Source organism: the organism of the source record quoted next, unplaced genomic scaffold, assembly GCF_019419815.1.
Source record: "Pyrus x bretschneideri cultivar Hongxiangsu unplaced genomic scaffold, Pyrus_bretschneideri_v1 Contig76, whole genome shotgun sequence".
Taxonomy (NCBI): domain Eukaryota; kingdom Viridiplantae; phylum Streptophyta; class Magnoliopsida; order Rosales; family Rosaceae; genus Pyrus; species Pyrus x bretschneideri.
Window position 1 is genome coordinate 1,609,404 of NW_025999816.1, and position 72,089 is coordinate 1,681,492.

The 72,089-nt window shown below is 37.2% G+C and overlaps 4 protein-coding genes and 2 pseudogenes across 4 annotated transcripts; 4 read left to right on the top strand and 2 right to left on the bottom strand.

Annotated features, from left to right (window-relative positions):
* The first annotated feature begins 498 nt into the window (after positions 1–498).
* Positions 499–13,248, top strand: LOC108865704 (annotated as a pseudogene).
* Positions 13,249–14,544: 1,296 nt separating this feature from the next.
* On the top strand, positions 14,545–18,078 carry LOC103929303 (alcohol acyl transferase 2-like). The gene is made up of 2 exons (XM_009338476.3): positions 14,545–16,132; positions 17,050–18,078. Exons 1-2 carry the CDS (start codon positions 15,692–15,694, stop codon positions 17,986–17,988), a joined length of 1,380 nt encoding a protein of 459 aa, XP_009336751.3. The 5' UTR covers positions 14,545–15,691; the 3' UTR covers positions 17,989–18,078.
* Positions 18,079–24,239: 6,161 nt separating this feature from the next.
* LOC125472887 lies at positions 24,240–26,965 on the top strand. Its single transcript, XM_048574909.1, has 4 exons — positions 24,240–25,809; positions 25,918–26,135; positions 26,277–26,467; positions 26,554–26,965. The coding sequence occupies exons 1-4, from the start codon at positions 24,240–24,242 to the stop codon at positions 26,963–26,965; spliced, it is 2,391 nt and encodes a 796-aa protein (XP_048430866.1).
* A 302-nt stretch (positions 26,966–27,267) lies between these two features.
* Positions 27,268–28,253, bottom strand: LOC103960275 (actin-related protein 2/3 complex subunit 2B-like). The gene is made up of 3 exons (XM_009372721.2): positions 28,094–28,253; positions 27,513–27,679; positions 27,268–27,408 (listed from the first exon to the last, which is right to left on the bottom strand). The coding sequence occupies exons 1-3, from the start codon at positions 28,236–28,238 to the stop codon at positions 27,268–27,270; spliced, it is 453 nt and encodes a 150-aa protein (XP_009370996.2). The 5' UTR covers positions 28,239–28,253.
* Position 28,254: 1 nt separating this feature from the next.
* On the top strand, positions 28,255–30,622 carry LOC103960274. Its single transcript, XM_048574910.1, has 6 exons — positions 28,255–28,829; positions 29,051–29,289; positions 29,416–29,634; positions 29,749–29,847; positions 29,932–30,012; positions 30,116–30,622. Exons 1-6 carry the CDS (start codon positions 28,556–28,558, stop codon positions 30,620–30,622), a joined length of 1,419 nt encoding a protein of 472 aa, XP_048430867.1. The 5' UTR covers positions 28,255–28,555.
* A 20,312-nt stretch (positions 30,623–50,934) lies between these two features.
* LOC125472888 lies at positions 50,935–63,757 on the bottom strand (annotated as a pseudogene).
* Between the last annotated feature and the right edge of the window lie 8,332 nt (positions 63,758–72,089).

Consider the following 72,089-nt stretch of genomic DNA (forward strand, 5'->3'; position numbering starts at 1 on the left):
CCAAATCGGCCCAAGACTATCTCAACCATTTGGACCAACCATTGAGTTGGGGGCATTTTCACCACGTTTTTCCTCGAATTTGACATTTTCCAATTCAAATCTTGCGCCTGAAGCCTACCATACTTCCACTGCCTAATGAGGCATATTCCTTCCAAGCTCTTCCAATCCAAATGGTGAACAACACTTGTCTCGACAAGTCATAGAGTTGACGAGCGCCCTTGCACAACAGACAACCTTGGTAAATCAACTATTGCAAGACACCGAGATCCAACGAGCCCCGGATGAGGTGTCTCGAAAAAGGACAAGGGTAGAGGAACCTCTTCATCAGCGTCCCGGTAAGCAGCCACTTGACCAGTCACGAACCAAGCGTTCTAACATAGTACACTCCTGACTAGACCCCTGAGATAGCCTATATTCCCGTCTTAGCAACTGGAGGAGGGTGCATTCTCAGTTAGGCCCACGGACATTCACGGTTAGGGCCACACTCTGATAATTAGCATGAGTAACCTTCCAGGTGAAGTGTTCATTCACAACAAGGCTCGCAAGGAACATCTTCCACCTCACATTAGAGGAGGCAGCACAGCAGACAAAGAGAAGCAGTCATTCAATCCAGCTCAAGTTCAACCAGCAGCCTGTAAATTACCTGTTCGCCTGCTAGGAACATACCACACCCATCACAACTGCGGCATAGACGAGCCGAACACATGGAAGAACAGCCTAGACTAGCAGGTCACGACCGAGGGTAGCCGAGAGCTCTGCCACCCTAACAAAGACAAATTCAGGAAGAAGTAGAAGGCTCATAACCGAGCCATTGTGTAATTTCCCACGCAATGAAGCTATTGACAAGGCGTTCCGATGAGACATGACCAACATAAGCAAGTCATCTTTCAATGACAAGATTGAGCAGACGGGACTACCCCACATGAATTGCTGGATCTAAAGACTACTTTTGTTCCAACAAATGTAACAGCTTAGCCTAATGAAACGTCGGGGGCAAACAAGTACCAGAATGACACACTAGCCTAACTACTAAGAACCGGGGGCAGGCTAAGGATTATTTTGGTTGTCTCAACAGTCCAGTTTTCCTCAGCTGTACTCACGATAATGATTTACAGTGCGATAGGATAAACTAATTGCTCTCTAGTGCGAGAGGGTAAACCAATTCCTCAACACCCATATGGGTTTGCTCTCCAGTGTGAGAGGATAAACTAATTGCTTTCCAGTACAAGAAGGTAAACCAATTCCCTAACACCTATATGGGTCTGCTCTCCAGCGCAAGATGATAAATTAATTGCTCTTCAGTACGAGAGGGTAAACTAATTCCCCGACACCTATATGGGTTTGCCTTCCAGTGCGAGAGGATAAACTAATTGCTCTCCAGTGCGAGAGGGTAAACTAATTGCTCTCCAGTGCAAGAGGGTAAACTAATTCCTCGACACAATGCGAGAGGGTAAACCAATTCCTTGACACCCATATGGGTCTGCTCTCCAACGCAAGAGGATAAACTAATTACTCTTCAGTACGAGAGGGTAAACCAATTCCCTGATACCTATATGGGTCTGCTTTCCAGTGTGAGAGGATAAACTAATTGCTCTCTAGTGTGAGAGGGTAAACTAATTGCTCTCCAGTACGAGAGGGTAAACGAATTCCTCGACACCCATCTGGGTAAGCCCTCCAATGCGAGAAAGCCACATGGCTCAAATGATCGAATGCTTGAATATCGAGTAGGAAGCAAAATGGTCAGGGGCAGTAGCCACTTTTTGCACTCAACAATTCGCTCATCCAACACTTCATCTTCAGTATCTCCGATCTTGGTAGTTCCATCTTTGACTGCTCTATCTATGGCAGTTAAGAAATCAAATTCAAGCAGTTTCCTCATTTCTGACAGGCAGCCTAAACCGTAACCCATGCCATGCCATTTCCTCAACCCATGTTGAGCCAATCCTTGGCTTCAATCAAGCCGAGCAGCATAAGCAATGGCCCTTGCCACACCACCTCCATGGTCCATGCCAAGCCGACTCTTGGCCCTTGGCCGACGTGCCGCACCGCCCTGGTGGCTGCACCGCGATAACACTATCCAAGAAGAAGACAAGGAAAATTAAATTTTTTTACATCAGTGCGGTGCGAAGATGAAACAAGCAACGAAAGACGATCTTTTGCACGGGTAAGATGTAGAAGATTGCTAGAGGAGAGGGAACAAATATCCTCTAAGATTTCCCTCTCTTGTAGGGTAGAATAAATCGCTCTCCAAAGTTGATTTAACAACCCACTTAAGGTGGACTTAAATAGACTTTGAGAGGAATTTATTTCCCTTTCCTAGAAGGATCTAATTTCATATTAAAGAGGGAATCTACATCAAAATAGGAAGTAATCCTAAGTTTCCTAGCTCAAGATCTCTATACTTGCTGCCCTTTCCTATGAGCAGCCCAGTATATGTGGGGGCATTTGTGGAGCTAAAAATAATCAAGAGGCGACACATGAATTTTTGGGTAGAAAGAACAAAATTACCCTCGAGGCACACCAGGTTTCCTACGTGCAAGCAGCGGGCAAGCATCCCTCAACCAAGCCAAAAGTGTCCAAAATAGGTAACAAATTCAAAATTATTTCATCCATCCTCATCTTATATTCCCTACAAGGTATTTACTCCATAACCTTCAAAACATTCCATATAAATTGAATTAATTGGCCAAATAATGGATTTATTACCTAATTAATGCATTAATAGCCAAATAACCCACCCATTACACCCTAAAAGACACCCAAAGGCTGGACACTCTCTCTCCCAAAGATGGCCAGCCATGCTCTATAAATTGGACCCCATTTTCTCTAAAAAGCTAAGTTACACACCCTTGTAAAACTCCCAAAAACTCTCCAAACACTTTTCTCTCTAAATTCTAACTTTGGCATCGGAGGTTCTTTGGCCAAAGCCTCTCCCCTTCCCCCCCTCTCAATTCATCCTGAGCGCGTAAGGCTCTTGGCCTTGACCAAAGGTGTTGATTGTTTTGTAGGTGCAATTTTGTGATGAAGAACCGAATATTGATGGAGGAAAGTGGGTTAGGCAACCCCATGTTGAAGGGGAGATTGTTGGATGAGAAGATATATTGTGAAGATAAAGAAAATTTGTGGGGAAGTTGTTCGAGGACAATGAAACTTGTTTCTTTTCTTTCCCTTCATTCTCCTGGTCGATTTGAAGTTGTGTCGAGGTTGCTCAAGGAATATGAAATTTGTTTCTTTTTTGTTTCAGGGACTTGGGTGGTTGTTATCTCCGGCGATTTGCAAGGGGACTAGATCGTGGTTAGCAGCAACCACTTCGGTGGCGGTAAAGGGTCCAGGAGTTTAGGATTTTCTTGTATGTTTTCTTTATTGGGCTCAACTTTCAGGTTGGGCTTCTCTTTTACTGTTGTTTCGGAAACTCATTTATTGCTTTGTGTTTTCTGTGTTTAGGCCTTCAATTAACACCCTACAATCTTATGAAGACACTCCAAACTTCAAATTTGTCATGTGAACTTTCTCTTTTACCCCTGTTTGAATTAAGGGGAGAAAAAGAAAATCCAACCATCCAATTATTTGCTGGCAGACAACAACCTCATTGACACGTCCCGATCCCGATGTCCGTGGGATATCAGGATGGTCACGTGTTGGCCGACACCAAAGGGTGATGAAAGTCATTTATTGAAAACATGAGAGCTAAAATATGAATCAGATAAAAGAAATTTAAATATAATTAATATGCAAATAAGGAATGTGTTTAAAGCATACAACTAACTAGAACACTAAAAGAAATAATATAAAATTGAATGAATAAAAGAATGGGTCCTACACCGAGAGGACTCAAAGATGCCTGTGCGGAAGTGCCTTGACGCTGGGATTCTACGCCTCAATTCTAAATCCTGAGGGAGCACAAAACAAACATAAGTGGACCAAGTTGATATATATACATATATATATATATACACACACTGAAACAGTTAATCACCATACTAACCCCCAAGTTTTATGAAAACATCAATAGCATAATATGTAATAGGTTTTCCGAAAACCCTAGCATACCATAAAATCTTTTACAAAACATATCTCATATATAGTGTGCTAACTAGTGGTATCAGTAACTTTGTTCTGCACAGAACAATGCCCTACACACGCCCAACCAAAGACAAAATAAGTGTCATCTTCCAAATGCACAGAACAGTGCCCTACACATACATGCCCGAAGGCTATATAAGTATCATCGCTCGTCGGCAGAACATTGACCACTAGATACGCACAAAACCATTGAGCATACTATTTCCAAACATAGGTACATATATCTCAAAAACATCTTCATAGTATAAAGTCATCCATCATCTATACTATAAAGAAGTGTGTAAAAACATGTTCTAAATAATGTCATCCATTAGATATCCTACAAAGAACATGGGTTCGATAGAAAATATGGTATTCCAAAATATTCTAAGTAAGCATAATATCTCATCAAATGTTTCATAAAACGTAATCATTAAATCATGCTTTTCATGTATGCATTTCTACTATTAAAACATGCATTTTAGAAGGGGTCCACTCACAGATACTCCGTTGAAGATGAGTTGTATGAAATAGGAATGACGAAATTGCTGCTAATAATTGCACCTAAGCACATAAAGGATACAATTAATAAAACTCTATTCAAATGATTGAATTTGGGAAAACAAATGTCAAAAACAGATCCAGGACGTCGAAATTAGCCTAGGAAGGGTCCCGAACGAAAACCCAAAAAAGTCAACGTTGACTGTTGACTAGTCAAAGTGAAAGTTAACGCTGACTGTTGACCGGGTCGGGTCAAACCGGATCAACCAGTTCGGGTAGGTCAACGGGTCACAGGCCAGTCTAATAGGCTGGGTTAAAGGGTTTGGGTTAGACCAGTTTAGGCCTAAAGGGTTTTGGGTCCAATGGGTTTTGGGTTTAGGGTTTTCGGCTTAATGGTTAGTGGACCGAATCCATGGCCCAAAGGCCTGGGTTCTAGGGTTTTAAAACAACTGAAGGCCCTGGGTTGCACAAGTGGGCCTGGACTTGAAACCCTGACCCGAGGTTTAAGGTTTTAAGGGTTTACGGGCCTAAGGCCCTAAAGGAATGGCCCAAGGGCCTTTGGGTTTTAGAAACTAAATAATTAAGGTAAATAAAATAAAACAAATGTTTTGGGTTAGGTTTAAGGGGCCAAGGCTCGAGTTCCAAATGGCCTATAGGCCTAAGAAGTAGGGGTTTAGGTTTGGGCTGCCATAAGGCTTGGGCTCAAATGCAACGACCTGAAGGCTTGATTTTGACAGAGAGGACGACGAAGCTTCCCCAACTCCAGTCAATGATGACTTATCACCGTAGACTCCAATCTAGGTTTCAAAATGAAATTAAAGATGAGAGGAGAGTTTTGGTACCTTCAGTTCGTCGTGGAAAGGCCGAAGATAGCCGAAATCTGGCTCGAACCCCAAGGAGTTCGCCGGAGGTTTCCTAGGTTTCTGGGCTTCACCAAGTTCCACAAATACGAGGGAGATTGAGAGATGAAGTCTAGGAGGTGTGATGGTGGTACTGTGTCGCTGTCGGGGTGGCTTGGGTGTGACGGTGGGTGTGTGGGTGTCGATCGGAAAAATGAGTAAGAGAGAGAGTTTCAAGAGAATGAGAGTCGAGAACTAAGAGAGTGAGAGATTCGAGGGAGCTTCAGGGGAAGGAGAGAGAAAGAGGCAGAGAGAGTTTGTGGGCTGCCATGTGACAGCATGAGGGAGAAAGAAAATCTAGATGGAAGGTCCGGATTAGACTAGGATAGCGGACCAAATTGCAAGATTCTATAAACATTTAGGGAAAAAGTAAAATTAGATAATAATTTTGGGGAAGGGTTTTACACACACACATCTACTCACCATGGCACCACCTTCTCTAAAGTTCATCTTCTCATTCGTATGAATTCCCTATAATTGATATATGGTATCAATTGCCAAGACAGTTAGTGCTTGTTGATTTTGATATATGCTTCTGCACTTCTAATTTTCATTTTATAAGCGCATGTTTCTACAATTCTCTGTGAGTATACACCCCTAGAATTTGTGGATTTTCTTGCTTAATTGAAGTGAAGGACTATTACATTCTTTTGTATTTTCTTTGAAAATGGGCTTGGTGAGTTTAGGTGTTGGGACTCAGGGTGTTAGGGAGAGAAGGAGAGAGATCGAAGAGTCTTTGCCGATAGGGTTTAGAGATGGGCACTCGTCGAATGAAGATGTTTGGTGTTTCTTTTTGTTTTTGGGGTGGGGTGGCTTCATAAATATGAGAGACAAAGCTAGAATTTTTGAGAAATTTTTTGAATGTGGGGTGGATTCATAACATTGTGGGGTATGTATAAAAAAACCCAAAAAAAAAAAAAAATGATTGAGAAGGATTAGGAAGTGGTGTTGTTGGATGAGCAGATATATCATGTACGATAGAGAAGGATTAGGAAGGGGTAATTTTGGAAAGATATGGTGAGTGTGGAGAGTAGATGTTAAGTTTTTAAAATCTTGTAGAATAAAAAGAGTTTGTTGGGTTATAAGAGAGAAGTTGGGTGTAATTAGAAGTTCATTTCCTTTTTAACAAACATAATATTGTCTTGAGTACTTGAGTCCTATTTTTAACAAACATAATATTGTCTTGAGTGAGTTCTATTTTGTCAAGTGAATTATTTCGTCCATTTTGTGATTGTACGTATTTGCTTTAGTGATATGTTGAGAGTATATCGCGTAAAGGAAGGATTTTACATGTGCTTATAAATAATTGAGGTACTTCTCATATTGCCAATTAGTTTTATAGTAGAATCTCAACTTTCGTTATGGTATTGGAGCAGATTGTCCCATGTGTGAAGCCCAACACTTGCATGTGCTCCACGCCACCTGGTTTGTGTTGTCCACATGCTAAACTTGAAAATTCATCACATGTAATGAAGGTGCGTATTAGGAGTATGAATTCCTATGTGCTTATAAGTGATTAAGTGCTCCCTATATTGTCGGTTAATTTTATAACAGAGCCTCGACTTTCTTCATCATAACGAACTTTTATCATGAGATAAATGAGTAGTCAACATACCAGATCAGTCTCTATGGTATAATAAAGAAGAACATATTCATTTGAAGACGTGTCAAAATGAATAATAATGTGAAACATTAGTCACCCGTGATAATATGAAACAACGTTTTTATGAATAATACTTAGCTATTCAAATATTAGTAGAAACTCCTACTCAAATTTCTTAGTGTTTGAATCACAGAGCTTTGTGTTTATGATCAGAACTGTTCATACTATAATCACACTGTAAAGGTCATCTTTGCAAAAATTAAATTAAAAGTAAGGTCGTTTAGTCAATCTATTGTAGCAAATACATAAACGGTTCGTAATACTTTTACAATACCGTTCATTTGTTTTTAAGTTGTTTGATGACTAAACGACCTTAGTTTTAATTGATTTTTTTGCAGAGGCAATCTTTATAGGGTGATTTATAATATGAACGGTTCTTATTACATTCTATAAATTATCAATGAACAATTTTGAGAAATTTTAAGTAAGAGTTCCTACTCATTCTTGAGTAGTCAAGTATTGTTTCGTTTTTATAGCAGACTACTGATGTCTTAGAACAGTGACAGCTGTAACGTGAGGCAGATACAATGTTGGCCTTTTTTCCTTTGATTTCTATCAAAGGTTTTTACCGAACACCTGTCCTCATATCTGTGTTTGTATACAGTTTTCTGATGTAGAAATGAAATTCAGTATTAATGTATATACACGAATCTGTGGTGTGAAATGGTCCGATGCACATAGCTCTGAACAACATCTTCTATGTTTGCATTGCACGTTGATTGCGTGATGTACACGTTTACTGCTAACCGCATTTTCAATGGAAAAGAAAAGAATCAAAACTGGGGTAGAAACTTGGACGAAAGATTGGGGAACCCTAGAGCATCTGCATAACGTTATACTAACTTCATGCACGCATGTAACGACGTGCTACATACGACTTATACATTTTAAATATGTATTTATTATATGTGTAAATTGACAAAAGGAAAGTCAAATATTTGAAGTAAATGAATAGTCTTAGATCATGCTAGAAGAAACCCCTCATAAACCAATTAAATTAGCTGAATTCACATAATAAAATTGGCGTTTATAAAATTTACAATAAGAATAAACAAAATTGTTGTGAACCTTCCTAGTTTAAGTGTGATTGTGTAAATCCTAGATTAGATTTGATTCTAGTTATTGTTTCCTATATGAACTTGTATTCCTTGAGGATGGAGGATTTCTTCTTCCTTTTACTACTATAAATAAGGGCACTACGTAGGGGGTTAACATATCTCTCAACATACATATTCCCCTACGATTCTACAAATACATCTCCTCTCTCCCTTCCCTTGCCGCCTACCCTCTCCTTTTAGTCAGATAAAATAGCCTACAATATATTATCAACACGCTTCTACCGCAGCGGTTAGGAATCTGACGTTGAAGTTTTTTTTGCATTAAACCAGTTCATCCATATCATCACGCAACCAAGTTTTTCCAAAACAACGGTTTTTATCTCGATATTTTCGCAACCCTGATAGCATGAACATTAAACATAATGCATGACCCAACTTTACGTTTTTCGAATTTTAGATTCTACATAAATTGTGTATGCATTATATTCATAATTGTTGAATTATGTGAATTTGATATTGTTGTGAATTGCATCAAATTGAATTGAATTTAAAAAAAAAAAAAAAACGAAATTGATATCGATAGCACTAAGGTTCTTCGAACCCATGACCTTGACTTGCCAGGCCCGCAACCCGTGTGGCTGAGCTAAACCAAGCCATTGTTTATCTCTATGGGGATAAATAATGGCTTGGTTCAGTTTGGTAGTTTCCGAAAAACTGAGTATGCAGCTGATGGATGTAGTAATTGTTTATCTCTATAGGGATCTTGATACAGAAATCTATATGAAAGTTCCCGAAGGACTTACATTGACTGGATCAAATATTTCCAAACCCCGGAACACGCTCTCAATTCGACTGAGGCGTTCATTTTACAGTTTGAAGCAATTCGGAAGAATGTGGTATAACCGTCTGAGTGAGTATTTGACTAGTCAGGGATATGTGAATAACTAACTATGCCCTTGTGTGTTCATTAAGAAGTCACATTCTAGTTTTACAATAGTTCCAGTATATGTCGATGACATGAACCTTATCAAAACTCTTGAAGAGCTCGCGAGAACTGTTGCGCACTTGAAGTCAAAATTTGAGATGAAAGATCTTAGAAAAACTCGATACTGCCTCGATCTCGAGATAGAGCACCGTTTGGATGGAATCTTAGTACATCAAACAAACTACACCCAGAAGGTGTTGCGTCGCTTTAATGAGGATAAAGTGAAGCTTTCGAGTACTCATATGGTCGTTTGATCGCTAGATGCAAAACGAGATCCTTTCCATCCGAATGAGGATGATGAAAAGATTTTGGAGCCTAAAGTTCCTTATCTAAGTGCGATAGGTGCTTTATTGTACTTAGCTCAATGCACTAGTCCCGACATCTCCTTCGCTATTAATCTTTTGGCAAGATACAGTAATGCACAAACACACAGACATTGGACTGGTGTGAAAGAAATCTTCTACTACCTTAAGGGTACTACAGATTTGGGCTTGTTCTATCCCTACGGATTCTAGAGTGATGCCGAACCCTCCACTTCTTGAGTTGATTCTTTCCTTGTTGGTTATGCCCACGTATGATACTTAACTGATCCGCACAAGGCGTGTTCTCAAATGGGTTATGTCTTTATCATTAGAGGCACCGCAATCTCTTAGAGGTTAACTAAATAGACCTTAGTTGCCACTTCGTCTAACCATGCTGAAATTCTCACCTTACATGAAGCAACTCAGAAATGCTTTTGGTTGAGAGCAGTTATGGGCCATATTCGAAGCTCCTGCAATTTTTACCCCTTCGTAGATGCCCTAATGACGATCTTTGAAGATAACGCAGCATGCATCGAACAACTCAAGAAAGGTTACATCAAAGGAGACAACACCAAACATATTGCGCTGAAGTTCTTCTTCTCACATCAACAACAAAAGCATCAAATGGTTGAATTCATGCAAATCCGTTCACAAGACAATCTGGATGACCTCTTCACCAAATCACTACCGAAGGTGATGTTTCAGAGGCTTGTTCAAGGAATTGGTATGCGTAAACTTTCTGAGTTGTAACATTGCTATTTCTCCTTGGAATTATGCCAAACTCAAGGGGAATATCCTGAAGATACTACCACCCCACTTTGGACTAGTCATATCCCTGATGATGTCCCGTAAACGTTTGTTTTGACGTTACATTTCTCACACATTTTTCCTTAGATTATGGATTTTGTCCCTACTCGGGTTTTTGCCATAGCCTTAGGGTTTTTTCAGTGAGACTTACTTCCATATGCAAGTTCCTACCTCATTGAGAAGAAGCATTGTTCCCAGAATCAGTGCCGACGAGTCAACTTCCTCAACTTCTGCATGATACTGAAATCTACCTTGCGTATTTAAACACTCAAGGGGGAGTGTTGTGAACTTTCCTAGTTTAAGTGTGATTGTGTAAATCCTAGATTAGATTTTATTCTAATTATTCTTTCCTATATGGACTTGTATTCCTGAAAGGTTTCTTCTTCCTTTGACTACTATAAATAAAGGCATTACATGGTGGGGGGGGGGGGGGATAACATATCTCTCAACACACATATTCCCCTATGATTCTACAAACACATGTCCTCTCTCTCTCTTCCCTTGCCCCCGGCTCTCTCCTTTTAGTTAGATACAATAGGCTAGAACAAAAATAATATTTAATAAACAATTTATTGAATCCCATTATTGCTAGCTCATTGTGAGGCTAAACCTATCCCCCTCCCTCTTAGTGTAGATAATATCATTTCTTTAAAATAAACAAAAATTTGACAACTAATTTAATCACATTATTATCCGCGTGCAAATTACCTTTTTTATAACCGGCATTATACGCCTCTTAAGATGTTTTAAACGTGTTTAAAAATAGAGAAAATAATATTGAATGAACAACTGATTGAATCACATTATTGCTAGCCCATTGTGAGGCTAAGCCCACCCCCCCCCCCCTTAGTGTTGATCATATCGTTTGTTAAAAATAAAAATAAAAAAAGTATTTGAAAACTAATTTAATCACATTATTATTAGCATGCGAAAGACTTTTTTTTATAACCGGCACTACATGCCTCTTAAGATGTTTTGAACGTGTTTAAAAATAGAGAAATTGAATCACATTATTGCTAGTCTATTGTGAGGTACTAATTAAAAAAAATAGCAAAAAAAATTAACTATTAAAAAAAATACTGTTAGAAAATGACAAAACTGCCCCTTCCTTATTTGATGCATTATTTTGGGATGCTTTTGAAGTTTTTTGTCTTGGGGCATTTTTGTCCAAATATTTTTGTTGAAGCTTGATGACACCAAAAACACTATTCACCTTTTGTGTTCTCTTTATATATAGATAAGTATTGACTATCAACTTTTAGCTAGTATGCATGCCACAAACTAAAAGTTCCAAATCCTTTGATCTTTTGCTGGTTCTTAAGCTCGTTACTGAAATGATGCCACTCTCAGTACTTCAGGTGAAATGATTACAGCTGGAACTTATAACTTCGGCAAAGCCAAAGCCTCGAGAAACAAAGTTTCTCTCAGATATTGATGACCATGAAAGCTTGAGGTTTTAGATTCTATAGTCATAATGTGTTACAAGGACAACCCTTCACTTAAAGAAAATCGTGATCCCGTTAAGGCGATTAGGGAAGCCTTAAGCAGAGCATTAGTGTATTATTATCCTTTAGCTGGCAGGCTTTGGGAAGGGCCTAATAGAAAGCTTATGGTTGATTGCAATGGTGAAGGTATCTTGTTCGTTGAGGCTTTTGGTGATGTCATACTTGAACAACTGGGAGACAAAATTCTACCCCCTTGTCCACTCTTAGAGGAGTTCTTATTTAATTTCCTAGGTTCTGATGGAATTAATGGTTGTCATTTGCTGCTAGTTCAGGTGAATCAATTAATTATTAATTACATGTTAAATTGTTTTTTGTATTCATATTTGGTCATTGCCATATTAATGCTTTACCAAAACAAAAAAAAATTGAAGTAGGTTAAGGGTAAGAGTAGTGTTTTTTGCATTAAGGTCGCATACACACGCCAGACTTTTTTTTGTAAGAAATTAGTGCAATGAACTACATATGAAATTTTTAATAACGAAAAAGGATACAAACAAGAAAGCGCCAACAATATTGTAAATAAGTTGAAGTTTGGTGGCACCGCAATTGTTTTTAACTTTTTTCATAAAATTGGCCGAAAATTTATCATACCGCCACCGCACCCAAACTTGAACTTGTCTACGGTACTACCATGCCTTTTTGTTCTTATGGTTAAAGAAAGTTCATTAGGTGGTTTTGGGAAAAAAAATATTCTGAGATGCTTTTCATTATTTTTCGAAACTAATTTTTTTGACAGCCCTTATGTTTAACCCTCTATATTGCAAAATTTATATAACAACAAATCAAGGAAATTAAATTTCTACATGGTATCTGCCTAATTAGGTCCTAGGTTCTTTCTACCAGTCTCACTTCACCTTTAGCGTCTAGACTTTCCTTTGTCATTCTTCTTCTAGGGTTTTTGCCTGTTGTCATGTTGTCCTCTTCGTCTTCTGTCTAAATTTTTCTTTCTTTTATAAGCATTTCGTAAAAATTCCTCTGTATTTAAAGACTCTTTCAAGTAACTACAACAGGCACGAGACTCTTTCAAAGAGACTCCATCTTTCTTGAATTTTATTCCTAATTTTTATGAAATTTTTGTTTCCTAATTAGATCATCTAATTTAGACCCTTTTTTTTTGTATTTTCTTCTAAAGAATTTGTTAACTAGCACGAGTATGATGATCAAGAAAAAAGTCTAGTTACTAACTTTTCCATTATTTAGGTGACCCATCTTACATGTGGAGGTTTCATACTTGCATTGCGCCTACACAAAGTGTGATGCACCTGGATTGCTCTACTTCCTGAACGCCATTGCGGAGATATGTGTGTTAAACGTAATGGACTTTCTGTAATGTAGAGTTGTGTCTCTTGGAACTAATCCAAGAGTTATGGCTGTTATCAAAAGGTCTGAATGTTATTATAAATAGCCAATAAGATGGCCAAGTGTTGTAATAAAAAATTGAAAGCAATAAAGTTAAGTAAATTTTAGTACCCGTTCAAAACTCATCCTCCATATATATTCTCTTGTATTCTTCCTTTCTGCAGTGTAATTGAAAACCGCTAATCTTTCTTCCAACAGTAAGAATCAAATTGCTCATTTGTTAGACAATTTAGTAAGATTTCAATGGATTTCTTAAAGAATCATGAGAATGTCACGAAGTATGAGCCCTAATTTCCTCAAACCAATAAGTGCAAAATGATATATATGCAATCGAGAACACAAAAGTAAACTAATCACACAAAATGATAGGAGCCTTGCTTATTGTAGAAGCATGTGGAGAAACAATTACAAGCACTCAAATATTCTAACCACCTACTCGTGATTTAGGGTTTTGAGATCTCCTTGGCTCGTTCATTCTAGGTAAAATTTTCAGCCCTATTTGTGTTAAAAGTTTGTTGAATTTGAATTGAGTTGAGACTCAAATTAAAGTAAAAATCAATACTCGTGGGAACGACTTCATACTTCCTCTTACTATACTACTATTGGTCTTGTGGACTTGCAAGTTAAAATTGGGTTTGCTTATATGATTGATAGGTATTTCGAGCTCACATCACCGAGCAAGCTTCACTGGTTCAAGTAGAGCTTAAGCGACCTACCAAACCGAAAACATAGTGAGTAAATTGCAATGTTCATACAAAATTGAACAACAAGAAAGTCACATGCCCAAGGAAAAAAAAGTCCATGTAGTCAAGCCGTCAAATCCAAAATGAAAAGAGGGAAGCAAAGCAATTTTTGCATATGAAATTTCAAGCAAATAAACAGACTGAGGAAAAACAAGGCATGTACATGCCCATCGAGGCTCTACATAAAAAGTTCCATGTAGTTTGTTAGTCCCTTGTCTTTTCAGAAAAGTTCGTTGCGATCTCGTAGCCTTAAAGAAAGTATTCCAATGGTGATTGACATGTCCAAGGAGTAGTTTGCTTTCCTTCATGATGCTCATATGGTCTTTGTGGTAGTCAAGGACTAGTATTCTGCGGCAAGGAGAACAAGTGTGACCGGTAGTCGAGGTAAGCAGCCAGTGCAGCATCAATGGTGGAGTCCTCTGGGTCACAGTTGGGTGAATATTATTTTGTATTATGCTTTTTGCGAGTGCAGTGGTAATGGTGGCATTAGGGTGGTTAGGGATGGGGAAGGGACCTGTCTTGTTATGGTTGCTCCTCTTCAGGGGGGTACTGCTAGTCCTTTTCACGTAGAAGCATATTGGTAGCGTTACGAAGTGTTAACTAGCCATCCTATTGAGCTTACTTATTTTCATTCAGAAAGGGATGCTTTACAAGTGGTGTTTGTTGTTCGATGCTACTTCTTCTACAACAATTCACAAAAATTTTACGACATTGTTGGAAAAAAATCACCTTGGAGATTTGACTTTTCTTTTTCTTATGCAAATAATCGCAACTGATTCGGGTTTATGGGAAGTTAATGGGCGAGGGAAAACACAGTAGAAACGTGTAGGTTTTAGATTTGAATTTGAATCTCACGTAGAAACGTGTAGGGAAAACACAGTAGAAACGTGTAGGTTTTAGATTAAGAGGATAAACGTGGGTTTGTGTTTATCTTTTCTTTCATTCTTTTTTTTAATTTGTGTTTTTCACTTTTTAGCGTTTGACATATTTATCCGGGGTTTAATAAATAATTTGTATTTTTTTTTGTTTTGTTATTTGTAGAGAGTTATAACCGTAATTTCATGGAATTCTAGTTAATAAGTAGTGTTTCGTTAATAATATTTATAATTTTTTTTTTCAACTAATATTTACAGATTTTGAGGAGTGTTGTGAAAATTCCAAATTTCATATATGTTTGAAATTTTGAAACATTTTGGCGTCCCTCATCCTCTAATTTTTTTTTTTTTTTTTTTTTTAATAATGTATGATCTACCACACATTATGCTTGTGGTAAATAACAAAAGGTGATATGGGTACTAACAATAATGACCACGAGCCTTGTTTGTGGTGGCTTACTATATTAACAACATGGGACTTTGCACGTGGTCATTCATTTTTATTTTATAACAAACTAAGATTTGTCCATGGTAAAAAATGTTATTCGCTACGTGCTTATTATACTCGTGATAAATTTTTACTTTTTCTAACGAGCTTATTAAGCCAGTGGTAGAATTGCGTGGTAGATAAGCTGATGTCTTGTAGTGCATGCACATAGCTCTCAACTACATGTGTTTTTTATTTTATTTTTTCTCTGCAGCCCATGTTGATTGCATGATTTAAACTTTTCTCGCTAACAACATTTTCTAATGGAAAAGAAAAGAGTCACATTCACAACGGGTGGAAACTTTGGACGCAAGATTCGAGAACCCTAGAGCATTTGCATAAGGCTATATAAGTACTGACCATCAACTTTTAGTTAGCATGCATACCACAAAATAAAAGTTCCAAATCCTTTGATCTTTTGTTGGTTCTTAAGCTCGTTACTGAAATGATGTCACCCTTAGTACTTCAAGTGAAACGATTGCAGCCGGAACTTATAATTCCGGCAAAGCCAACACCTCGAGAAACAAAGTTTCTCTCAGATATTGACGACCAAGAAGGCTTGAGGTTTCAGCTTCCAATCATAATGTGTTACAAAGACAACTCTTCGCTTAATGAAAACTGTAATCCCATTAAAGTGATTAGGGAAGCCTTAAGTAGAGCATTAGTGTATTACTACCCTTTAGCTGGCAGGCTTAGGGAAGGGCCTAACAGAAAGCTCACGGTCGATTGCAATGGTGAAGGTATCTTGTTCGTCGAGGCTTCTGCTGATGTCACACTTGAGCAACTAGGAGACAAAATTCTACCCCCTTGTCCACTCTTAGAGGAGTTCTTATTTAATTTTCCAGGTTCTGATGGAATTATTGGTTGTCCTTTGCTTCTGGTTCAAGTGAGTCAATTAATTATTAATTACATGTTAATTAGTTTTTCGTATTCATATTTGGTCATAGCCATTAATTCTTTACAAAAAAATTGAAGTAGGTTAAGGGTAAGAGTAGTGTTTTTTGCGTTAAGGTCGCATACATACGCCGGAGATTTTTTGTAAGAAATTAGTGCAATCAACAACATATGAATTTTTAATGAAAATAAGGACATAAACAAGAAAGCGCTAACAATATTGTAAAGAAGTTGAAGTTTGGTGGCATCGCAACTGTTTTTAACTTTTTCATAAAATTGGCAACCTTTTTCATAAACGAAAATTTATCATGTTGCCATTACACCCAAACTTGAACTTATCTACGATATTACCATGCCTCTTTGTTCTTATGATTAAAGAAAGTTCATTAGGTGGTTTTGAAAAAAAAGGATTATGAGACGCTTTTTGTTATTTTTAGAAACTAATTTTTCTTCTACAATCCTTATGTTTAACGCTATATATTGTAAAATTTGTATACACACCGGATCGAGGAAATTACATTTCTACATGGTAATAGGTCCTAGGTTTTCTACTAGTCTCACATCACCTTTATTGCATAGGTTTTCCTTTGCCGTTCTTCTTCTAGGTTTTTTGCCTGTCGTCATGTCATCCTCTTTGTCTTCTATCTAAATTTTTTTATCTTCTATAAGCATTTTGTCAAAATTCCTCTGTATTGAAGGACTCTTTCAAGTAACTACAACATGCACGGGACTCTTTTGAAGAGACTCCATCTTTCTTGAATTTTATTCCTAATTTTTATGAAATTTTGGTTTCCTAATTAGATCATCTAATTTAGATAGCTTTTTTGTCTTTTCTTCTAAAGAATTGTTAACTAGCATGAATATGATGATCAAGAAAAAAGTCTAGTAACTAACTTTTGCAATACGCAGGTGACCCGTCTTACTTGTGGAGGTTTGATACTTGCATTGCGCCTAAACCACACAATGTGTGATGGACCTGGATTTGTCCAGTTCCTGACCGCCGTTGCGGAGATGGCAAGAGGCGCACATGCACCATTTATTCTACCAATGTGGGAGAGAGAGCTCTTGTTTGCTCGAGATCCACCAAGAATTACATGTGCTCATCATGAATATGAAGACGTGATTGATCATTCTGATGGCTCATACGCATCCAATAACCAGTCAAATATGGTTCAACGATCCTTCTACTTTGGGGCCAAGGAGATGAGAGTCCTTCGACAACAGATTCCAACCCACCTAATTTCCACTTGCTCCACATTTGACTTGATCACAGCTTGTTTGTGGAAATGTCGCACTCTTGCACTTAAAATTAATCCAAAACAGGTTGTTCGAGTTTCCTGCATTGTCAATGCACGAGGAAAGCACAACAATGTACGTCTTCCCTTGGGATACTATGGCAATGCATTTGCATTTCCGGCTGCAGTTTCAAAGGCTGAACCTCTATGCAAAAATCCACTGGGATATGCTTTGGAGTTAGTGAAGAAGGCTAAAGCTACCATGAATGAAGAATACTTAAGATCAGTGGCAGATCTTTTGGTACTAAGAGGGCGACCTCACTATTCATCGACAGGAAGTAATTTTTTAGTTTCTGATTTAACACGTGTAGGTGTTGGAGATGTCAATTTTGGATGGGGACAGCCAGTATTTGCTGGACCCGCCAAGGCCGTGGATTTGATTAGCTTCTACATTCAACACAAAAACAACATTGAGGATGGAATATTGGTACCAATGTGGTTGCCATTCTCGGCCATGGAGAGATTTCAGCAGGAACTTGAGAGGATTACTCTGGAACCTAAGGAGGATATATGTAACAACCTTAGATCAACTAGGATCATGTCAATGATGTAATTGTTAAACGTAATGCACTTCCTGTAATGTAGAGTTGTGTCTCTTGGAACTAATCCAAGAGTTATGGCCATTATCAAAAGGTTTGAATGTTATAATGGATAGCCAGTAAGATGGCCAAGTGTTGTAATAAAAATCTGAAAGCAATAAAGTTAAGTAAATTTCAGTTCCCGTTCAAAACTCATCCTCCATATATATTCTGTTGTATTCTTCGTTTCTGCAGTGTAATTGAAAACTGTTGATATTTCCTCCAACAGTAAGAATCAAATTGGTCATTTGTTAGACAATTTAGTAAGATTTCAATGAATTTCTTAAAGAATCATGAAAAGGTCAGAAAGTCTGAGCCTTAATTTCCTCAAACCAATTAAGTGCAAAATGACATATATGCGATCGAGAACACAAAAGTAAACTAATCACACACAATGATAGGAGCCTTGCGTACTGGAGAAGCATATGGAGAAACAATTGCAAGCACTCAAATATTCTTCCCACCTACACGTAATTTAGGGTTTTGAGATCTCCTTGGCTCATTCATTCTAGGTAAAATTTTCAGCCCTATTTGTATTACAATTTTGTTGAATTCGAATTGAGTTGAGACTCAGTTTAAAGTAAAAATCAATACTCGTGGGAACGACTTCATACTTGTGTTTCACTGGTTCAAGTAGAGCTTAAGCGACCTACCAAACCGAAAACATAGTAAAGTAAATTACAATGTTCACACAAAATTCAACAACAAGAAGGTCACAAGCCCAAGAATAAAAAAGTCCATGTTGCCAAGCCGTCAAATCCAAAATGAAAAGAGGGAAGCAAAGCAATTTTTGCATATGAAATTTCAAGCAAGTAAATAGACTGAGGAAAAACAGGGCATGTACATGCCCATCGAGGATCTACATAAAAAGTTCCATGTAGCTTGTTAGTCCCTTGTCATTTCAGAAAAGTTCGTTACAATCTCGTAGCCTTAAAGAAAGGCTATTCCAATGGCGATTGACATGTCCAAGGACGAGTAGTTTGCTTTCCTTCATGATGCTCATATGGTCTTTGTGGTAGTCGACGACTAGTATTATGCGGCAAGGACAACATGTGTGACCGGTAGTTGAGGTAAGCAGCCAGTGCAGCATCAATGGTGGAGTCCTCTGGGTCAAAGTTGGGTGAATATTATTTTGTATTATACTTTTTGCGAGTGCAGTGGTAATGGTGGCATTAGGGTGGTTAGGGATGGGGAAGGGACCTGTCTTGTTACGGTTGCTACTCTTCAGAGGGCATATTGGTAGCGTTACGAAGTGTTCAACTAGCCATCCTATTGAGCTTTCGTATTTTCATTCAGAAAGGGATGCTTTACAAAAAATTTATGGCATATTGAAATTTTGTATACAAAAAATTTAGCTACATCGATGCTACTTCTTCTACAACAATTCACAAAAGATAAATATTGTTAATGAGAATTTTCATTGCCACAATCGATTAAATGAAATCAACAATATATTGAATACTTATCTTTTAGGGAGTAGAAATCGCTCTCTACCGATGTTTCATTAGAACAACACCATAAGTTGAGGCCATTTAGACACTATCTTTATAAGAGTGGATTTCGTCTCTCAAAAATAATGTCCACTAGTACAAAAACATGTTTGCGCGACGGCAACTTGCGCGACGTAGCAAATTTTGTCGCGCAAAGCATGTTTGCGCGACGTTAAATTCAAAACGTCGCGCAAAGTAGTTTTGCGCGACAACATTTTGCGCGACGAAGTTATGCGTCGCGCAACGCGATTTTGCGCGATGAAGGTGCACATACGTCGCGCAAAACATCCTTGCGCGACGCATTCCTGCGTCGCGCAAAGTGTTGTCGCGCAAAGATACTTTGCGCGACGTTTTGAAATTAACGTCGCGCAAGATATTGACGCCAAGCCAAGAATGTTTTACCGATTTTTTCCCAACTTTAGCTCTAAAAAATCATCAAAATCAGAGTTAAAACTATTGTTAAATCGTGTTTTTTTGTTTATAACCGTCGAAAAGTTTTATCCCGTTACTTGATCTCTGAATGTTTGTTTTTTGAGATTTTTTGGCGTACGCGATCTCGGAGTATATACAAACATTTGACGGTTTGATCGTTCAAACTAGTTTCATAGAATGTGTTTCCCATCAAGTTCAATGGTATATATATTTAGAAAGTATATTTTAATTTATTTATCTTGTACTCATAAACAAAAGGACAAAAGAAAAGCCAAAAAAAAAAAAAAGGCACTTTGCGCGACGCAGGTGCGCCTGCGTCGCGCAAAACAGGTTTGCGCGACGCAGGTAAATCCACGTCGCGCAAAGTGCTTTTTTTTTTTTTTTTTGGCTTTTCTTTTGGGTTCTTGTATTGCTTTTTCTTTTGTGGTATCTACTTGTGTAAATGTTTTAAATTGACGATCGAATTACTTCATTGTATTTATATAAGGTTAAAGAGTGTAGCTCTAAAAAATCATCAAAATCGGAGTTACAACTACCGTTAAATAGTACTTTTTCGTTAATAACCGTCGAAAAGTTTTGTCACGTTACTTGATTTCTGAATGTTTGTTTTTTGTGATTTTTGGCATATGCGATCTCGAAGCATATACAAACAAGTTTGACGGTTGGATCGTTAAAACTAGTTTCGTAGAATGCGTATCGCATCAAAACAGTAGATTCACTAACACTTGGAGTTTATTAATACTTCCATTAGGTATAACATAAGATTTTGTGGTATCTACTTGTGTAAATGTTTTAAATGGACGATCGAATTACTTCATTGTATTCATATAGGGTTAAGGAGTGTAGCTATAAAAAAAATCATCAAAATCGGAGTTAAAATAACCGTTAAATTGTTATTTTTCATTTATAGCCGTCGAAAAGGTTTGTCTCGTTACTTGATATCTAAATGTTTGTTTTTTGTGATTTTTGGCATATGCGATCTCGAAGCATATACAAACAAGTTTGACGGCTGGATCGTTGAAACTAGTTTTGTAGAATGCGTATCGCATCAAAACAGTAGATTCATTAACACTTGAAGTTTATTTATACTTCCATTAAGTATAACATAAGATTTTGTGGTATCCACTTGTATAAATGTTTTAAATGGACGATCAAATTAGTTCATTGTATTCATATAGGGTTAAGGAGTGTAGCTATAAAAAAAATCATGAAAATCGGAGTTAAAATAACCGTTAAATTGTTATTTTTCATTTATAGCCGTCCAAAAGGTTTGTCTCGTTACTTGATATCTAAATGTTTGTTTTTTGTGATTTTTGGCATATGCGATCTCGAAGCATATACAAACAAGTTTGACGGTTGGATCGTTGAAACTAGTTTTGTAGAATGCGTATCGCATCAAAACAGTAGATTCATTAACACTTGAAGTTTATTTATACTTCTATTAAGTATAACATAAGATTTTGTGGTATCTACTTGTGTAAATGTTTTAAATGGACGATCGAATTAGTTCATTGTATTCATATAGGGTTAAGGAGTGTAGCTGTAAAAAATCATCAAAATCGGAGTTAAAACAACCGTTAAATCGTGATTTTTCGTTTATAATCGTCGAAAAGTTTTGTTGCGTTACTTGATCTCTAAATGTTTGTTTGTTGTGATTTTTGGCATATGAGATCTTAAAGTATATACAAACAAGTTTGATGGTTGGATCGTTGAAATTAGTTTTGTGGAATGTGTATCCTATCAAAATGATAGATTTTAATACAATTGTGACAAAAACATTTTTTTGCGCGACGCAAGAAATTTCGTCGCGCAAAGTATGTTTGCGCAACGATAAGCATACAACGTCGCGCAAATGTCCTTTGCGCGACGAAGGCATGCGTCGCGCAAAGTACAAAACAGCTTTGCGCGACGCATTCCTTCGTCGCGCAAAGTGCCAAACGTCGTGCAAGATTTGGCGCCAAACAAAGAATTATTTACCGCTTTTTTTCCCAACTTTGCGCAACGCAGGTGCACCTACGTCGCGCAAACCTGTTTTGCGCAACGCAGGACTTCGTCGCGCAAGGTATTGTCGCGCAAAGGTGGTTTGCGCGACGGTTTATGCGTCGTGTAAGATTTTGGCGCCAAACGAAGACTTCTTTACCGCTTTTTTTTCCCAACTTTGAGCGACGCAGGTGCACCTACGTCGTGCAAAGCTGTTTTGCGCGACGTAGGTGGCGTCGCGCAAAGCCAACGACTTTTTTTTCTGATATAACCACAAATAGAGGTCTTTTTCTTCACACTCAACCTCTCTCTTTCAGATTCTCTATCTCTCTCAACCCTCACCATCTTCAACTTCAGGTATTGTATTTATTTGATGAATTAATTAACTATTTGTTGATTACATTTATGTTTGGATTTTTTTATTTTTGTGTATTTATGTTTTTCTTTAATTATCTTTGTCAATGCTTATTTTTAACAAGTTGACGATTCTTTCAGTTTGGGGTCCTTGAAGGCCTACCTTGCTGAGTTCATCTCTACTTTGCTATTTGTTTTTGCAGGACTTGGTTCAGCCATAGCTTACAGTAATTTATTTGCCCTCATTATAGCTATTTTTTCTTATTTATTCTTTTTATCAACTGCATCATCAGCTAGCTAGCCTTTTAAACTATCAAAATGATACGACAAATTCATGACTAACTTGAGTTATGATTAAAATAGGCTATGAGTGTGATTTCATCTAACGTGGTTGAAAAAAAAAATCCATTCTAAGTGATTTTTGCGAACAGTTTTGGTGGATTTATTAGCATTTTCTCCAATACTGTAGAGATTGTCAATAACTTTTCTAGTTTATGTAATGAACACTGCTAGCACACTAAAGTTACACAAACTAATGTTGATTGGTTCAAATCTAGTGCACTTTAAAATTTATTTATAACAAGTGTAATGACATTATTTGGGTAATCAATTTGATGAATCTAGTATCGTCGTTATTGTTTTGAAAAGATGGTTAAACTCCAATTATAAAATATTTTGGTAGTTTACATGTACAAAGGTACATTGAATTGTTTAAATTTTTGTGGAATTTTTGGCAACTTGCAACTAACTATGAAATCCATTTAATTTCAGACAATCCCCACCCACAGTCTAGCTGCTGGAGTTGGAGCCATTGAAGGAGTAGTCTTTGAGATCATCAGGTATTGTATTTATTTGATGAATTAATTAACTATTTGTTGATTACATTTATGTTTGGATTTTTTTATTTTTGTGTATTTATGTTTTTCTTTAATTATCTTTGTCAATGCTTATTTTTAACAAGTTGAGTTTTGGTTTTGAACAATTGAATAAGTAGAATGAATGAGTAGGAGTATGAAGGATTTTTGATAGGTTTAGGGAAACAAAAGCTAAGAAATTGCAAACTACGTAGTTAACTTGATCTAATTTAGGGATAGGTTGATGTGTGCTCAAAAATGGATAGATTTCATTTCTCACCAAATTGGGAGGAGGAAACTAGAATGTTAGAGATTTAGAGAAGAAGCCAGTTTACAACTTTGTCAAACCACTGTTCTATTACATGGTTAGTAATAATTTTAGGTGTAGTCTCTACACTTTACGATTTAGAATATATGGTCTCATCATATAGGTCCTTAAAAATTAATTTTAAGGCAGGAGTGGAAGGCATAAACAAGAAGTTAAAAAGTTAATACTGTGGAACATAGAAATTTTGGGTGATGTCAATATGGAATTGTCCTATTTTTTGGTTTAGAAGGATTAGTAGTTTGTAGCTATTTTATTTAGTTTCATTAATTATTGTGATTTAATTCATTTGTATGCACATATTTTTGTACATCAAGTACAAAATTGTTTTGTGTTTTACGAAGTTAATACTACTTAACTTCGTACACTTATTTCAAGAAAAGCTTAGTTTTCCGTTTGAGAATTAGTTGGATTTCGTGTATGGATGCGAAAGCATGACTGCGGTCCAATTAATTCTTGAATTGTCCCATTTTTTGGACAGTTTGGGAATGCATAGTTATGTGTTGTAGTTTGCGGTTCATGGATTAGGTTTCGATAGTGCAAATTTTGGTAACATTTCTTGATGTTCTTCGAGTACACGGTGGATATTATGTATCTACGGCGTGCACTTGAAGAACTGTAAGGAGATGCTGCCGAAATTAGCCCACATCGAAATTTAATCCATTGGAATCGTAAATTACGGCACATAACTGTGCATTCTTGAATGGGATAGGGCCCTTACCGGAGGAATAAGGTGACAAGACAATAGTTGAAGTTGTAATTCTTGTATTTTTATTGGAATTGCAGACAAAATGGACAGACAGTGGATGCATAATCATAATAGATGTGCTGTTGAGTACTTGGATGGAATAAACGAGTTCATTGAATTCGCAAGTAGACATAACCGAGGTTCAACTCCTATCCGATGTCCGTGTAGGAGGTGTAACAACTCAATGTGGGAGACATTGGAAAATGTTCGATTTCATTTAGTAAGAAATGGGATGATGGAGACCTATACTACTTGGTATCATCATGGAGAACGATTAGGCCAAGCTTCGTCTTCATACGTGACACGAGTGGAGACTGTTGAATCTAATGTGGAGCCTAGTGAACAAGTTATGAATATTCTAAATGATGTTTATCCATATGCCTCGAGCAACACCAATAAGGAAGGGGGAGATGAAGGACATCCAACCATGGATAGTGAGGCATTCAAAAACTATGAAACACTATTGAAAAATGCCAAGCAAGAATTATATCCGGGTTGCGAGAACTTTTCGGTGCTCACGGCAATTGTGGAGTTGATGCATGGCAAGATCAAGTTTCGTTTGTCAAACAAATGTTTTGATTACTTTTTGGGAGTTATGAAGAGGATGCTTCCAAAGGAGAATTGCTTACCTGAAGATCATAAAAGTGCCCAAAAAATGTTGAAGGGTCTCGGATTGGGGTATGAAAAAATTCACGCATGTGTAAATAATTGTATATTGTTCTATAAGGAGAACAACCAGTTGGATAAGTGCCCTATCTGCAATGAGCCGAGGTTTAAAATGACATCACAAAATAGAAAGACCAAGATTCCACAAAAAGTAATGCGTTATCTTCCATTGAAGCCTAGGTTGCAACGATTGTACATGTCGATGCATACCGCAACAGACATGAGATGGCATAAAGAAGGACGGGTAAATGATGATGTTATGAGGCATCCTGCAGATGGAGAGGCATGGAAAGAATTTGATCGGATGTACCCTGATTTTGCAGCTGACCCGCGCAACGTCAGATTAGGACTTGCCACCGACGGATTTAATCCGTTCGGGGTTTTAAACCAAATCCATAGCACTTGGCCGGTTGTCGTGTTTCCTTATAATCTGCCGCCTTGGAAGTGCATGAAAAAAGAATACATGATGTTGACTCTATTAATTACTGAAGATCCAGGAAAGTCCATTGATGTTTATTTGCGGCCGTTGGTTGATGAGCTAAAAGATTTATGGGAAAACGGTGTTCGTACATACGATAAGTATACTGGGCAGATGTTCACCATGCGAGCGGCAGTGATGTGGACAGTGAACGATTTTCCCGCATATGCAATGGTTTCTGGTTGGATGACTAAGGGTTATTTGGCATGTCCAATATGCAAGGAGAATGTAACATCGTCTTGGCATGCGAGAAAAGTTTGTTATCTTGGTCATCGTAGATGGCTCCCTTGGGACAACGAGTGGCGTCAAAATGATAAAGCCTTCCACAGTACAAAAGAAACTCGGCCAAGACCAAGAGAATGGTCCGGAGATGAGATTTTGGATCAGTTAAACCGTTTGGAATTTGGTCATTTCGGCAAAGGGGTCAATAAGCCCAGACCACCTACACATCTAAACTGGACGCACAAGAGTATGTTATTTGAGCTCCCGTACTGGTCAAAGTTGAAATTGAGACACAACCTCGATGTTATGCATATTGAGAAAAATGTGTTTGATACTTTGGTCGGGACAATTCTAGACATTGAAGGAAAAACGAAGGACACGATCGAAGCTCGCCTCGATTTGGAACGAATGGGCATTAGGTCATCCTTGTGGATGAAGAAAGTCGGTGGTACATTGAAGAAATGCCATCCTTTTTTTACAGTGAAGCCGAATGGGAAGAAAGAGTTTTTCAACTTTATTTCTTCTGTAAAGTTTCCAGATGGGTATGCTTCTAATATCTCACGTTGTGTGAATGTGCGGGGGTGTAAATTTTCAAACATGAAGAGTCATGATTGTCATGTGATACTCCAACGCCTTCTTCCGATTGGTATTCGACACTTATTGCCTCTTGATGTAGTTAAACCAATCGTGTTGTTGTCGAGATTTTTTTCGCAGCTGACTGCAAGGTGTTTACGGAAGTCAGATGTGAAACAATTGCAGGACGACATTGTGAACGTCTTATGCAAGTTCGAACAGATATTTCCCCCAGCTTTCTTTACAAGTATGATTCACGTGATGATTCACTTGCCAAATGAGGCATTGCTTGCCGGACCAGTGAACTGTCGATGGATGTATCCAATAGAAAGGTACTTAATTAAGCATATATATATATAACAGATTCATGATAAACGAACACTTTGAATAATTTGTAGCATACCTTTTATTTGTGTAGATATCTTGGTGAGTTGAAAAAGTGTGTCCGAAACAAGGCAAAGCCCGAAGGATCACTTGTGGAGGCATGGGTCGCATATGAGTCACTTACTTTTTGTGCAATGTATCTTCAAGATGTTGAGACAACTTTCAATCGTCCTCAACGCAATAATGACGGTGGTGTCAGAAAAGAGAAATTGTCTGTTTTTGCCCAAATTGCGCGACCATTTGGCGATCCTGTAAAAGGCGAATCGTTTACCAAAAATGACATGGAGGTAGCGCATTGGTTCATACTCAACAATTGTGACGAGGCTTTGCCATACCTTGAAGAGCATGAAAAGTTGATGAAGCGGGAACATCCTTCACATTTATATGCCAAGAAGCACCGTGACTTGTTTCCTTCATGGTTTCTCGCACATGTAAGTTGTATATGATTTGAATAGAGCATATTTTCCAACTTGTTCATACCCGTTTTTAAATTTGGTTACACTAATAGGTTAACTTTTTGTATATGTTATATTAGGTGAACAAATTGAAGGAATTGAATTCACCCTCTTACAATGAAGAATTATATAACTTGGCGAGAGGACCGCTTCACGTTGAATTGTTCTCCGGTTGTCATGTCAACGGGATCAAGTTCTTAGGGGCAACACGTGATGACAAGTCGTGTACTCAAAATAGTGGTGTCCATGTCCCGGGTGCAGGCGACAGTGAAGACATTGACTTTTATGGCAAACTAACTAGTGTAGTACAATTGCTTTACAAAGATAGATGTCAAGTGATACTGTTTAAGATAGATGTCAAGTGATACCGTTGCAATAATGACATCTGTTTTGTCTTTGAAACGTATCGGGAATACTGCTATGATTTTCTGTGGCTGTTAAACATGAATATCTTCATTGTACATTAGAACTATATAGTAAATTAATTAGAATAAGTTCAGTTGAATCAGCACTCTTCTTAATTTTGCTAATGATTTACCTGTCTAATAATAAAGAAAGGCTCTCTTGGGTGATATTCGAGTTTGAGTGGCTTATACATTCCTTGCGATGTATCTTGAGGGTTAACATTCATCAACATTTCTTTCAGCTGAGAACTTAAGATTACTGCTTGCACAGCAGCAATGTCTGCAATTACCTTCACAGAATCTAGAGAGAGAAAAATGCATGCATAATTACAATGTTAGCATCAACAGTACAGTACGAAAATGGTTTTACTATCATACTGAGTAAATATGCAGGACGTAGCTGCTTTCCATACTATTCAGACTTGTTTTGAGACATTCACTCCAGCTCGTGGTGTGTTGCCTATTGACAAGTTATGTCATCTTTATTTATAGGGATGGGAGGAAAAAGAAGCTTGGAATTCAAGAAAGCATTGTTAGCGTAATTGGTTACGGAGTTTCATTATTTTGTTTCTTTTTGTTCCTTTGGCTATCAAGGTGAGCAGTCATCTAAACAAAATGAAATTTGCAAGCATCTTGGTAACAAGCTATGTTTGACATATATGATATGACTAAATTTTTGTATATTATTGGGATGATGTATGAAAGAATATCGAACCTTTTCCATTTGGAATCTCAGAAAAATCAAGTCTTAAAGTAAGCTGGTATCCTTCTTTTGCAGGTTCAACAATCTCCACAACGTCACGACCAATTCCAGAAATCAAGTGGGGGTAAGTTGATTGCCTTTTCATTTGTTGTGCCATGTGTCTAGTTGAATGACTTGTATGAAGTAAATTGTTTTTGTACGGTACTTTGATCATTTAGTGTAATGAAGTTTTGATACCTTTGATTGATTACAATGTTTGGTAATCCTAGTGTCATATTACCCTCTTTTTTTTGTTTCACTTGATGCACTTTTTTTTTGTTGGCTATGAAAATGGATAAGTAGTTTCCTCATGTTTTGAAATTAAGAATGTTGGTAACCTACTTACTTACTACTTTGGCTGCTAATTGATTAGTTTCAAATGCAAGAAAGGATTAGTTTCTAATGTTATAATTTTATGGTTCAAAAAGTGTATAGATGTCGCGGTTGATCACTCGTCGTCGGAGTGTGACCAATGAGCCTCCTGCATTATCAACATCTACTGCTCCAGGCGTGAGTGCTCCATTGATTGGGGAGCCTACACCCCTTACTGAGGCTACTCCTATGGCGTCCCAGGTGCCCGTCTCATCGACATCATCAGTGTCAGTTCAGCCGCTTAGTGCACGACGGCCTCACCGACGTCGCCGCGAGCCGGAGCCTTCTGATCACACTTCCTCGGCATCCAGAGTCGAGGGTGAGGCCTCCCAGCCAGGTAGTTTTTTCTAATTCTCGATCACTACGTTGTATTTTTTTTTATCATTTTAAAATTATTATTTTTATGATGGTGAAAATTTGCTGGAATGTGACAATGTGATGGGGGTTGTGAATTACTATTTTAAGGTTTTGGGAAATGCTATACTATTAGGGGAGGTTATGTCGAATTTTCTGTAAATTTAAGCTTAGGGATTTCACCATTTAATTTTTTTTGGCCAGCTAAAAAAAACACCAGGGGGCCTAGTCGAATGTTGAAGGAGGCACAGAGCGTACGTTTGACCGGCTCCAAGATCAAGATTGAGTATGACCCGCGACATCGTGGAGCGGCTACCTCACAGCAGCATAACAGCGTCGCTAGTAGTTGTGGTGTTGTTATTAAACAAAGTTGTCCTATGCAGTGGGAGTCTTGGGCAGAAATTCCCGAGGAGACGAAGAAACTAGTGCGAGAAAACTTGTCGGTTAGTATATTAATTTTTAGCCTTTATCATTTTTTTAATTTTGTTTACAAATATTAAAAACCAAAATATATTATCTTAATATTATTAAATTTCTTACTATTATTTTATTATTTTTCATATTCGTAGGTCAATTTTGATCTTGATGACATATCTCCTGAGGTCATGGCCTACTTAGAGGATACCTTAGCAATTCGGTACAAACATTGGAAGAACTATCTTCACACGCATTTTAAGCGATGGGATGATCCGGAGTTTGCTCGCCTACATGGTTGCCCAACCGAGTTGCAGGATCGGCCGGAGGATTGGGAGTGGCTCTGCAAACATTTTACGGACCCAAAATTTGTAGTATGTACATAATATTTTAATAATAATTTATTATTGTTTTAGTTATTTTTTTAAGCTTCCTTTATTAATTTATTTTAAATAATCGAACTAACATGTATATTGTGTGTTTAACAGAAGAAATCTATTGCTGGCAAGATAGCTCGGGACTCAAAGACACTTCTCCACCATTCTGGTTCGAAGCCCTTTTCGTATAGACTTGAGGCACGACGTCAGGTAAAAGTATATTAATTTTGAAATTTTATACAATTTATTTATTATTTTTTATTAATAAAATTTTCTTAATGTTTGTTTCTTCAGGAGGGTTCTAAGTTCCCAGAGATCGACATGTTCGAGGACGTTTACGTTCGACCTGGTGATGAGCTAGCTAAGCAGCTTCATGTAAGTATATGTAATTGTTATTATTCTTATATGTATGAATCGTTCAAATATTATTTATATTATGTTATTAAACATTATATGTTTTTTTCCTTTATTATTACAGGATGCTATGGTGGAACAGCGCACTACTGTTCTCCAAGAAGCAACATCACAACTTCCCCCGGAGACCTCGATCGAGGACGCCACGATACCCGAGGATGCAGGTTTTCAGATCCTGACTAATGTCATGGATCAAAACTTCGGGCGTCGTCCTGGCAAAGTTGTTCGGGGTATGGGAAAAGCGCGAGTTCGTGAGACGGGTGCCTCTTCTTCCAGATCAAACACAGCAGAGGTTAGTGCATTGAAGGAGGAAGTGACAACCCTAAAGGGTCAGCTTGCGGTCCAGAGTGAGCAAATGAGGGCCCGGGACGAGCAGATGAGGGCCCGGGACGAGCAGATGAGGGCCCAGGGCGAGCAGATTAAGGCCCAGGGCGAGCAGGTGAAGGCCTATGCCGGACACATGAGAGACCTTGTACGAGCCATACAGATGTCCGGCCTCCAAATCTCACTACCAGTACCTGATCTTCCTACACCTTCGACTTCTGAGCCACTTTGCCCTACCGATACCTAGTAGCTTGATGTATCAAACCTAAAAGACTACTTGTAGTTTTTTCTTATTTTTTTGTTTGGACATTTTGTATGTATATTTTCATATATTTATAACTAAATACTTTTCGTTGGTTAATTAATTATCGTTTAGAGTTTAATTAAGATATTTATTAAAAATTAAAAAATATTTTTTTTTACCAAAACAAAAAGAAAAAAAAAAAAAAAGAGGTTTGCGCGACGTAGGTAGAATCTTCGTCGCGCCAACCTCTTTGCGCGACACAAGACTCTACGTTGCGCAAAGTGGCTTTGCGCGACCCACAAACCTACGTCGCGCAAAGTCACTTAGCGCGACGCACGATCATACGTCGCGCTAAGTGTCTTTGCGCGACGCACAACCCTACGTCGCGCAAAGCCACTTAGCGCGACGCGCGACCCTACGTCGCGCGAAGTGGCTTTGCGCGACGTAGGGTTGTGCGTCGCGCAAAGACACTTCGCGCGACGTAGGTAGAATCTTCGTCGCACGAAGTGTTTGCGCGACGTAGGGGATGCGTCGCGCAAAGAGACTTTGCGCGACGTAGTAATACGTCGCGCGAAGCCTCTTTGCGCGACGTAGGGGGAATCTTCGTCGCGCAAACCCCTTCTGTCACTGCCTTGCCGCGACGGTTAGTGCGCGACGAAGGTGCGTTGAGCTAAGTCTTGCGCGACGCTTTTTGACTTTGCGCGACGCATCCCCTACGTCGCGCAAAGTGTTTTTTGTACCAGTGGTCTCAGTGTAGCAGGTTACAACGTACTACCTTTGACCTTAGTTTGTACACTTGCAATATTCGAGTCCGACTAATAGTACTATTCTTTTATTTGGTAAATAGAAATTAGGGCAATTAGCATAAATAATCACTTTTTGACATTTGGTTGCAAAAATGATCATTTTTTAAAATCGATGACGTATTAATCACATATCGACCACACAATGATGACATAACAACACCTAATCATTTCTGCAGCCAAATATCAAAAAGTGATAATTCCTGCTAATTGCCCTAGAAATTAAAATTAAACGATATACTAGCTAATGACGGGTCAATAGAGGAAAGGACAGGTTCTACTTTACCAACAACTGTTAAGGGATTCTTATGGAAGATTAAAATGTATTACATGTTGAAGCATTAAACAAAATAAAATAATGGAAAGGATCAACTAGGAATACATTGTTGTGCACCTTTGTGAGGATCAATAATTTGCCATGTAGATGAGAGGAAACAAAAGCCTACACAAGACTGTATCTTGAAATACCGCAAGGAGGAAGGCAGGATCAATTCTCCGACTCCCTCTCTGCTTCCTCTATTGTTTATAGCCACCGTCTCCTCACGCTTTGCATTGGGGCTCTCAATTCAAATTATGAATCTGAATTTGACCTCTTCTTGGAAGAATAGTGAATGTCTTTCCTTACAACTCAATTATAAAAAATTGCAAAAATGTAAACATTCCAACAAAATTAATCAGTTAATCATTATAACCAAGCATTTTGGCCTCAAATTGAAATCTATACTTCTTTCCCCAAGATATAGAGCAAGGAGATTGGGGTGAAGGTGAATATGTAAGACATATTCTGAAAAGCACAACAATAAGACATTTGAGTTGCAAATTGAATAAACCAAATGAATACAAAAAATAAAAATAAAATTTTTTACTATCTCTTGAATTCGAAACATGATTGGGATTGATCTCATAATTGTCTTCTACTCCCTACAATTTAAATGCTCTTGCTAGTGAAAATCCTTTTCCTAGGGATCCTTGGTATCCCATGATCATGATCGTTCATCGTACATCATGCGATCAGTATTTGTTAAGTAATATTCATATTTAATTTTAATTGTTGAAATGATTTATGACCGCACGATGTACCATGAACAGTCACGATCACATGATCCCTAAGGTCCCTAGGAAAAGATCCAGCGAGGATCATTTTCTGAACTTAAAGTGCTTTATGGATGCTAAGTTTATACAAAATAATTGGGTAAAGTACAAAAAACTACCTCAACTATTGGTGTCATGACATTTTCATACCTTATCTTTTAAAATTGACAATGTCATACCTCATCTTTAGAATTTGGTTCAATGTTATACCTTCCGTTACTTGGCCGTTTACTTTTCAGTTAAATGCTGACGTGGTTTGATTCGAGGCCCACTTTCTATTAAAAAATCATTAAAATATTATTAAAAACTAAAAAGTATATATATTTAATATTTTTAAATATTAAAATAATAAAAAAAAAGTAAAAAAAAAAAAAAAAAAAAAAGGAAATAACCCTCAGTTCGTCCCTCTCCCCTTCCTCTCTCTTCTCCCCATCTTCATCTTCTTCCCCCCTCCCCAACCTGCAAACCCCAAAAAAAAAAAAAATTGAAAGCCCATCAACCCCCCTGCAGACGAAGAAGAAGGAAAAGGAGAAGGACAAGGAGAAGGAGGAAGAAGAAGAAGAAGAAGAAGGGGAAAAAAAGGAGGAGGAAGGAAAAAAAAAATCACACCCCCCCCGGTGCGCGCGCGCGCGTGGAAGAAGAAGAAGGAAAAGGAGAAGGAGAAGGAGGAAGGAAAAAAAAAATCACAACCCCCCCCTGGCGCCCCCCCGTGTGCGCGCGCGCGTGGAAGAAGAAGAAGGAAAAGGAGAAGGAGAAGGAGGAAGAAGAAGATGAGGAAGAAAAAAATATATATATTTTTGAAAACCCATCAACCCGCCCTACGGAAGAAGAAGAAGAAGAAGGAGAAGGAGAAGGAGAAGGAGGAAGAAGAAGAAGGAGAATGAGAAGAAGAAGAGGAAGAAAAAAAAAATATTTGAAAACCATCAACCCGTAGGGAAAGAAGGAGAAGGAGAAGGAAATGGAGGAAGAAGAAGAAGAAGAGGAAGGAAAAAAATAAAATAAAATTTGAAAACCATCAAGCCCCCACCCCCTGCAGAAGAAGGAGAAGGAGAAGGAGAAGGAGGAAGAAGAAGAAGAAGACGACCAAAACCATCAAACCCCAAATCCACCACTCTCATCCATTCTCCACATCCTCTTCAGCACCCATCCTCCACTTTCTCTGCCCACCCATCTTCCCGCCAACGGGATCTAGGTTTTTTTTTTTATTTTTTTTTTAATGTTGCAGAAGGGAGAAGAGGGAGTGGGGAGGGGGGGAAACTAAGTGTGGGTGTGGGGGAAGACAAATTGGAATTCTTTTTTTTTTTTTTTTTTTTTTTGTGGGGTTTGCAGGTTGAGGAAGAAGATAAATATGGTTTAGGGTTTAGAGAGAAGAGAGAGGAGTGGGGAGGAGGAGGGGAGGGACGAAATGAGGGTTTTTTTTTTTTACTTTTTATTATTATTTTAATATTTCAAAAATATTAAATAATTTTTTTTTTAGTTTTTAATAATATTTTAATGATTTTTTAATAGAAAGTGGGCCCCGAATCATGCCACATCAGCATTTAACTGAAATGTAAACGGCCAAATAATGGAAGGTATAATATTGGACCAAATTCTAAAGATGAGGTATGACATTGTCAATTTTAAAAGATAAGGTATGAAAGTGTCGTGACACCAATAGTTGAGGTAGTTTTTTGTACTTTACCAAAATCATTTAACAATTGTCTTCTACAGAAAGTGCCTTTTTTTTTTTTTTTCAAAGTATATAGAAATTAGTGCGTATTTAATAAAATTTTCAAAGGTAAGTACAACCCCACATATTTTACAAAATTACAACTTTTGCCCCTACGTTATTGTCTTTGACAGTTATTATATCACACTACATACCATATCCTTTTTAGTTATTTAACACATTCAGAGCAATTTATATAAAATTTTACAAAATACTCATACACTGTTTTTTTTTTTTTTTTTTTTTTTTGTTAAAAGCACTTTTACAAAATAATAATAATAATAATAATAAAATAAAAATTACTAAACACCAACAACTTTATTTTACAACTGTTTATTCTGATAGGACAGCAAAATCACATTTTTTTTAGAAAGCACAGGAATACCAAATGAACCCAAAGTATTGCCACTTAGTACTACATTGTAGTGGTTTACGTTCTAGTGGTTTTCCTCTTCACTTGTAAGTGAGAGGTTTTAGGCAGTGTTCTAAAAATCGGCCTAGGCGACCCCTAGGCGCTGGGCGACGGAGCTCCAACCCAATTTATACCAAAACATTCAGTTAGGCAGGGAAGATATAGGCAGCCGCCTAAGCGCTCGCTAGGCTCCTGAGGTGGGCTAGTCGGCAGTCTAGGCGATTTGAATCTCGCTGCAATCCCAAACATGCTATAATTTTCACAAAGGATTTACTACTTCCAATCTCGTACGTAGCAGTAGAGACCCGAAAAATTTTCTGTAGCTCGTCCTTGTGAAAATGAGGGGAGAGATAGAGAGAGAGATTGAAAACCATGGACTCTGATGGTTTTAATCATGAAAACCACCCAAGGTTGACGGGTGATGGACGGTTTGATGGTTTTAACAATGAAAACCACCCACTATGTGGGCTTTTTATATTTATAAAAGTTTGGGATATATATTGTGTGTGTGTGTGTGTGTGTATAAATCTTATATAAATTACAAATTATTTAGATAATATTTTGTTTTTTTTCCTAGGCAAGCATATCATATATGTACATAAAATATTCACATATGTATGTGCTTCTATAAGAAATAGCATATTAGTCAATAATTATTTACATTTGATATAGTAAATTTAATTAATTCATATAATATATAAGAAAATTACCTAAATCAGCCTAGGCGCTAGGCGCTAGCCCGCCGCCAGCCGCCCGCCTAGCGTTTTTTAGAACCTTGGTTTTAGGTTCGATTCTCGACAAAAGCCAATTTGAACCACATTATACTAACCCATTATGAGGTTTAGCCCACCCTCTCCCCTTAGTGTAGATAATATCATTTGTTAAAATAAAAAAATATTTTTTTTATCATAAACCAATTTCACCATTAGAATTAAAGGAATCACAACCCTTGATTAAGCCCAAAGTCAAAGACGACTTTTTTTTTTTGAGGTGATGTTCTTCCTTGGTGCTGGAGGCTACTTCTCAAGCAATTTACCTCTCTATTTTTGGCTTGGGACAACGTTGGAATTGTTCAGTTTTTTTTTTATCATAACTCATCACTTTTGGAATCGTTTGACCTTTTTAATATTAATCTACACCAGCTTTGTTCGTACCCTTAACTTCACCTCCTGGTATTAAAGGCAATTGGGTTGATTTAGAGTCACCGGCCTATTCCCCATATCAGTTGGATAGGGACAAACTATTTAGGAGGACCACTTAGATATTGAAATTGTATATTTAATCCGGAAATCTTGTACTCTAGATTTCATGAACTATTTTGACCCTCAATTTCTTGAATGTTCTTTTAACCTTTATGACATGGCTTTACGCTCGGAATTCATGACAGATCGATTTGGTAGGTGTATGTGCCACTTTCGCATCAATGCTAGCGAGAACCATTTGGAATGAACTATTTTATCCATGACTTGAAGTTAACATTTATTATTTTTGCTTAGAAATCAAATGATATTTCTCGGTGGAGAACGTGTCCGAAATCTTTATCAACCTTAGACCTTCTTTGATACGCTCAAATTTTTGAAATGGACTAAGTTTTTGACAGTGGCAGTAGAAGAATTTAATTAGCAATTATGCGTATCGATATGAAATTACCTTTAACCTATCAAGAAATGGTTCAAATGACTTTGATCATTTTGTTATATGAGTGGAAGTTGGGAAGCATCATTATTCACTATCAGTTCGGGATAATTTGTATGTGCAGAGAATGTGAAAGTCAATAATTGTGATGCTGAACCAAGATTATGCTTATGTGGTATTTCGATTGGTGGTTATTTTACTTAAGTAGAAAACAATATTCTTCCTACCCTAAAACTTGAAGTATTGGCAATAGTTATTTCCTTCAAATGGGTGTTGAAATTTCAACAACAAGACACTTGTGAAGACCACTAAGATAGAAGTGGGATGTAGTCAACCTCTTCGGGTGATGTGATCTAGAAGTTCTCTTTGTGACTTGATCAAATGTGGAAGTAGGGAAAAGATAAAATCGAGGCTCCCTTTGATGTGTTTTAAATGAATCTTCACTCCAGATGTACTCCGCCTTTGAATAATGTTGTGGGGATATTGAGGATATAGATTTCAAACTTCCTAGACAACTACACTTTTCTAATTGCGTCCAGGGGATGATGACTTTTTGAGAAAACTGCTCCTAGACTTCTATACAAATTCAGCAAACAAAAACCCGACAAGATTATCATCTTGGTGTATTTATATTTCATCGTGTTACATGTTTCACTTCCAAGCCTTTAGAAGTCTTTATGAAGGTTATGAGTATTAGAAGTTGTTCAGTATTGCATTTCTACCCCTAGATTAATGATTAGTTTGAAATGAGTTACTTAGACCTTTGTGGACGTGTTGCATCTTTTTTGTTCCACCATTAGCATGGTTGCAGTATATCCTTGTCTCTATTCTAGTCACTTGTAACCACGGTTACAATTTTGGGTTAACTATGGTATCATTGGAGTTGATGTATAGAGATTTTACGTACAGTGCATATTTAATAGACGCTTACTTTTGTTAGAATTATGGGTAACGACGTTTACATTCCTGTTTAGGAGTATGGTATCATTTGAAATATAATATAAATATTGTATGTGCAGCTTGTGATTTATAGAAGAATATTGCAAACAAATATTTGATTGACTGAGATTGTGATGTAAAAAATTTATGTTATTGACGATGTTGCCTAAGAAGGTAGCAAATGTGCACGATCGAGGCGTGTATGTGTATTTCCCAATGAGGGGCAAGATGCTAATATAGCACTCTCAGAAATTTTCACTGCTTATCGAGAGAGCAGTGAATTGTCGGTATTATGGACAGCAGACCGTAATATTAATAACTTATTCGTTGGGTTCGTTAAGCAGGTAAACAAGTAAATCATTCTATGTTAGTATTTGTATCTACTTATTTAATTAGTTATTTGTTGTTTGGGCTTGACCCAAAGATATTACATACTTATTTTTGAAGTACGTTATGCTATGAGTGCACCTGTGAATAATTTATATTTTGGCATGGTACTGATGAAGAGGGAAAGTTGAGCTTAAAGGCATAAAAGAGGAATCACTGCACTTCGATCGCGACGGAATGACATTCTCTTTTATGCAATCGCTCTAGTTTGATTTGTTCTTTACGTGTACATTTCTTACGAATATTTTTAAGTATAATTAGTGACCCCAAATTTCGAGGACGAAATTTTCTTAAGATGGGTAGATTGTGACAACCCATTCCAAATTTTACGTTTTTATTTTATTTTAAAAGCGTGAATTTACGAAAATGCCCTAGAGGCAAAGATTTTGACTTACGTTGACCATCGTCTAGTGAGACGTATTACTTATTCTTTTAACATTTTCTCGTAGTACTCGTTGGTATGAACGCATAGGCGAAAGCCGTTTGAAAATGGTTATTTAAAGTTTAGTTATAAATTATTTGAATTCCCACCTTGTGGGAAAGTGGTCAATCAGATTTTAGGCACAAATAGGAAGGACCAATCAAGTATAAGGTCAAGGGACCAATTAGAATTAGAGGGTGAAGGTGAGACCCAATCAGGAAAAAAAAAAAAAAGGGAAAGCTTCCCATGCACCCGTGCACAACCCATTCCCCTCTACAAAATGCACCCAAGAACCACCTTGATTAACCTTTGTATATGGCGGTTTGAGGCCATGAAAGTTAACTGTTCTCATAGTGCCCCCACCACCCTTTTTTATTTTCCGGCAAAACGGCAAAGCGATGGCCGATGCCACCACTTGGGCTTTGTAGCACATCATCCCAGGAGCAAATCCCAACCAACCTTGACCCCATTGGTCTACCGTAAACGACGAATCGACTGCGGGAAGTTTTAGTCACCGTCGGCTTTGTGGGAAAAATTGACCATCTTCCATCCACTTTTGGACTTTGTGGCAGGTATGAAAGTTGCTCTACTCACTGAGATCTTCATTTCTGTGAAGGTTGAGAATTTTTAGAATTAGTAGGATTTTCCAGCGAGTCGGGGCGGCGCGTGGCCAGTGGGCCACCAATGCTATTTTTAGGCTATGTCAAATTTCTTGAATTCAGTTTTGATATTTGAATGACGTAGGTTGATCGTTGGAACCTAAATTCGTTACAATACATTACTTGATAAAAATGTGAATCAACGATCCGACCGTTGGATCGTCACCAAACTTGGATACATTATAATACGTAATATTTAAAGATCATAGGAATTTATGGATCAGGAATCCGACGTGCAGATATTCCCGAATTGGATTTGTAAGTTAGTAAAATAAATGTTAACCGCCACTTGGTTTTGAGCAATTGGCAGAGATCGGACCGTTGGATCATAATGAAATTTTAATATGTTATTCTAGAAGCATATGGTGGATCTTTGGAAGTTGCGGATTGGAAATCTGATATGCGGATCTTTCGAGTCGAGTTATACAAGGTGTAGACCATACCATCGATCTTTGATCGACGGTTGACTTGTGGTCAATAGGTCTTGAACAATTTTAGAATGTTCTTGAGGATGTGTTTTATGTGAATTACATATTCTATTGATAAGAGTTCTGAGATGTGATGCGATAATTGGTCACATGCGCCAATCATTCGGGACGCCTCAATGCGTGCGCTAGAGAATCATAGCGTGGACTCCAAGTGAGTGGATCTTTTCCTTTTTATTGTACATATTATTGATAGTTCCATCGACACTTTTAAATTGATTTAGGTATATTACCTTCATATAATTAATGTGAATGCTTGAAGTACTAATATGAACTACGAATGGCTTGATCCCTGTTTAGGGTACGTAGATAGTCTAACAAGACGTTAGATGCAACCATAATATATTTGAGACAAAAGCCTTATTTGGGAAATTGAGTAATGTGAAGGAAATTGGTCCAGACAAGTTTTAGTTTTGTGACTTAGTTAAACTAATGTTAATTGGGCTTGTCACGGATAATTATCTCTGAAAATAAGTAGTTCGGGAGTAGGGTGTTATTGATTATACTTTTTACGCCGTATTGTATGTAATTGGAAATGCTATGACATGGTTGAGTATTAGATTGCATCATGATATATCCATATGCATATTACCTGCACATAATTATTGTGAATGCTTTGAAGTGCAAAGGTGAACGCAGGACACCCAGGTAAGTTCAGGTGAGTTTATGGTCTGAGTTGAATCGATAGAGTTATAGCATGACTGCAGTTATGTGTTAGGCAACTCCGACACTATCGTGCTGGTTACCCATGAGTTGTACATGTTATATTGAGATGATTGGTGAGATATGGATACCTGCACCCCGGTGTTAATGCTCCCGCCCATGGACAGGGCACAGTCCTTCACGTGATGTTCACCTCCCGCACCTTACGCTCACCTTGGACTCAAGGTAGGTGCACATTCATGTCGTACATACCATTATAGGTGGTTCCGACTCATAGGTGACCCGCGATTATTCGCACAGTCTTCACGTGATCCTAGCACTTGAGCGTACTAATTTACACCCAATCCTGTCGTACAGACCACTAGAGGTGGTTCTGACTCGTGTGCAGGGATGATTGGTGAGATATGGATAAGTCGTACAGGTCAATATAGGTGACTCTCGACTTATATGCTAGCATTGATTGATGAGATATAAGTACAGTCGTACGGGTCACATTAGGTGATTCTGGCTGATATATCATTTATATTGATCAAGTTCATTTGGCCTACTTGTTAATGCATTGTAGAGTTGATGGACATGGCATACCCGTGGTTTTGGCCATTTTTGAGCATGGGTAGATTTATATATATATATATATATATATATATACACTCGTGTAGTACTATCCTATAGAAAACAATAAGGGATTTAAAGTGAGGAGTTATTACTGTTAGAAAGGTAATAGTTTGGTTTTACTGCTTATTCACATTTTCCGTTTTGTACCCCTTCAGGTGTTAGTGAATTTATTGTTTTGATGGGATATGCATTCTACGAAACTAGTTTCAATGATCCAACTGTCAAACTTGTTTGTATATACTTCGAGATCATATACATCAAAAATCACAAAAACCAAACATTCAAAGATCAAGTAACGGGAGAAAACTTTTCGACGGTTATAAATGAAAAATCACGATTTAACGGTTATTTTAACTCCGATTTTGATGATTTTTTACAGCTACACTCCTTGACCCTATATGAATACAATGACTAAATTCAATCTTCAATTTAAAATATTTACACCAGAATCTTATGTTATACTTAATGATAATATAAATAAACTCTTTGAAGTGTTAGTGAATCTATTGTTTTGATGTGATATGCATTCTATGAAACTAGTTTCAACGATCCAACTGTCAAACTTGTTTGTATATGCTTCGTGATCATATACATTAAAAATCATAAAAAACAAACATTCAGAGATCAAGTAACGGGATAAAACTTTTTGATAGTTACAAACGAAAAATCATGATTTAATGGTTATTTTAACTCCGATTTTGGTGATTTTTATAGCAACACTCCTTGACCCTATATGAATACCATGACTAAATTCGATCTTCAATTTAAAATATTTACACTAGTGGATACCACAAAATTTTATGTTATACTTAATGAAAATGTGAAAAAACTCTAAGTATTAGTGAATCTATTGTTTTGATTGGATACGCCTTCTACGAAACTAGTTTCAATGATCCAACCGTCAAAATTGTTTGTATATACTTCGAGATCATATATGCCAACATCCACAAAAAACAAACATTCAGAGGTCAAGTAATGAGACAAGACTTTTCAACGGTTATAAACAAAAAATCACGATTTAATGATTATTTTAACTCCGATTTTGATGATTTTTTACAGCTAAACTCCTTGACCCTATATGAATACAATGAACTAATTCGATCATTAATTTAAAATATATTTTTCTATCAAAAACCCGATCCGAACTACAATAAAATATTTTTCTAACAAAAACCCGATCCGAACTACAATAATAAATTTAAAGCTATTTAATTAATATATATACAGTTCAATTTTTTAAGTGTTATGCCCACAAAATAAAAAATAAAAAATAAATTGGTTTAGGCGACGAAATATTTGAATTATGTCGTCCAAAGATTTAAAAAAATAATATTTATTTATTTATTTTTGTAAAGACTTTGTGCGACGAAGTTTAAATTTTGGCCGTGTAAAATTTGGTCGCACAAAGTGATTTTGCGCAACGATGTGTTTTTCGTCGTGCAAGACTTTGCATGACAAAGTATAGAGTTTCGTCATGCAAAGTGACTTTGCGCAACGATGTGTGTTTCATCGTCCAAGGGTTTTTTTTTACTAGTGTCAGGGATTTGTATACCTCAGTGATTTGCTTGGTGTCAAAACTAGAAACAATTTGAAGGAGAGTGTTGATGCCGAAACTGATTTCTAGCTTCCAATTTTTTGTATTAAACAAAAGTAATGGCTTAGTTTTTTCTAAATTTGTAACGGCCAATATGTTGATTCAGTCCAAAATTACAAGTGTAGGGCTGAGATAGGTTTGCGTTGGTGTAAGGTTTAGACTAGCTCAGAACAACTGGGGTCTTGAAGGCTTTTGTTAGCTAGCTAATTTAAATGAGATGTAAGGTGGTATTGTGACCAAAACCCTAAATCATTGAAGTATAGAAGTGAAGTTTGAGCTGCGATGTTCCGCCTTAAGCTGTCACCTTTCTCTGAAATCCTCATGGGTTTGTTTCTATTTTCTTAAATAAAATACAAGTAGCTTGAATCATGTATTTGAACATGCCGAACACAAAATTTGACAAAAAATTTCATGTTTGGAAGTTAAGCACTGAACATAAGAGTTGAGGATTAGCCGATAACCGTGAACATGGAATCGGGGGTTCGGTTAACCAATGCTAGCCGAACTCGCTCGCGATCTTCTCCTCCAAGTCGACTCCTGACCATCGTGCTGCTGTTACAAAGTCTTGATACAAATTGGCTTCATAGTGATGGAATTTTACATATTGTTATATTCAACTCCAATGAATATATGAACACGCGAGTCTAGTTTGGTTTGATTTCTTCTAAAAATTGATTGGGAATAACAATTTGATGGCTAAGCACCAACTTAAATGAACGCAAATAAAGACATAATTCCTTATAATTAAGTTGAATTCTCAAAAGTGTGTGCATAGCTTGATGAAGAACCGAATATTGATGGAGAAAAGTGGGTTAGGCAGCCCCATATTAAAGGGGAGGTTGTTGGATGAGAAGATATGTCGTGTAAGATAGAGAAGGACATGGAAGGGGTAATTTTGGAAGATTCGGTGAGTGCGGAGAGTAGATGTTAAGTTTTAAAATCTTGTAGAGCAAAAGGAGTTCTTAGGTGAGGAAATAAAAGTTGGGTGTAATCAGAAGCTCCATTTCCATTTTAACAAACATAATGTTGTCTTCAGTGAGTCCTATCTTTAACAAACATAATGTTGTCTTCGGTGAATTCTATTTTGTCAAGTGATCGAATTATTTGTTCCATTTTGTTTTTGCACATATTTGCTTAACAGTTAAATGTCGAGAGTATGGATCTCATATTAGGTAAGGGAAGAATCTTGCATGTGCTTATAAGTAATTGAGTTACTCTTTATATTGTCAATTTGTTTTATAATGGAACCTCAATTATTTAATTTTTTTTTTTTTTTAACAAACGACATTATCTTCACTAAGGGGAAGAGGATGGGCTTAGATTCACAATGGACTAACAATAATGTGGTTCAAATTTTCCTTTGGCGAGAATTAAACCTAAAATCTCTCACTTACAAGTGAAGAGGAATAACACTAGACCGTAGTACTAAGTGGTGATGTTACCTCAACTTTCGTTATGGTATTAGAGCAGAATGTCTCATGTGTGAAGCCCAACACTTGATGTGCTCCACGACACTTGGTTTATGTTATTCACGTGCTAAGCTTAAAAATTCGTCACACATAAAAGGTGTGTATTGGGAGTATGAATTCCACGAAACGCGTAAATCACGCAATCAACGTGCAATGTAAACATAAAGATATTGTTCAGAGCTATGTGCATGGGGACCATTTCACACCTCAGATTCATGTATATACGTTAATACTGAATTTCATTTCAACATCAAAAACTGTATACAAACAGAGACATGAGGACAGGTATTCGGTAAAAACCTTCGATTTCTATATACTGAATTTCATTTCAACATCAGAAACTGTATACAAACAGAGATATGAGGACAGGTATTCGGTAAAAACCTTTGATTTCTATACATTAATACTGAATTTCATTTCAACATCAGAAAACTGTATACAAACAGAGATATGAGGACAGGTATTCGGTAAAAACCCTTGATTTCTTTGATAGAAATCAAAGGAAAAAAGGCCAACATTGTATCTGCTTCAAGTTACAGTTGTCACTGTTCTAAGAAATCAGACGTCTGCTAAAAACGAAACAATACTTGATTACTCAAAGATGAGTAAGAACTCCTACTCAAAATTTCAATAAATTATTCATTGTCAATTTATAGAATTTCGTGTTTATAATCAAAACCGTTCATATTAGAAATCATCCTATAAATATCGCCTTTGCAAAAATTGAATTACAATTAAGGTCGTTTAGTCTTTAAACTGCTTAAAAACAAAAGAACAGTATTGTAAAAGTATTATGAACCATCTATGTATTTGTTACAATAGATTGACAAAACAGTCTTACTTTTAATTTATTTTTTGCAGAGATAATCTTTACAATGTGATTCATAGTACGAACGGTTCTGATTATAAGCACAAAGCTCGTGATTAAAATATTAATAGTTTTGAGTAGAAATTTATAATAATCTTTGAATAACCAAGTATTGTTCTTAAAAACGTTGTTGTTTCATGTTACCACAGGAGAATAGTGTGAAACATTATTATTCATTTTGACACGTCTTCAAATGATTACGCTCTTCTGTATTATACTATAGAGACCGATGTAATATGTTGATTACTCATTTATCTAATGATAAATGTTTGTTATGATGAAAAAAGGCTAACCGACAATATAGGGAGCACTTAATCACTTATAAGTACATACAAGATCTTCTATTATCCGATGTGGAATTCATACTCTCAATACGCACCTTGAGCACATGTGGTGAATTTTCAAGCTTAACACATAGACAACAAACTAGGTGGTGTGGAGCACGTGCAAGTGTTGGATTTCACATATGAGATAATCTGCTCTAATACCAAGACAAAAGTTGAGATCTCAAAAATCAAAGGTTTTGGATCTCAAAAATTCCAGTTTTGGATCTCACAAAAGTTGAGACGTCAAAAATCAAAGGTTGTGGAGCACGTGCAAGTGTTGGATCTCAAAAATTTCAGCTTTGTCCCTCATATTTCTGAAGCCACCTAACCCCAAAAACAAAAAGAAACACCAAACATCTCCGTTCGACGAGCACCAGTCCCCTCTCTGCTTCTCTCCTTAACACCCTAAGTCCCAACACCCAAAACTCACCAAGCCCATTTCCAAAGAAAATACAAAAAAAATGTAATAGTCCTTCACTTCAATTAAGCAAGAAAATCCCCAAATTCTAGGGGTGTATACTCGCAGAGAATTGTAGAAACATGCACTTATAAAATGAGAATTAGAAGTGCAGAAATACATATCAAATCAACAAGCACTAACTGTCTTGGCAATTGATACCATATATCAATTATAGAGAATTCATACGAATGAGAAGATGAACTTTAGAGAAAGTGGTGCCATGGTGAGTGGATGTGTGTGAGGTTGTTGCCTGCCAGCAAATAACAGGATGGTTGGATTTTCTTTTTCTCGCCTTAATTCAAATAGGGGTAGAAGAGAAAGTTTACTAGACAAATTTTAAGTGTGAGGTGTCTTCATAAGATTGTGAGGTGTTAATTAAAGGCCTAAACACAAAAAATGCAAAGCAACAGATGAGCTTCCAAAACAACAGCAAAAGAGAAGCACAACCTGAAAGTTGAGCTAATATATTACTATACGAATGCACACGATACTCCAATATATGCCTTGATGTGCACGTTTTCAATAATTAAACCTAGAAACTATGACACGCCCAAAATCTAGAACTAATATATTACAGACGCATTAAACTTGTCTAGGAAATTAGCCAAATACAAAAGCTTGCGCTTTCATACTTGCATTCAATAAGAACAAACCTAAGCCAAATTGTTTGAGAAGTAGCCTCTAGCACCAAGGAAGAACATCATTTTGAAAAAACTCGTCTTTGACTTCGGGCTTAATCAAGGGTTGTAATTCCTTTAATTCTAATGGTGAAATTGGGTTAAGATAAAAAATACTTTTTTTTTTTAACAAATGATATTATCTACGTTAAAGGGAGAGGGTGGGCTAAACCTCATAATGGGCTAGCAAAATGTGGTTCAAATTCGTTTTTGTCGAAAATCAAACCCAAAACCTAAGTGAAGAGGAAAACCATTAGACCGTAGTACCAAGTGTGAATACTTTGGGTTAGTTTGGTAATCCTGTGCTTTCTTAAAAAAATGTGATTATGCTATCCTATGAGAATAAACAGTTGTAAAATTGATGTGAATGTGTTAAATAACTAAAAAGGATATGGTATGTGGTGTGATATAATAATTGTCAAAGACAATAACATAGGGGCAAAGTTGTAATTTTGTAAAATATGGGGGGTTGTACTTGCCCTTTGAAAATTTTATTAAATGGGCACTAATTACTATACTTTGAAAAAAAAAAAAAAAAAAAAAAAAAAGGGCACTTTCTTTAGAAGTATGGTAGACCCTGCTTTTGTTTTTTATGTTTTTCTATTATCATTAACAACAGTTTTTTTTTTTTTTTGTGTTACCAAACACACATAATGTTCCAGACTTTTAAAAAAAAAATAATAATAATGAAAATGACTTAAAAACTTTGAGTTTTAACGATAAGGACAAAATAAAGGGTAAAGTTAATAGTATCAGGATTGACTTTTTAGTGTAAAAATATGATTTTTTTTGTTAAAGTGAACAGTACTGGGAGCTTTTCGATAAAGTTCCCTTTTTTAAAAGCACTACAATCCCAAACTAGCCCTTTATTAGAATGTTTAGAATTTTCTCAACCAAATGGCTCAAATGTGTAGGGGGAATACTTTTATCTAGTTGGTATTCAGTGACTTGCTTAATTTCCTTCTTCTTCTTCCTACTTTTTGGGCTGAAGGGGGGGCATTAATGGGTTTTCAAAATTTGTTTTTTGGTTGAATATTAAGCAGGGAAGAAGATGGGGAGAGAGATGGGGGGAGGGACGAACAGAGAGATTTTTTTAATACTTTTCTTTATTATTTTAAAAAATTTTAATAATTCTTTTTTTTAGTTTTTAATAATATTTTAATGATTTTTTAATAAAAAAGTGGGTCCCGAATCAAACCACGTCATTATTTAACTGAAAAGTAAACGGCCAAGTAACGGAGGGTATAACATTAGACCAAATTCTAAAGATGAGGTATGACACTGTCAATGTTAAAAGATGAGGTATGAAAGTGTCGTGACACCAATAGTTGAGGTAGCTTCTTGTACTTTACCCTAATATTTATATATAATTACATATAATATAATTGTATTATAATATATATATATATATATATTTTTTTTTTTTTATTATTCACTGAATCCATTACATTAATAATATGTAAGTTGCATTGTGTGAGTTGCACTGTGGGCAAGTTAAAAAGTTTTGATATCAATCAAAATCTATGAGAATCCAGACCAATAGTACTTATGGGAGATATCAAAGATCAGCCAACATTATCAAAGTTTAGCTTTAATTTTTATGCTCCACAAGATCCATTCATTAAATCATTTTATACATCAAATATTTAATGATGAAATTAATATTTGCTAAATTATCATGCGTCAATTGAACGACTATATTTTTTGTATTGACGAATATGGGAATAAACGTTAACCGATGGGGAATCCGTTACCCGATGGGTATGGTTATGGATAATACCCAATGGCTATTGATGGTTATGGATATGGTTAATTTTCCTGGTTATGGGGATGGATATAGCATTTTTGTCCCCAAACCGAACTGTTGTCATCCCTACAAATGTCTTATTGTTGTGGTAGCTTCACCCCAATCTTCTTGCTCTATATCTTGGGGAAAGAAGTATAGATTTCAATTTGAAGCCAAAATGCTTGGTTATGATGGTTAACAGATTAATTTTGTTGGAATGTTTACATTTTTGCAATTGATTTACAATTGAGTTGTATGGAAAGACATTCACTATTCATCCAAGAAGAGGCCAAATTCAGATTCATAATTTGAATTGAGAGCCCCAATGCAAAGCGTGAGGAGACGGTGGCTATCAACAATAGAGGAAGCAGAGAGGGAGTCGGAGAATTGATCCTGCCTTCCCCCTTGCGGTATTTCAAAATACCGCAAAGGTGCACAACAATGTATTCCTTGTTGATCCTTTCCATTATTTTATTTTGTTTAATGCTTCAACGTGTAATAAGTTTTAATATTCCATACGAATCCTTTAACAGTCGTTGGTAACGTAGAACCGGTCGTCTCCTCTCTTGACCCATCATTAGCTAGTATATCGTTTAATTTCTAGAGCAGGAATGACCATTTTTTGACATTTGGTTACAAAAATGATCATGTGTATTTATGTCATCGTTGTGTTGTCGATGTGATCAATATGTCGCCATTATTAAAAAATGATCATTTCTACAACCAAATGTCAAAAAATGATTATCCATGCTAATTGCCCTAATTTCTATTTACCAAATGAAAGAATAATACTGTTAGTCGGACTTGAGTATTGCAAGTTTACAGACAAAGGTCGAAGGTAGTACATCATAACCTGGTACATGGAGACATTATTTTTTAGAGACGAAATCTACTCTCAAGGATAGGCCTCAACTTACAGTGGTGTTCTCATTAAACATCGGCAAAGAGCGATTTCTACACCTTAAAAATAAGTATTCAATATATTGTTGATTTCATTTAATCGATTGTAGCAATGAAAATTCTCGTTAACCGGATTTATCTTTTGTGAATTGTTGCAGAGGAAGTAGCATCAATGTCGCTAAATTTTGAAACAACAAACACCACTTGTAAAGCATCCCTTTCTGAATGAAAATACAAAAGCTCAATAGGAGGGCTAGTTGAACACTTCGTAACGCTGCCAATGCTTCTACGTGAAAAGGACTAGCAGTACCCATCTGAAGAGTAGCAACCATAACAAGACAGGTCCCTTCCCCATCCCTAACCACCCTAATGCCACCATTACCACTGCACTCGCAAAAAGCATAATACAAAATAATATTCACCCAACTGTGACCTAGAGGACTCCACCATTGATGCTGCACTGGCTGCTTACCTCGACTACCATAAAGACCATATGAGCATCATGAAGGAGAGCAAACTACTCCTTGGACTTGTCAATTGCCATTTGGAATAGCCTTTCGTTAATGCTACGAGATCGCAACAAATTTTTCTGAAATGACTAGGGACAAACAAACGACATGGAACTCTTTATGTAGACCCTCGATGGGCTTGTGCATGCCCTGTTTTCCCTCAGTCTGTTTACTTGCTTGAAATTTCATTTGGGCTTTTTAGTCAAAATAGTTATTGAGATTTGCATAATACATAACTTTGATCCCTAAGATTTAAAATAAGTAGAAACGGTCATTGAGATTGTCTATCATTCATTATTTTGGTCTTTCCATTAAAAAAGTCCGTTAAGTTGAGAGTATTTTTGTCAAATCAAATTTTCCACATGCTTTTTCGTCCTTTTTCTCTCATTTCTCTCATTTCTCTCAAAAAACACCCTTATGTTGCTAATTTTGGCAGTGATATTAACTCTTCAACTATTATTAAACACGATTTGGCATCATACACAAGTAAATCATCGCAAGCGGTACTTGACTTTTTCCCTTTCATTAATTTTTGGAAAAATCTGTACAGTTTGCACACTTGAATATGATGAAATGAATGGTTCAAACTATGGTATATCCATAGACAAGGCTAAATCAATAGAATTAACAAAAAGATATACCAGGTTGCATAACACTTAACTTTAGTCTCTGAGATTGTCCACCATCCATCATTTTGGTCCTTCCGTTAAAAAGCTCAGGGACCACTTAACGGAGTTTTTTAATGGAATGACCAAAATAATGGATGGTGGACAATCTCAGGGACCACTTCTATTGATTTTAAATCTCAATGACCAAAGTTATGTGTTATAAAAATCTCAGGAACCATTTTGGCAAAAATTGCTTTTGCTTACCTTTTTTTTTTTTCCATCGAATAATTTATTACAATTTTTGTTTCTTGCATTCTGGATTTGACCGCTTGGCTACATGGATTTGTTTTTCCTAGTAAGTGACTTTCTTTTTGTTCTATTTTTTGGCTCCACAATTGGTTTGCTTGAAACATTGTAATATATTTTACTATGTTTTCGGTTTGGTAGGTCGCCTAAGCTCTACTTGAACCAGTGAAACCTGCTCCGTGATGTGAGCTTGGAGTACGTATAAAATAGATAAGCAGCCCAATTTAAACTTGCCAGTGCACAAGACCAATAGTAGTATAGTAAGAGCAAGTATGAAGTCATTCCCACGAGTATTGATTTTTACTTTAATTTGAGTCTCAACTCAATTCAAATTCAACAAACTTTTAACACAAATAGGGCGGAAAATGATTGATTTTAACTAGAATGAACGAGCCAAAGAGATCTCAAAACCCTAAATTACGAGCAGGTGGGAAGAATATTTGAGTGCTTGTAATTGTTTCTCCATATGCTTCTACATGTGAGTAAGTCTCCTATCATTGTGTGTGATTAGTTTGATTTTGTGTTCTCAACTGCATATATATATCATTTTGCACTTAATGTTATGAGGAAATTAAGGCTAAGACTTCTTGACATTTTCATGATACTTTAAGAAATCCATTGAAATCTTACTAAATTGTCTAACAAATGAGCAATAATATGATTCTTACTGTTGGAGGAAAGATCAGCAGTTTTGAATGATACTGCAGAAAGGAAGAATACAAGAGAATTTGGAGGATGAGAGGAACTAAAGTTTACTTAACTTACTTTATTGCTTTCAATTTTATATTACAACACAAGGTCATCTTATTGGCTATTTATAATAACATTCAGACCTTTTCATAACACCCATAACTATTGGATTAGTTCCAAGAGTTACAAACACAACCCTAGACTTCCAAAGAGATACAACCCTCATAAACTTCCCATGAGACACAACTCTACATAAAAATTGATACAACTAACCTACAGAAAGTGCATTTCGTTTAACACTTACATCATTGACGTGATCCTAGTTGATCTAAGGTTACATATATCCTCCTTAGGTTCCAGACTAATCCTCTCTAGTTCCTGCTGAAATCTTTTCATGGCCATAAGAATGGCAACCATATTGGTACCAATATTCCATCCTCGGTGTTGTTTTTGTGTTGAACGTAGAAGCTAATCAAATCCAAGGCCTTGGAGGGTCCAGCAAATACCAATTGTCCCCATCCAAAATTGACATCCCCAAAACTTGCACGTGTTGTATTAGAAAATATTAAATAACTTCATGTCGATGAATATTGAGGTCGCCCTCTTATTATTCTTCATTCATGGTAGCTTTAGCCTTCTTCACCAACACCAAAGCATATCCCAATGGATTTTTGCATAGAAGTTCTGCCATTGAAACTGCGGCTAGAAATGCAAATGGATTGCCATAGTATCCCAAGGGAAGACGTGCATCGTGGTGCTTTCCCCGTGCATTGACAATGCAAGAAACGCGAACAGCCTGTTTTGGATTAATTTTAAGTGCAAGAGTGCGACATTTCTACAAAAAAGTTGTGATCAAGTCAAAGGTGTAGCAAGTGGAAATTACGTGGGGTGGAATCTGTTTTCAAAGGACTCTCATCTCCTTGGCACCAAAGTAGAAAAATTGTTGAACCATGTTTGACTGGTTACTGGATGCGTATGAGCCATCAGAATGATCAATCGCATCTTCATATTCATGATGAGCACATGTAATTCTTGGTGGATCTCGAGCGAACAAGAGCTCTTTCTCCCACACTGGTAGATGGTGCATGTGCACCAATTGCCATCTCCGCAATGGCATTCAGGAACAGATGTAATCCAGGTGCATCACACATTGTGTGGTTTAGGCTCAATGCAAGCATGAAACCTCCACATGTAAGACGGGTTACCTGCATATATATTGCAAAAATTAGTTACTAGACTTTTTTCTTAATCATCATGGTAGTTCACAATTCTTTAGAATATTAAAAAAAACCATCTAAATTAGATGATCTAATTAGGAAACAAAAATTTCATCTTTTTAAAAGAGTCGTGCATGTGGTAGTTTATTACTTGAAAGAGTCTTTAAATATAGAGAAATTTAGACAAAAAAACTTACAGAAGAAAGAAAAATTTAGATAGAAGACGAAGAGGACGACATGACGACATGCAAAAACCCTAGAAGAAGAGCGGCAAAGGAAAGCCTAGACGCTAAAGGTGACGTGAGATTGTTAGAAAGAACCTAGGACCTAATTAGGCAGATACAATGTAGAAATATAATTTCCTCGATTCGTTGTGTATGCAAATTTTGCAATATATAGGGTTAAACATAAGGACTGTTGTAAAAAATTAGTTTCGAAAAATAATGAAAAGCGTCTCATTATCTTTTCTTTCCAAAACCACCTAATGAATTTTCTTTACTCATAAGAACAAAGAGATGTGGTAGTAACGTAGATAAGTTCAAGTTTGGATGTGGTGGCAGCATGATCAATTTTTGGTTATGAAAAGGATTGCCAATTTTATGAAAAAAGTTAAAAACAGTTGCGGTGCCACCAAACTTCAACTTATTTACAATATTGTTAGCGCTTTCTTGTTTATGCCCTTATGTGTTATTAAAAATTTCATATGTTGCCCATTGCACTAATTTCTTACAAAAAAATCTCCAACGTGTGTATGCGACCTTAACGCAAAAAACACTACTCTTACCCTTAGCCTACTTAAATTTTTTTTTTTTTTGTAAAGAATTAATATGGCAATGACCAAATATGAATACGAACTAATTAACATGTAATTAATAATTAATTGATTCGCTTGATCCAGCAACAAAGGACAATCAATAATTCCCATCAGAGTTTGGAAAATAAAATAAGAACTCCTCTAATAGTGGACAAAGGGGTAGAATTTTGTCTCCTAGTTGCTCAAGTGTGGCATCAGCAAAAGCCTCGACGAACAAGATACCTTAACCATTGCAATCAACCCTAAGCTTTTTGTTAGCCCTTCCCTAAGCTTGCCAACTAAAGGGTAGTAATACACTGATGCCCTATTTAAGGCTTCCCTAATCGCCTTAACGGGATCACGATTTGCTTTCAGTGAAGGGTTATTCTTGTAACACATTATAACAGGAACTTGAAACCTTAAGCTTATATAGCGTTATGCAGATGCTCTAGGGTTCCCCCCAATCTTTCGTCCAAGTTTCCACTCCATTTGTGATTCTTTTATTTTCCATAATAATGTGGTTAGAAAGAAACGTGTATATCACGCAATCAACGTGCAATGTAAACATAAAGATATTGTTCAGAGCTATGTGCATGGGGACCATTTCACACCTCAGATTCATGTATATACATTAATACTGAATTTCATTTCAACATCAGAAACTGCATGTATACAAACAGAGATATGAGGACAGGTATTCGGTAAAAACCTTTGATTTCTATACATTAATACTGAATTTCATTTCAACATCAGAAAACTGTATACAAACAGAGATACGAGGACAGGCATTCGGTAAAAGCCTTTGATTTCTTTGATTTCTTTCATAGAAATCAAAGGAAAAAAGGCCAACATTGTATCTGCCTCACTTTACAGTTGTCACTGTTCTAAGACATCAGACGTCTGCTATAAAAATGAAACAATACTTGATTACTCAAAAATGAGTAAGAACTCCTACTTAAAATTTCAATAAATTATTCGTTGTCAATTTATAGAACTTCATCTTTATAATCAGAACCGCTCATATTATAAATCATCCTATAAAGATCGCCTTTGCAAAATTTCAATTACAACTAAAGTCGTTTAGTCTTTAAACTGCTTAAAAACAAAAGAACGGTATTGTAAAAGTATTACGAACCGTCTATATATTTGTTACAATAGATTGACAAAACGACCTTACTTTTAATTTATTTTTTGCAGAGATAATCTTTTCAGTGTGACTCATAATACTGACGGTTCTGATTATAAGCACAAAGCTCTGTGATTAAAATATTAAGAGTTTTGAACAGAAATTTATACTAATTTTTGAGTAGCCAAGTGTTGTTCATAAAACGTTGTTGTTTCATGTTACCACAGGAGAATAATGTGAAACATTATTATTCATTTTGACACGTCTTCAAATGATTACGTTCTTTATTATACTATAGAGACCGATGTGATATGTTGGTTACTCATTTATCTAATGATAAATGTTTGTTATGATGAAAAAAGCCCAGGCTCCGTTATAAAATTAACCGACAATATAGGGAGCGCTTAATCACTAATAAGTACATACAAGATCCTCTTTTATCCGATGTGGAATTCATACTCCCAATATGCACCTTCAACACATGTGATGAATTTTCAAGCTTAGCACATAGACAACAAACTAGGTGGTGTGGCACACGTGCAAGTGTTCGATTTCACACATAAGATAATCTGCTCTGATACCAATACAAAAGTTGAGATTCCATCATAAAACTAATTGGCAATATGAGAAGTAACTCAATTATTTATAAATATATGCAAGGTCATTCCTTTATGCGATATACTCTTAACATTTCACTAAAGCAAATATGTACAATCACAAAATGGACCAAATAATTCAGTTGACAAAATAGGACTCACTCAAGACAATATTATGTTTCTTAAAAATAGGACTCAAGCACTCAAGATAATATTATGTTTGTTAAAAAGGAAATGGAGCTTCTAATTACACCCAACTTTTTTCTCTTCTAACCCAACAAACTCTTTTTATTCTACAAGATTTTAAAACTTAACATCTACTCTCCACACTCACCATATCTTCCCAAAAATTACCCCTTCCTAATTCTTCTTTATCGTACACGATATATCTGCTCATCCAACAACAACCCTTCCTAATCCTTCTTTATCATTTTTTTTTGTTTGGGTTGTTTATACACACCCCACAATGTTACGAATCCACCCCACATCCAAAAAATTCCTCAAAAATTCCAGCTTTGTCCCTCATATTTCTTAAGCCACCCAACCCCAAAAACAAAAAGAAACACCAAACATCTCTGTTCGACGAGCACCGGTCCCAAAACCCCATCAGAATAGTATCTCCGACCTATCTCCTACTCTCCTTAACACCCTAAGTCCCAACACCCAAACTCACCAAGCCCATTTCCAAAGAAAATACAAAAAAAATGTAATAGTCCTTCACTTCAATTAAGCAAGAAAATCCCCAAATTCTAGGGATGTATACTCGTGGAGAATTGTAGAAACATGCACCTATAAAATGAAAATTAGAAGTGCAGAAATACATATCAAATCAACAAGCACTAACTGTCTTGGCAATTGATACCATATATCAATTATAGAGAATTCATACGAATGAGAAGATGAACTTTAGAGAAAGTGGTGCCATGGTGAGTGGATGTGTGTGAGGTTGTTGCCTGCCAGCAAATAACAGGATGGTTGGATTTTCTTTTTCTCGCCTTAATTCAAATAGGAGTAGAAGAGAAAGTTCACTAGACAAATTTTAAGTGTGAGGTGTCTTCATAAGATTGTGAGGTGTTAATTAAAGACCTAAACACAAAAAATGCAAGGCAACAGATGAGCTTCCAAAACAACAGCAAAAGAGAAGCACAACCTGAAAGTTGAGCTAATATATTACTATACGAATGCACACGATACTCCAATATATGCCTTGATGTGCACGTTTTCAATAATTAAACCTAGAAACTATGACACGCCCAAAATCTAGAACTAATATATTACAGACGCATTAAACTTGTCTAGGAAATTAGCCAAATACAAAAGCTTGCGCTTTCATACTTGCATTCAATAAGATTGTGAGGTGTTAATTAAAGGCCCAAACACAGAAAATACAAAGCAACAGATGAGCTTCCAAAACAATAGCAAAAGAGAAGCACAACCTGAAAGTTGAGCCCATTATAGAAAAAAAACACAAGAAAACCCTAAACTCCTGGATCCTCTTCCGCCACCAAAGTGCTTGCTGCCGACCACGATCCAGTCCTCTGCAAATTGCAGGAGATAAGAACCAGCCAAGCCCCTGAAACAGAAAAAGAAACAAATTTCATCGTCCTTGAGCAACCTCCCCACAACTTCAAATCGACTAGGAGAATGAAGGGAAAGAAAAGAAACAAATTTCATTGTCCTCGAACATCCCCACAATTCTTCTCTATCTTACACGATATATCTTCTCATCCAACAACCTTCCCTTCAACATGGGGCTGCCTAACCCACTTTCCTCCATCAATATTCGGTTCTTCATCAAGCTATGCACACTCTTTTGAAAATTCAACTTAATTATAAGGAATATGAAACCAGCAGCTCTTTGCAACTCCTTGTGAATTATGTCTTTAATTGTGTTCATTTAAGTTGGTGGTTAGCCATCAAATTGTTCTTCCCCATCAATTTTTAGAAGAAATCATACCAAACTAGACTCGAGTGTTCATATAATATTCATTGGAGTTGAATATAAAAATAAGTAAAATTCCATCACTAAGAAGCCGAATTGTATCAAGACTTTATAACAGCAGCACGAAGGCCAGAAGTCGACTTGGAGGAGAAGATTGCGAGCAGGTTCGGCTAACATTGGTTAACCGAACCCCCAATTCTATGTTCTTGGCTATCGGCTAATCCTCAACTCTTATGTTCGGTGCTTAACTTCCGAACATTGAACTTTTTGTCAAATTTTGTGTTCGGCATGTTCAATTACATGATTCCATCTAGTTGTATTTTATTTAAGAAAATAGAAACAAACCCAAGAAGATTTCGGAGAAAAGTGATGGCTTAGGGCAGAACATTGCAACACAAACCTCACTTATATACTTCAATGATTTAGGGTTTTGGTCACAATACCACTTACATCTCATTTAAATTAGCTAGCTAACAAAAGCCTTCAAGACCCCAGTTGTTTTAAGCTAATCTAAACCTCACACCAAAGCAAACCTATCTCAGCCCTACATTTGTAATTTTGGACTGAATCAACATATTGGCCATTACAAATTTAGAAAAAACTAAGCCATTGCTTTCGTTTAATACGAAAAATTGGAAGCTAGAAATCAGTTTAGGCATCAACACTCCTTAAATTGTTTCTAGTTTTGAGACCAAGCAAATCAGTTTAGTGTTGCACTTGTAGTTTTGGACTCAGTCAACATATTGGCCGTTGCAAATTTAGAAAAAAAAAACTAAGCCATTGTTATAAACTTTGTATTTCAGGGTGATTGTGTAAATCCTAAATTATATTTTATTCTAGTTATTCTATCATATTAGGACTTGTATTCCTTGGGGGATAAGGATTCTTTCCTCGCTTATTAATATAAATAAAGGCACTGCGTAGGGGAATAACACATTCTCTGCACAACCCTACAAACACATCTATCTCCACTATTTTCTCTCTGTGCCGCCAAACCCCTCTCTCCCTGTCAGTTAAAATAAGCCACAACAGCCATTACTTGTGTTGAATACAAAAAAATGGAAACTAGAAATCAGTTTAGGCACCAATACTCTCCTTTTGTTGAATACAAAACTAAGCCATTACTTTTGTTGAATACAAAAAATGGAAGCTAGTGATGTGAAATATTCTAACACTCAAATTAAAACCCTATGATTGTAGTATATGAAAGTAGGGATCGTTTTAGGCCGGGGATTAGAAGGGATGCTAATCTACTCAAATTAAACTCTAAAACACTAAACTAGACTCAAAAATAGAAAACAAGACTTATATGACTCAAAACAAGCTAAATAGACTCAAAACACACAAACTAAGTTAAATTGACTCGATACAGACTCTAAAGGATGATTTGGATGAAAATTACTTTTAACTTGACTCAAAACACTTAAGAACACAAGTTTGGACAAATTCTAACAAAAAGACACAACCAAGTAAAGGGGGATTGGATTTTGGACGAAATTAAGGTAAAAACAAACATATTTAAAGACTTAAATAACTTTGGATGAAATTAGGGGAAAATATGGGTGATAAGCTAGCTAGAGGGTCCTTCTCCACACATGACACACTTACATACAAATTGATTTCCAGTTGCTTTTCTAATAAACCATGAACCTCAACACCCCAGATTAACAATGAACAGCACTAATTAACTCTCAGATTTTCCTTAAGTCATTGAATTGGATGGAATACGCATCGGCAACCAAATTATTCTTCAATAATTCCCTACATGAACAGTATAATAGAGATACAATTGAAGATCATTAAGCTTTGTGAAAATCATAAGCATTGACAAGGCATTCGTAACTATGAATGATGTGAAAATTAACTTGACACACAAATTAAACCCTATTCGTGACAATTGTAGTAGATATGTAATTAGGGATCGTTCTAGACCGGGGATTAACTAGGGATGCTAATCTATATAAATAAGACTCAAAAACACTAAACTAGACTCTATAGACTTAAAACTAACTTTAGACACTTAAAACAGCAACCAACAACCAAAAAGACTCAATTTTAGACTCAATAAGTGTTTTGGACGAAAATAAGACTTGACTTGACTCAAAAGACTCAAGGAAAACAAGTTTTGACTCAAATATGAAGACTAAGTGAAATGGGGATTGTTTTTGACGAATTTTAAACTTAAAACAAAAACTTTATAGAAAAAACTTTTGAGAAACAAATTTAAGTGAAATAAATGGGTGAAAGGCTAGTTAGAGGGTCCTTCTCCACACATGATATATGCATACAAACCAATGTCCAGTTATTACTCCTTTAGACTATGAATGACAACGCCCCAAATTAGTTGCATCGCACAACTAACCCTCAAGTTTTCCTTATTTCATTGAATTAAATGAAAATGCATTACAACCAAATTATATTTTTCAAGTTCTTTATATAGACGCATAACAAAGATACATATCAAAAGTCATTAAGTTTTGTGAAAACTATAAGCATTGACAAGGCATTCATCACTATGAAACGCAAGAGACTCATACGAAGGATTTACTTAACGCGATTCTGACTAGCAACCTCCACCAATTGTGAACATAAGTGAATAACTATTACGTGAAACCCCCTTATACTCTAGCATCAAGTCCATGCATGCAAATTAAGTGTTAACCCCCAACCCACATACATAAACCAGTTTTAATAACTTAGATAAGCAAATCACATTCATGCCTTAAGAAATAATAACCAGACGTAATCAATTCATATAAAACATATAATCATAGCTTCAAATTCACCTCCAACTAAAAAGAAGTTAGTTCCTCATGTTCGCAAAACAAAGATAATTAAATTTAAACATTGAACTAAGACTAAGGATAGAAAGAACCAAGAAAACGCTCCACACTCCAATGGCATGCACGGCACTCCCTTGGATGGCAAATTGCACAAGTCCTCATTTCCTTCCTTCCTTGCTTGCGGCACTAGGGTGGTGTAGGGTGAATTGTGGTGTTTGATGGCTGAAAGTATGAATGAATCAATGAGTGAGTGGATGGTTGAATGGTGCGGCATAGGGTTGTTTATACAGGCTGATTATGCTCAATTGGTGAAGGAAAAGGATTGCACAATCCCATTAAAAAAGGGTTAATTCAAGGCAGAAACCAAAGGGGGAATGGACTAGGTAGTGCACGGCTAGGATTTAGGGGATTCTAGAAGGATAGGTGCGGCACACATGTAGGGATAAGATAAGGTTTCTAGAAAGAATGTTTAGGGCAGATTCCTAAACCTAAAGGGACAAGGAGATATGATATAGGTGTAGAGGAAGGATTGTAACCCCTAAACCTACAAGGACTAGTGTTCATGCGGCAAACAATTGGATAAGCTTCTAGAAACTGAAATAGGTGTTTAAATGTGTAATTAATCCCCTCTAATTAGCTAGATTTAAGTCCTAACCTGATTTGGATAGGATAGGATAAGATAATGTTAGAGTTAGGAAAGGATAGGGTTGGTTAGGATAGGATAAGATAAGGTTGGATAAGGTTCCTTATTTCTTGCTACTTCCTTATCTTCATTGCATTAGGACTTCATCCAGCAGATTTGTAGCCTTTCCTAGCCCTTCTTGACTTCAATTTCGTCCATCCTCTTTACTCCATGGTTAAGTTATCCAATCCCTGCCCAAAAATGCTCCATTTAGCTCCAAAATGCCCTTTCTTGCTCCTTTTGCCATTGGGACCTAAAAACATACGAAAATGGCTTAAAAGACTAAAATAAATAGTAATTAACTCACTTAATGCAAGGAAACAACATAACTAAGTAGCATAAATATGCTCCTATCAATGAACAGCATGATACTCTTGCCAGGAATTTACTTAACACGATCGTGACTAGCAACCTCCACTACTTATAAATATAAATTCATAACGATTAGGTGAAACTCCCTTATATTTTAGCATCAAATTCATGCATGCAAACTAAACGGGCCCACTTAATCAACACACTAGAATAAGTTCTTAATCAAACAGTTAAGTAAATTGTATTCACGATTTATGAAATCACAACTAAAAGTAATCAATTCATATTGCAAATATAATCATGGTTTCAAAGTCTCCTCTAGCTAAAACAAGTTTAGCTCCTCATGTTCGTAAAACAAAGATAATTAAACTTAAACATTAAAAACAAAGATAGAATACACCTAGAAACACTCCAGGTGGCTCTTCCTTCCTTCCTTCCTGCGCACAATAGGGATTTGTGTGAATTTAGGCTCTTGAGGTATGGTGGATGGTGTGGTGTGAAATTGTGGTAGAGGATGGTGGTTTATGAGTGTTGCGGCATCATGTATTTATAGGGTGAAGGGAAGGCACGAAATTGGGCTGAAAAGGAGAGGAATTAGGACTCCAAATCACTAAAGAACAAGGACACTTTCAATCAGATTCCAAGGAGGACAAGGAATGGTCCTTGTGGCAGATTCTAGAACTTCTAAAAGGGTTACATGTGGCATAAACTTAGGGCATGAAAATAGGGCTTCTAGAACCTGATATTTAGGTGATTTAATGTGAAAAGGAGTCTTCTTTGTAGATGGAATTAAGGTAGGAAAAGATTAGGTTAGGATAAGATAAGGTAATTTGGATAATATTCCTTTTTTGTAACTGATTCCTTATCTTCCAAGTCTTCAATTTAATTCTTCCAGATGTTAATCACATTCCTAGCCTCTCTTGATCTTCAAATTTGTCCATCCACCTTGATCCATGCATGTGCAATCATTCCAAGCCCAAAACTGCTCTAAAATACTCCAAATTGCACTTTCTTGCCAACTTTGTCAATTGAACCTGATAACACACGAAAATAGCTTAAAACACTCTAACAAATAGAAATTAGCTATGTAAATGCAAGAAAACAAGCTAAATAAGTCACATAAATATGCTCCTATCAAATTCCCCCACACTTAGCTGTTCCTAGTCCCCGAGCAAAACAAAACAAACAAAACATAACCTAGACCTTCCAACATTTACCTCAGGGATTTCTAATGCAACATGACATATTAAAAATCACTACTCCCACAGATTTTAGCTATCCCTACCCTTTAGCATATACTTAACCATAGTCACCACTCACTAGCTCACATTTAATCAATTAAAACAACATTTTGAATTTAGTAACATGCCTTAGAGAATTCCTCAATTCCTCACCGGATATACTCTCTATTTTCACACAGATTTTCTAACTACACTCCCTACAGTAAGCATATGTGAGAAGATTGATGTAAACATGTACACTAATACTCACATATGTATAATTAAAGAAGGCACTTTCTGGAATTATTAACATGTATATATATGATCTCAAGAATGGAATGCCACTACTTAGACGCAAGAACCAAGGATACCACATGCTCTTACCAATTTTAAACCCCACATATTGAAACACATAACAATCAAGATCGAAGTCTAAGGGTTGTAATGGGGCTAAGGTATTGGCTAACAAAGAAAGTTAAGGATAAACAAAAGTTCTTAAAGTGATAGTAAGCAAAGTAATGAAATAAACACTTAGAATTCACTTTTGAATGCAGAAACCAATTTTAAACACCCAAGGGAGATTCACACAACACAATATCACTTATTTTCAACAACCAAATACATGTGAGTTCATTCTCACTTATTTTCAACTCTTTTTTCTTTTTTTTCTTCAACTTTTTTCTTCTTCTTTTTCTTTGTTTTCTTTTCACGTTTTTTTTTTTCCTTTCCCGTGCCCAATTCTTTCTTTCTTTGGTACACTAAACATACATCCTCATAGGTTTCCAACAAAAAACCTTCCCCCACACTTGTTTTTCTACAAATTGTATATCACAATGAATTCCCTCTAACTCATGCTCCACTATTCTTTAAGAACAAGGGTATAGATAGTCCTAATCTAGGCTAGGTAAGGATAATGTGGTTAACACAGAAAATTAGGCTAACTAAGGCTCAAAGGGGTTAAACCTACAATACATATGCAAAGGGGTAAGGCTTTTTGGCTCTGGTTTAACTAAACAACTTCATCTTGTTATATGTTATGCACTCAATTTTATGCTTTGAATGAAACGGGCATGAGTTCTAGTATTTGGAACTATAGTGATGAAACGCATTCTAAGTAGCAACCAATCAAAGAAATAATGAGATCATGCAACGACTTTAGAAAACAAAAACATCAAGATTAATAACTCTCCAAACAAAGTTTAGGCTCAAATCTCTCAGGGTTGTAGCGTTAGTTTGAGTTCCTTCCTTCAAGCATGTTACAAAAACTGATTTTTTTCCTTTTTGTGATTACATGTGAATTCGTAAATGACAACTATAACTAAGCATAAACCAAAGAGCATATCAAACTTCCATCCATGTTTGTAACTTTCTTTAACAATCATGTAATTAAAAACCAAATCCTCATCATTGTGTTGAAAGGTATCCTAAGACATAAACAAACACACAAAAACAACTCTTTTTGGGTTTATTAAACACTCTTTTTTTATTTTTTTATTTTTAAATTTTCAGATTTCTGTTTAAGACACATAAAAACACTTCAAAACACACTAAAAACACTTAAAACAGTGAGTAACAACTTTAGAAGTGATAGGTGATAAAATCCCATGAAAATTATGCAAAAACAGCTTGTTTACCCCCCTCCCCCTAACACTTAAACCAAACATTATCCTCAATGTTTTAAGCATAGACTTACAAACAAACAAACAAATAACACAACTACCAAACATGACAATCATGGCAAAGTAAAAGCAATAAAGAGTAGGGTTTAGGAACGCAAATTTGGTTGTGGGAGCTGGAGATTCCTAGGTCTTCTTTATTTGAATACATGGGTTGCCTCCCAAGAAGCGCTTGCTTTAACGTCTTCTAGCCGAACAATACCTCCTTTTAAGCTCCCCTAGGTCCCATGGCATGGAATTGATCTTTGAATGAGAGGTGATACTTGAGATGATCCGATAATGGTTTAAATTCTAGAGTGGGTGACTGAATCATTAACAACATATTAGTATAAAACAAAATTGAAATTCGGGGAGGTGGCTTACCTGTGTGCTTCGACATGAACTCAAGAATAAACACCCCTTCAAAAGTTGTAAGACTAGAAAATTCAACCAGATTTGGTGTTTTGAGAGTTATGACTTGTCCCGTATCATAAAATCCAACTTCTTTGGGAATTGTTGTCTCAAGTATATCCTTTTTAATGAATTTTAGACATTCCCCAGCCACATCTTGCTCTTGATTCTTTGGGAAGGTTTCAAAGATGCCTTTCTCACCCTCTTCTTCCTAGGATTTCATGATCTTGGAAGGAATAGGGACATTTGGTGGAACGGGGTCAAGATGAATTGAATTTGGGTTTACCTTTGTTGTAGTGGATGGCATAGAGGGCATATGTGGCTGCGGCAAGGGTGGTCGTGGCCTTGTTATCCTCATCTTCATCGAGCAGCAGCTGTTCATCCATCTTTTAGCTTGGTTTGGACGTTTTGGGTTCATCTACACCTTCTATGCCACTTTCCAAGGTGATAGCTTCAGCAATTTCAACAGTTGAGTCGAATAGTTCACTTTGTTTTTGCATTTACCCCATGAATTCCTCGATCTCTCCCATTTGATTCTTCAATTCGCTCATCACTTGGGCTTGATTTTGTAATTTCTTGGTTTGATTTTGTACTTCATGTGCCAAAGAAGTTAGTATTGGAAGAATTTTATCATAATCCAATGATGAACCTAAATTTGGTTAGTATTGTTGTGGGGGAGGTTGTGGTGGTTGCATAGGCGTTGTATAGAACTCCTCATATGGCTGCCAATATTCTCCTTGTTGAGCCTCCTTGGCTTGGTTTTGTGAGCCCTGCACCAAAGAAATTAATTCATCAAGAATTTGATCATAATCTATTGACGAACTTGAGTTTGGTTGGGCATATTGTATATGAGGTTGTGATGGCTGCATAGGTGTTGAATAGAACTCCTCATATGGCTGCCAATATCCTTCGTGTTGAACTTGTTGAGATTCCCACCACATAGAGTTTGAATGATCACTCCAATCTCTTTGTCGACATTGATTTGCTTGATATTCTTGCCTATAAGGAGCACCAAATGTAGGGACACTTTGCATTGTGGACCTTTTGGCATATTGTGACAACTGAGAAGTAAGATTCGCTATTTGAGCTTGAACATTAGCAATTGCCATGTCTTGCTTCTCTAGTACCTGAAATCAAAGAAATAAAACTAAATCAAATATCAAAAGAAAAATAAACAAACAAACAGAGGGATTAGCAATTTTACTAATCCTCGGCAACGGCACCAAAATTTGATGTGAAATATTATAACACTCAAATTAAAACCCTATGATTGTAGTGTCTGAAAGTAGGGATCATTTTAGATCAGGGATTAGAAGGGATCTAAAACACTAAACTAGACTCAAAAACAGAAAACTAGACTTATATGACTCAAAACAAGCTAAATAGACTCAAAACACACAAACTAAGTTAAATTGACTCGAAACAAACTCTAAAGGATGATTTGGACGAAAATTACTTTTAACTTGACTCAAAACACTTAAAAACACAAGTTTGGACAAATTCTAACTAAAAGACACAACCAAGTAAAGAGGGATTAGATTTTGAACAAAATTAAGGTAAAAACAAACAGATTTAAAGACTTAAATAACTTTGGACGAAATTAGGGAAAAATATGGGTGATAAGCTAGCTAGAGGGTCCTTCTCCACACATGACACACTTGCATACAAATTGATTTCCAGTTGCTTTTCCAATAAACCATGAACCTTAACACCCCAGATTAACCGTGAACAACATTAATTAACCCTCAAATTTTCCTTAAGTCATTGAATTGGATGGAATACGCATCGGCAACCAAATTATTCTTCAATAGTTCCCTACATGAATAGCATAATAGAGATACAATCAAAGATCATTAAGCTTTGTCAAAATCATAAGCATTGACAAGGCATTCGTAACTATGAACAACATGATATTCTTGCCAAGAATTTACTTAACACAATCGTGACTAGCAACCTCCACTACTTATAAATATAAGTTCATAACGATTAGGTGAATGTGACATCCCATCCCGGGATTACTAGAACGCACGTGTGAAATTACTTTATTGCCCCTAGTTCGTTTTGTCACATTGTGGGTTGTTTGGTGTGTTGTGGCATGTGTTTGGAACCTCACACACTCCCACACACACACAGACACTGTCTTCTCTCTCTCCCTCTGTCTTCTCTCTCTCCCCCGAGTCCTCTATCCTTCTTCTTCTTCCTAAAACGTACGGACCAACACATACCCACTCGAATGTTCACAGATCGAGGAAACCAAGGACACATTTGAGCTCGTGAGGTCGAGGCAAGCTCAGCCATACCCTTTTCAGGTGAGAAATCCTTCGTTTTCACGTCGTTTCGACGATGGCCGATTCGAGTACTGTTCATGCAAAAGTTATACATTGAGTTTTTGGGATTTCTGAGCTTGTAGTTGTGTTTGTGAGGTTCCCAGGAGCTTAGGAGTGGCTCGTTGGTTGAATTTGGACGTCAGGATCGTTGGTTGTGGAGTTGGCCGAGTTTTGAAGTTTTGGAGTTTTGGACAGGTATAATCTCGTAATTTTAGGCCTTAAAACTTGTTGGGACATGTTCTACTAGCTCTAGGGTTGATTTTGGTGCAAGAAACGTGGAAAAAGGTGGAAAAACGAGTGAGAAATAGAGTTTTGCAGGTTTTCCGGCGACGGTGACGGCGCTGGCGTCGGGGACTGATCGGAGAAGAAGCAGGAATATTCCGTTAAGTTTAACGGAATATTCCTAACGGCAGGGGTTAAGTTTAACGGAATATTCCGTCAGTTTAACGGAATATTCCTGACGGCGTCTGTTGACACCGTCAGTGTGCCTGGCACATGGGGGCGCGTGGGTCCGTGCCTGTTCTGGCGCGTGGGGGCGCGTGTGAGGTCCAAAAATTATTTTAAAAATATGGTTGTGATCCTAAGGTTGTGTAGAGCACGTGGGTATATTCATTTGTCCATTTTGAGTATTGTATGAGAAGTTTTTACGAGAAATGGGTTATGTGCTTTAAAGTTAACGTTTTTATAGTTATTTCGCATTTAGGTGACACGTACCCCGAGGATGAGCGTGCACACGCGAGACAGGGGGCTACGACCCTTCTACATACCAGTGAGTTGGCTTTTGTTTTCCGTATATACCTATATACAATTATATTCCCAGAAATTGATTTAAAAAGGGTTATTTGCCTTATGCCATGCATGTTATTATCGTTTATGCATCATTACACACATTAGTAGTGGCATACATATATATGCATATTGGGTGCTGTGGACGCACAGGTAAGTGCCAGGTGAGGGTTATTCACGTTTATGTTTCAGTAGTGGTTTGAGATGCCTAGAGAGCTCATAACCTGCACCCCCGGTGTTAGTGCTCCTGCCCAGAGTAGGGCACAGTCCTTCACGTGATGTTCACCTCCCGCACCACACGCTCAGCTTGGATCCAAGTTAGGTGCATAGGCCTGTCGTACAGACCACATTAGGTGGTTCCGACTCGTAGGTGACCCGTGATTATTCGCACAGCCTTCACGTGATCGTAGCACTAGAGCGTATATACATTTTACACCCAGGCCTGTCGTACAAACCACTTTAGGTGGTTCCGACTCGTGGGCAGGTTCAGTTATTGAGTTTGAGACTTGAGCTCTATATGCAGCCGTACAGGTCACGTTAGGTGACTCCGGCTGCCAGATGTTATGATGTTGATATGATTTATACCTGAGCACTTGCATATCATTATGAGTTTCCGACATGGCATATCTTGAGCATGATTGGCATACCCTTGAGCATGTTTGGCATGTTATACATACGTATATATGTTTATTTATCTGGGAAGTATACAGGTTTTACGGCGAGGGGTTAGAATGTATTTTGTTAAATGGTTTTCAAAGAGCTTTTTTTTTGCCCACTCACGCTTTTGTTTTGCGCCCCTCCAGGTTCTAGTTGCTTAGCCGTTGCGGTGGTTTCCCTTGAGGGCTTTCCGGTGTTCTGACAGACACTCACCATTGTAGGGTCGCCTTCGGGCGTACTACTGTTGTTGTTTTATTTGGGCTGCTATAAACCTGCTCTGAAATTGTATCTCACTTACTAGCACTTATTCTAGTACTTTGTATGCTAGTTTTTAATTATTCGTACTTTTATATTAATACTTTATTAGCTTCCACACGTGCACATGGCTACGTCACCTTCGTGTGACGGCTAGCACGCTCCGATCTCGGTCGGGGTGTGTCAGTGAAACTCCCTTATATTTTAGCATCAAATTCATGCATGCAAACTAAGCGGGGCCTCTTAATTAACACACTAGAATAAATTCTTAATCAAACAGTTAAGTAAATTGTATTCACGATTTATGAAATCACAACTGAAAGTAATCAATTCATATTGCAAATATAATCATGGTTTCAAAGTCTCCTCTAACTAAAACAAGTCTAGCTCCTCATGTCCGTAAAACAAAGATAATTAAACTTAAACATTAAAAACAAAGATAGAATACACCTAGAAACACTCCAAGTGGCTCCTCCTTCCTTCCTTGCTACACACAATGGGGATTTGTGTGAATTTAGGCTCTCGAGGTGTGGTGGATGGTGTGGTGTGAAATTCTGGTAAAGGGTGGTGGTTTATGAGTGTTGCGGCATCATGTATTTATAGGGTGAAGGGAAGGCACGAAATTGGGGTGAAAATGAGAGGAATTAGGACTCTAAATCACCAAAGAACAAGGACACTTTCAATCAGATTCCAAGGAGGACAAGGAGTGGTCCTTGTGGCAGATCCAAGGAGGACAAGGAATGGTTTTGTGAGTGCAGTTTTGCACGTGCAGTTTGGTTCGCTGTTCCTTAGGGGCTCGGAGCGGCGATGAAATCTCATGGTTCTCTTAAGGAATGGCTGCTTACTTCGGTGGAAAATAAGAAAGTGGACATGGATGCGGGTTTATGCTTTTGTGGGCATTATGGACGGAGAGGAACAAGCTAATTTGGGAGGGTAAGTCGGTTTACCCTTAGGGTTGTTCAACATGCGTTCATTTGGCTGCAAGACTGTTACGCTGCTAATCTTCAACCAAGTGAGTCCTAGCGGCATAAGCAACTGCGTGGATGACTCCAACTGATGGTTGGTTTAAACTGAATGTTGACGGAGCTGTCAAGGTGGGGGAGGGTATCGGTGGGGCTCGGAGGGAATTTGTGAAAGTAACGGTTGTTTCATTGCTGCTGGTTCTTGGAAGCTTCAAGGCAGTTTCTCAGTCAAGCAGGTCGAACTCCTTGCACTCAGAGGTCTGCATCTTGCGCAGGAAATGGGGTGTAGGTTCTGCTTGTCGAAAGTGATTCGATGGAAGTCGTCTTAGCCTGTAATGGTACGTCTGTGCACTATTCTAGTCTCAGATACATTGTTTCTAATATTAAAGAGTTAATTAGCCTCTGAGTTTGATGGGTGCACTTTTTTGTACGTGCCTCATACTTGTAATGGTGTGGCACATCGCTTAACCAAGTTAAGTTTAGGAATTCAGTTGTATGGTTTGAGGAACCCCTAGATGTTATTAGGGAGGACCTCAGTCATGATTTGTACTTGTGTTGAGTTCTAAAATAAAGCTATCGTATTCATTTAAAAATAAATGTTAGATTAGGCAGCCAATGAGATTCGAACCCATGCCGTGGTGCACGGGTAACACTACTCTCCATTACCATGATAGATGGTCACTTCCATTAATTATATACTTTTAGATCATTAATAGTATAAATTATATGCTTATGGTTTTCAACAATGTAAACGTTTTCTTGGTAATATAAATATTTAATATTACTTATTAGATGCATTATATCAATTGTATTAATAATAAAAATTTATTTAATATCATTTTTATTTAAAATTATTTATTTATTTACTAATATATATAAATATATAAATATCATAATGGGAAAAACCGTTCAGTTACAAGGAAAATCCATTTGGGATTCTACAGTTTCAGGTTCGGAAAAAATAAACAGGTTTGGGTGTGACTGTGTGGGGATGACACATCTGGACCCAATCCACCTCATTGCAATCCCTACTCTTATCTAGTGATTTTCTTCAATTTATTCGACCCGACAACCAGAAACTAAAAAGGTGCGAGAGAAGTAAAAATAAGGGGTTAAACTCTGTTTACTACCTTGAAGTTTTGTGGTTTTCAACATTTAGTACATGTCACATCCCAGCCCAGGCCCCCACCACAACCTAGGCCCGTTCTACCACCGTAGCACGATATTGTCTGTTTTGCGCCTCGACCACACCCTCATGGTTTTGTTTATGGGAACTCACACTAGAACTTCCCAGTGGGTCACCCATCATGGGAGTGCTCTCGCACGCTACTCACTTAACTTCAAAGTTCCTATGGAACCTGAAGCTAGTGAGCTCCCAAAAGGTCTCATGCTAGGTATGGATGAGAATATACATATAAGGATCACTCCCCTGGGCGATGTGGGATCTTACAATCCACCCCCCCTTAGGGGCCCGACGTCTTCGTTGGCACACCACGACCAAGGTTAGGCTCTGATATCAAATTGTCACATCCCGACCCGGACCCCCACCACAACCCGGGCTAGCTCCACCACCGTAGCGTGATATTATCCACTTTGCACCTCGACCACGCCCTCATGGTTTTGTTTCTGGGAACTTACACGAGAACTTCCCAGTGGGTCACCCATCATGGGAGTGCTCTCGCGCGCTACTCGCTTAACTTCGAAGTTCCCATGGAACCCGAAACCAGTGAGCTCCTAAAAGGCCTCGTGCTAGGTAAGGAGGAGAATATACATATAAGGATCACTCCCCTAGGCAATGTGGGATCTTATAGTACATCAAGTTTTTTTTATCCCAGAGTCATACCTAAAGTGTAAATTCTGGGACAATCTCATACATCCGTTAGTCAAACTGTTAAGTTTCCCGTTAATTGTGACGTGGCGCCTATTTGGACACCCACCCATTCCCCTCCTTCTCCCTCATTTCTCTCCTTTGCAGTCCACATGGAGCTCTCCCACCCCTCCCTCTGATCCCTAACCCTAACCTCAATTTGGTATAAAAAATTTAAAAAAAAAACTTTAAAATTAAAAATCTAGAATTGCAGGTCGTCGGACTTGATGGGTCTTCAAGGGGCCTTCGATCTCACCTTCGTCCCAGTCCTCAAAGTAGGTGGAGGAAGGTTTGAAAGATTTGTGGATGGAGAATTCGAATCAGGAATCTGGTTGGGATCCGGGTCATGTATGGAGGATTAGTGGAGGGAGATGGGTCGGGTTGGGAGGTGGTGGTGAGAGGCTGGTATTGCTGGCGTCAAGACGGGAGACAGAGACGATGGTGGGCATAAAGGATGACGGACGGCAGAAAAAGAGGAGGGTGACATCGCCGACTCCGATCGCATTTGGAGGTAGCAGGACACCCCCCTCCACCGGTGATTTACTGCTCCGATTCCATTTTCCCATTTCGAGGTCTTGGAGATTGATATGGGGAAAGAGAAGGGAGGGGAGGTGAAGAGGGTGGAGGAGAGGAAGAGGTGGGTCGAGGAGTTGGAGAGGGAGGAGTGGGGGCGTCTGAAGAGGTGGGTCGGGGATTTACAGAGGGAGAAGCTCGTCCACTGTGAAGGGTGGAAGAGAATTTTTTTCTTTTTTTTTTAAATTTTTTTTTAATATCCACGTCAAAGCCTTATTGACACGTGGCACCCAGTTATTGTCCATGTATGCGCCATGTCATCAATTAACGGAAGACTTAACAGTTTGACTAACGAATGTATGAAATTGTCCCAAAATTTACACTTTAGGTATGACTCTGGGACGAAAAAAAACTTGATGTACCAAATATTGAAAACCACAAAACATGAGAGTAGTAAACAGTTTTTTGCCCAAAAATGAGTGTGTGGTTAGCACCACCCTTTATATAATATGACATAATTAAGCAACAAAATACAAACCGATCAACGATAAATATAATTTAGACTTCAATTTATTTTCATTAATTATCTCACTAATTGACAATTTCAACTTTTGCAACGAGCGTTAGTGCTTTATGATCACGGTGGCGCCCACTAACCAATTTTAATAAGGAGCGAAAGCGCATTGCCCGCAAGCTTACTCATATCGTCCACCCGATTGGACACTTTGGTTTTGAGAGGCCCGTCTTTAACTATATCAAACCTTTCTTGACAAGTCAGTGCATCGGTATCCGCGGAGCTCAACTGGAGATTCGCATCCTTAATCTTTTAATGAAAGGACAGGGTGCCGAGGGTCCCGAGTTGGTCCAAAAATGCGAGTGCATTGCGGAAAGAGTCAACGGCATCCTTGTACAACATGACGCATGAATAAGTGCCCTAGCAGTGCGCACGTCGAATTGAGGGGGGATGCTGAAGATGAAGTCAAGATCGCCTTGGGCATGGGTTAGACAGATGTTGATAGCGTCCTTCGTCCGGTGTACCTTTTCAGTGAATGGGGATTCGAGGGCGGGGAGTAGGCGGGAAAGGAAAAAGAGGAAGAGAGGGAGAAGAGAATCTGGGTTTATTTCTTGGGTGGTGTTCATGATTGCCAGGGATCGAAGTGTGGTTGTACATGTACCGGAGTTGTGGTGTTGGTGGTCGTGTGGGAGGGGTTTTATATAGGAGGAAAGAAATTCGTTAGGGTTTTTTTTCTTTCTTCTTTTTCTATGCACCGAATCTGGACTAGCCAATTACAGTTGTTTCTATACATAGTTGATTTAGGATGAGCACATGGTGCATTTCTTTTAGTACAAA

What these genes read in the sequence shown, in the direction of transcription:
- LOC103929303 (XM_009338476.3), top strand. Translation starts at nt 15,692, where the DNA reads ATGATGTCACCCTTAGTACTTCAAGTGAAACGATTGCAGCCGGAACTT. An exon ending in GTCCTTTGCTTCTGGTTCAA is followed by an intron (nt 16,133 to 17,049) that starts GTGAGTCAATTA and finishes TGCAATACGCAG; the next exon opens with GTGACCCGTCTTACTTGTGG.
- LOC125472887 (XM_048574909.1), top strand. Translation starts at nt 24,240, where the DNA reads ATGGACAGACAGTGGATGCATAATCATAATAGATGTGCTGTTGAGTAC. An exon ending in TCTAAACTGGACGCACAAGA is followed by an intron (nt 25,810 to 25,917) that starts GTATGTTATTTG and finishes GGACAATTCTAG; the next exon opens with ACATTGAAGGAAAAACGAAG. An exon ending in ATATCTCACGTTGTGTGAAT is followed by an intron (nt 26,136 to 26,276) that starts GTGCGGGGGTGT and finishes TTTTTTTCGCAG; the next exon opens with CTGACTGCAAGGTGTTTACG.
- LOC103960275 (XM_009372721.2), bottom strand. Translation starts at nt 28,238, where the DNA reads ATGGCACAACAAATGAAAAGGCAATCAACTTACCCCCACTTGATTTCT. An exon ending in TGAGATTCCAAATGGAAAAG is followed by an intron (nt 27,680 to 28,093) that starts GTTCGATATTCT and finishes TTCTCTCTCTAG; the next exon opens with ATTCTGTGAAGGTAATTGCA. An exon ending in CTTTCTTTATTATTAGACAG is followed by an intron (nt 27,409 to 27,512) that starts GTAAATCATTAG and finishes CATGTTTAACAG; the next exon opens with CCACAGAAAATCATAGCAGT.
- LOC103960274 (XM_048574910.1), top strand. Translation starts at nt 28,556, where the DNA reads ATGTCGCGGTTGATCACTCGTCGTCGGAGTGTGACCAATGAGCCTCCT. An exon ending in GGGTGAGGCCTCCCAGCCAG is followed by an intron (nt 28,830 to 29,050) that starts GTAGTTTTTTCT and finishes TTTTTTGGCCAG; the next exon opens with CTAAAAAAAACACCAGGGGG. An exon ending in TAGTGCGAGAAAACTTGTCG is followed by an intron (nt 29,290 to 29,415) that starts GTTAGTATATTA and finishes TCATATTCGTAG; the next exon opens with GTCAATTTTGATCTTGATGA.